Genomic DNA, 72,089 nt, shown 5'->3' on the forward strand with positions numbered 1-72,089 from the left:
ACCAACATCACCAACCTCAGCGGAAAGCTCCATCACTTGTGCTGCCATGATTCTTCCATGGATGTCAAACATGAGTCACACACATGCTCGTCACCCTGGAGCCAAAATAGTCGAAACTGAAAAACTAAATTACCCAACGGTGCTAGCAACCTACCCCACCGTTCCAATCTCTCTTCTCCCTGTGCCACCAACGTTGCTCAATATCAAACTCATCAACTCGGACAACGAACTTACACGTCGAGTGCGCAATAGTAACATATTCTCACACTCAAATATCACCCCATTGTCGCTGTTTCTCATACAACAATTGGGGTAGACACAGACAACCACATATCTACTATTATTGGACATTTTTGCCTACTCTTTGTTAGAAAAACGGGGGAGAAGAAGATATGAAATTTATGTGGAGAATGCCAAGGGTTGCATATTCTTTTATAGCAGTTGAAAATTTGTCTTACTGTATCTCGTTTACATTGCAAACACATTAATTTAACACGTATTTAGTTTACAGTATAAACGAGATAAGCTTGCACGTATCTCGTTTACACTATAAACGAGATATATACGTATCACGCGCACATGACTAATACATGCAAACTTATTTCGTTTACAAGTTAGGAGATAAATTTTGATAAACGTATTTCGTTTACAAGTTAGGAGATAAACGTATCTCGTTTACACTATAAACGAGATATATACGTATCACGCGCACATGACTAATACATGCAAACTTATTTCGTTTACAAGTTAGGAGATAAATTTTGATAATAATTTTTATAATTATTTATTTCAGTAATTAAAATATTTATTTAATTTATTTAAATAAAAAATCCCGTTTACAATACTACATCTAGAAGTTAAATTCAAGAATCACAAAAAAGAAAAGAAAAACAAGGATAATATCTTAATCGTATAAATTATAAATTATAAATAAAAAAATATTAGAAGATTATTAAAATTTATTATTTTTTATTATTATTTAATTATTAATGTTTAAAAATTATAAGATAAAGTATAGTGTTAAATTATTAGATTAAAGAGACTATACTAAAGAAATTAAATTAATGACTAAATGATGGCCAAACACAATAACTTTTGATGCCTCCTAACATTTAACATAAACTATGAATTGCAGACACTTCACTAAGTTGTTGTGTCTGTCGTGTCCGCATGTCAGACACATTTTAGACACGACATTCATTAATATCTGTTCGACACACATATTTGTTGTGTTTAACTGTGTCTTAATAAAAAATAAAAATTATTCTCCAAACACGTTTAGACACACCTAAATATTATTACATATTAGCGTATCCAACTTTATAAGTAATATGTAATTTTAAAATAAAATTAAAAATAATATATATTATTATTTATTAAAAAAAATATTTTATATAATTAAAATAAAATATTTAAAATAATTAAAAAATTTATATTTTAATATTAATAAAATAATAAAATATTATTATAATTTATTTAAAAAATATTTTATATTTTATATACGTGTATTTTTATATTTTATAAATAAACAAACAACCCAACCTCACCATAGTCCATAGTGGCTGTTATTTACTCTTTTAACAACCGCACCTCCCATTCATTAAACAAGACACAGTATTTATTATTTATAATAATAATAAATTTTTTCCCAATTAAATTAATTTTCTCTCTCTTATCTCTTTATCTCTCACTGAATTGTACCTGCCAAGTACGTTTACCTGTACCTCCCAAACTTCCCGCATCATCACCTTTCCATTGCGCCCCTTTGCGTACACTCCCAATACCAAACACACACAACACCTATCCCCCCTCTTCCTGCTCCCCCTCTATATAAATACCAACCACTCTCACACTCTCTCTCCCCATCCCCACCCCTTCCAAACCTTCACACTCTCTCTCTCTCTCTGTCTAAAAACCACATCCTCACTTTCTCTCACTAAAAGCCGTTTTAATTTCTTTTTTACCATGAAGCAGTTGATCCGAAGACTCTCACGCGTCGCCGACTCTTCTCAGTACACGCTCCTCCGCTCCGACTCCGTTGCGGCGGCAAGGCGACACCGGCGCCGCTGCGGCGACTCCTTCCGCCACAAGATGCGGCGCTCTCCGGTGCCGGAGGGACACGTTCCTGTTTACGTCGGCGACGAGATGGAGCGGTTTGCGGTGAGTGCGGAGCTTCTGAATCATCCAATCTTCGTGAAGCTTCTGAACGAGTCGGCTCAGGAGTACGGTTACGACCAGCAAGGTGTTATCCGGCTTCCGTGCCACGTCATAGTCTTTGAGCGCGTGCTTGAAGCACTCACGCGGGGACGTGACACGCGCCACCTCCTCGACCTCCTCAACTACTCCCCTGAAGAGTTGACACACTAATAATCAATTTTAGCCAGATCTTCTTCTTCCTTTTTTTTTTCCCTCGTTTTTTGGATTTTTGTTGTAAATATACAAAAGCAGGATCTTTGAGGTAAAAAAAAAGTACACAAATGTTAGGGTTCTTCTTTTCACTTCTCTTTCATGTTTTTTTTTAGGTTTTGGTTCTCTCGCTTACCTCCTTTTTTCGGTTGTTTGGTTTTGATTCACGATGTAAAAAGCTGTAGAGGAAAATTATTACTCCGTTCTTGTTTCGCGACCGAGGAAAACGAGAATCGAATCTTTTTTCCTATGTCTGTCTTTCTTTCGATTTCTTTTCTTTTTCTTTATTCTTTTTCTCTCCCCTGGAATTCCCCGTGCGTTTTATTTTTGTGCGAAACAAACGGAAGAAAGGAAAAAGAGGAAAAAAGAAAAAGTAGTGTGTGATTGAAAAACGATAAAGCTTAGTAGTGATCTGAAAAGCAAGCTTAAACTGCACGCCGTTTCGAGTTTTTGGATTATACTTCATTTTGCCGTTTAAGAAGCTGATAGTATTGCCTTTTAAAATTTTATTATTTACAGTAATTCCAAGCGTTTTTATCTTTTTAATTTTCTTTTCGTTGTTAAATATTTTGCTATTTTTTTTAGATTTAGTTTTAGCGAGGTACTGTCACGGCAGCGCGAAATTAGCGAAAAAGGTTCCTCGGCCGACTTTTGGATCTTGAATCTTGATCTACTGTTATCAATCATATACGATGTTTTAATAAATTCAAAAATTAAAAATTATACATAATAATAATGTTTTTCTTAATCTTCTCAAATAATCAATTGTTGCATTGTGGATCAATTATCTTGTTGAAATATCACATTGTTACTTGTAGAAAATTTTTAAGACGTAAAAAGGATCTTGCTCTTTATCCATGTTGTGAATGTAAAATCAGTTATACTCTAACCACTGAAGAGAGATCCACCCTGTATTATAGTTTCATAAAGGCAACTTCGTGTTGCTGATCTCATCAATGAAGATTGTATGGTGTGGTTGGAATTCCATATTTTGGCTGTAATTTCAGTGCTAACCTTACTAATAGACTGCGAAAAACATTTTATAATTATTTTTGCCGATATATGGATATATAATTAAATGTATGTGATTTAATAATTCGTGTATTAAAATTAAATTCTTATTAATATTTAAAAAAGCATGTCAATGCTTTTAGGGATTGTACCGGATTTTAAAAATTAACAAAGTAAAATCAAATAAAAAATAATAATTTAATTTGATACATTATATTGTTAGTATAAAATAATTTTATATGTGCATATCAAAATAATTATTTTTTATATTGATTGTGTAAATTATCATAAAAAAATAAATATATCAAAATTAAACTCAAAAAATAAAATATCTTAACTTTTAAACTTGAATTATTAATAAAAAATATAACAAAAAAATTTAATATTTATTTAATTAATAAAAAATGCAAAGTTCCTTACTCTTTAGTCTTTAAAGAAGAATCATTCTTAAAATTTTAATGATTATTCATCAATCATATTAAACACTATTTACACACTAAAATTAGTTATCAAAATCAACAATAATATATTTAAATATAAATAAATATAGTTAGTTTAACTCTTTTTTAATGTATATTTTGTATTTCGTTATGTATTATATCTTAATGTCTAATTTTGATATACATACACCTAACATGGTTAGTTATGTTATATTAACACAAAAAATACACATTGTGTACAAATATATATTTGATATTTATGAAAATGTTACATTATTTTATTATAAAAAATTAACTATTTTATTATAAAATATTTGATCATAATATTGATTATTTTGTTTAAAAAATAAAAAATTATATACAAATACAGGTTGATTGTATGTTATAGTCGGACAAATTTTAATATTTCCATGCATTAAATTGTGATAATGCCTTTTCTTTTTCAAAATAATGACTAAATGTAAATAATTTATATTGCTTGAATTTTTATTTATATTTTACTTCAACGCATTATTCGTATTTTAAATTTAATTTGCATGCGTGATATATATATATATATATATATATATATATATATATATATATATATATATATATATATATATATATATATATATTCTTACAAAATTATCTATTTACGTTTGCATTATTACATAAACAAACATTAAGAAAAGGTTTGATTTATCTGTTCTTTTATATATATATATATATATATTACTGGTCATATCTTAGCCTAAATACAATCTAGATTAGGGGTGAATGCGGATCGAATCGGATTGGATATAGTTAAAATTTTGATCCGATCCGCACTAAAATTATTGGATCAAATCGGATCCAATATCCGCAATATATCCGTAAAACACAAAAATATTTTTAAAAGCTTATTTTTATTAAAAAATATTAATAAAATTTATTTTTTTTATTTTTTAAAATATGTTTACTCTTAAAATAATATTAAACATACTTTTCTTAAATAATAAATTAAAATAATACAACATATATAATAATTATTGGTTGAAATAAAACATAAAAAGAATATTTATTTATTATTTCTTTATTTTTACGGATACGCAGATATGCGGATACCTACACAAAATTCGCAATCCGATCCGATTAGTGTGCGGATCGGATTCGGATAAACACTGCGGATATGCGGATCGGATCCGATTCATGAACACCCCTAATCCAGATCCATTAAGGATAAAAGCTTCTCAAAAGTGGCTTTTTTCACTCATCCGACCTCCTAAGAGGTTGGATGCCACAAGGAGGTTCATTTTCACTTATCTTAATAAGTAAATATCTTTCCAAATCTCTCCTACTATCTCCATCTCTCCTAAAAGATAGACCCCAACAAACTTCCAAGATAAAGGGAATGACTATCTACCAATAAAAGTAGAACTACTAAAAAAAGGTGATTATCTTTCTACTATAAATACACTGACACTTCTCAAGTATATTCAAGTCCTAATCTACTAAAAACCTGCTTAAAGCCCTTGCTAACTTGAGCATCGAAGTCTCTTGCAGGTACCACCTCCACCTCCTCACGAGGAACTCCAACGGCGGCACCTCGGCACCAATACAAGTCGGACGCCGCCCCAGTAGGAGTCTAAACCTCACGTTCAGGTCCAAATCACCGTTTCAAGTAACTCTCGGAATATTGGCGTCGTTGTCGGGGACTTGGAGCTCAACCCTTGATAAATGGCGGACAATCAATACGAAGATGGTCACATGGCGTCAGAGTCGGAACCAAAGCACCACCATGGCAACCTGACGCTGGCATTACCTCTACCTCGAGAAAGAACGAACGCCCCCCACAAGAAAGGAACGTCGAAAAATCCTCAACCACAACGAATCCATTCAGAGTTTCACCCACCCGAGGACGAAGAACTACCCCATCCAACAGAAATACTAGGATTTGTTCATGGCCATTGTGGGTGACTAGAACAATTCGTATTGGAAGTTGAAAGACAACGAGAAGCTAAACAGAAATTGTGAAGGGAGGTACCACGACAAAAAGAGCTGGAGGAAAAGCTCTTAAAGTTGGAGGCCAACCTCCGAAGACAGAGCAATCGGGCAAATCGGGATAAAAGCCTTCTGGGAGGAGAAGATCTATTCGTTGAAGAGATCATGCGAACTAGGGTTCCTAGAAATTTCAAAACTCCCGACTTGGATCTCTACGACGGAATGATCGACCCAAGGCACCACCTCAGTAATTTCAAGAGTCGGATGTACCTAATTGATGCCTCTGATACCACTCATTACAAATCCTTTCTGACAACTTTAACCAAAGTCGCGATGAAATGATTTGATAACTTACCTCCCAGGTCGGTAACTTGCTTTGATGACATAGCTAGGAAGTTCCTTACTAGATTTTTAATTCAGAAAGATAAAGTGAAGGACGCTCCAAGTTTGGTAGGGGTTAAACAAGAAGTCGGAGAGACCCTCCAAGACTACATGGAGAGGTTCAGCAAAACTTGCTTGGAAACAAAAAACTTGTCTATTGAAGCAGTAATAATGGGATTAGTTAATAGCCTTAAAGAAGGGTCGTTCTCTCAATCTATATCCAAGCGAAATCCGACCTTCTTGTACAAAGTACAAGAGCGGACAGAGAAGTACATCAACATGAAAAAAAATTTCCGACTTAGAAAGCCTCTCGCGAGGCCCAGCTTACCCTACCCACCTCAGGAAAAGGAGAAAGAAGCTAAGAAAAAAGAAGAGTACAACTCCCAAAAACCTCGAAGGTATCATAATTACACCTCACTTTGAGTCTCTCTTGTAGACGTCTACAGGGAGATATGCCACAATGAGAAGCTTCCACTTCTTCATCTAATTAAACACAAAAAGGCAGAAAGCCGAACAGAATACTGTGAGTACCACAAGCTTTACGGATATTCTACCAATAATTGCTATGATTTAAAGAACGTCATTGAAAAGTTGGCCAATGAAGGTCGACTAGAAAGTTACTTGGCTGAAAGGTCAGACGATCAAAGAAAAAGAAAAAGAGATGAAGACAGATGTTGGCAAGAGCGTCCACCTCAAACTCCTGAATGACGTATACATATGATAAAGGGAGGGTTTGCTAGAGAAGGAATCTCAAAATTCTCACGGAAAGGGCATCTTAAAGAGGTGTATCAGATTGGAAAAAATAACAGAACTTTCAATTTACCAACCATCTCGTTCACCACAGAAGATGCTCAAGGAATAACCCCTGGCTATGATGACCCAGTGGTAATAACAATAATTCTTGCCAATGAAAATCTCTATAGAACTCTAGTGGATCAAGAGAGTTCGGCAGACATATTGTTTAAATCTGCCTTTAACAAGCCCAAGTTAGAAGAAAAGGATTTAAAGGTATACCCCGATAACCTCTTCGGGCTGGGGGATACGCCGATCTAACCTCTTGGATTTATCTCCCTGTACACCACCTTTGGAAAGGGTACAAAGTCAAGGACGTTAAGCATTGACTATATTGTGGTTGACGTCACGTCGGCATACAATGTCCTAATAGGTCAGACCACTTTAAACCGACTAGCAACAGTTGTCTCTACACTTCACTTGTGCATGAAGTTTTCCACAGCAGAAAGAATCACCACTGTAAAAGGAAATCAAAAGTTAGCACGAAAGTGTTACAATGAAAGTCTTAATCTAAAAGGCATCCCAGGAGGAAAATAAGTCAACACTATCAAGCTTGGTGGCTTTAGAACTTGGGAAGAAATATGCCCCCAACCTAGAAAAAAGATGAAAGAAGTACAAATCAGAGATCATCCTGAAAAGACAACAAATATAGGGGCTAACCTGGAAGGATGACTGAAAGCACAACTCATTGCACTCCTACGAGGAAACTCCGACCTCTTTGCCTGGAAAGTCTCTAACATGCCTGGTATAGATCCCGACTTGATATCTCATAAGCTCGCCATTTACTCGGGTTTGAGACCTATTTCAGCAAAAATGTTGGAAACTCAGGCCCGAAAGGCCACAGGTTGTGGAAGAACAGATGCAAACATTGTTGGAAGCTGGATTCATAAGAGAGGTAAAATATCCATTATGGCTGGTTAACGTGGTTCTGGTAAAGAAACAGAATGGAAAGTAGAGGATGTGTGTCGACTATACCGACTGCAACAAGACTTGTCCCAAAGATCCATACCCCCTCCCGAGCATCAATGCTCTAGTTGAAACAGCCTCAGGTTATCAGTACTTGTCCTTCATGGACGCATACTCTGGATACAATCAAATTCTGATATATAATCTAGACCAAGAAAAGACCTCTTTCATTACTCCCAAGGCTAACTACTGCTATATACTAATGCTTTTTGGGTTAAAAAATGCCGGAGCCACATACCAGTGACTGATGAACAAAGTGTTTCCCCCCACCCACCCCCACTTAGGAAAACTCATGGAAGTATATGTGCACAACATGCTCGTCAAAACTAAAGACGACTTAGCCCTCTTGTTTGACCTCTTCGAGGTATTTTCCACAATAAGGAAGCATGGAATGAGACTAAACCCCTCAAAATGCACCTTCGCAGTAGAAGCCAGAAAGTTCTTAGGCTTCATGCTCACTCAAAGAGGCATAGAGGCCAACTCGGACAAGTGCACGACCATGATGGAGATGAAGAGCCCGACTTGTCTTAAAGAAGTCCAACAACTAAATAGAAGGTTGGTAGCACTGTCCAGGTTCTTAGCAGTGTTAGTGATAAAGTCCTTACCATTATACTCAATACTAAAAAAGGGGAGTCAATTTGAATGGACCTAGGAATGCGAACAAGTCTTTCAAGATTTTTAAGTATTTTTGGGCCAACACCCGGTACTCACCCGACCTATTGCGAGAGAAGAGCTCGTCCTTTACTTAGAAGTGGCGAGCCAATCTATAGTTTCTGCCTTGATCTGAGAAGATGAGAATGAGCCACAATCAATCTAATTTTTTAGTAAAGCCCTACAAGGAGCAGAATTGAACTATCAAAAGATAGAAAAGTTTGCATATGCTCTTATCCTCACATTCTGAAGGCTCCAACCCTACTTCTAGGCTCACACCATATAGGTTCGAACTAATCAACCCATGAAGCACATTCTACAAAAAACGAACCTAGCAGGAAGGATGCTACAATGGGTTGTGGAACTCTATGAGTTCGATTTGAAATATGAAGCTCAGACAGCAATCAAGTCACAATATCTCACTGACACGTAGCTGAATACATTGAAAGTCGGGGAATCCCTACAACTTGGAGCCTATATGTTGATGGATCATCCAATAAAGCCAGCAGTGGAGTAGGTGTCATCTTGGAAAATGAGCAAGGAACATGAATAGAGCTCATGCTAAGGTTCAAGTTTCCTGCTTCTAATAACCAAGTGGAATATGAGGCATTGCTTGCTAGCTTGAAACTGGCTAAAGAAGTGGGGGCAAAAAGGTTGATGGTATTTAGCGACTCCCTAGTGGTTACTTCACAAGTTAATGGTACTTATCAAGCCAAAGATCCCAATATAAAAATGTATCTAGAAGAAGCACAAGAACAACGATCATGGTTCTTGAAAAGGGATGTTCGACATATAACTTGGGAATCAAATGCTCGAGCAGATTGTAAGAACCGGAGTTTTCGCATAAAATCGCTTTAATAAAATAATAACTTTAACTGCTCAGAATAGATTCAAAAATATAGAAATAATATTTTGAAACTAAAAAAGTGAAATTTGAATTCAATGAATTTTTCTGAGTTGAAAAATGTATCTTTTGCGAAAGATTTTTTGTAAAAATGTGTACCGGTGCTTATGCCGGCAGTACTGGCTCTAATATGTCCGTTAACATGTTTTGAGAAAAATAAGATTTTGAAAATTTAATTTATTATTTTGAAATGACAAAAATAATCTAGAATGTAAAACCGGGTACTAATTATAAAGGTTTTGGCGCAAAGTGGGCCAAACGGACTAAAAAGGCTAACGGGTTGGACTAGGCCAAACATATATATGTTCATTAAATGAGCATTTCAGCTCATTTTCACCCCAACCAAGAGAAATGGGAGCTGGTAAGCAAAAGAGAGGAGAAGAAGGGTTTCACTATTCACCTCCTCCTTCAAAGATCTATAACTTTTGATCCGGAGCTCCGATTGACGATCCATTTGTGGTCACGCGTCGTTCTTGCCGAGCCCGTCATTTCTAACTAAGTTTTGTTGGTAAGAAACTCTTTGTCTAGCTCTAGTTTTCTGCCCTAGCCCAAAACTCGAAAATGGCTTTGGATTTTTGAGTTTCTTTGTGTTTTTGTTTGTTTAAGGGTGATATAGCATTGAAATATTGTTGGGTTTTATCCCTAATCTCTGTTGGTAAGGTAAGTTCTCACTAAATCCTTGTGTTTAGTTATTTTTGTGAACCTTCGGTTTGATGTTGGTATGTTATATGATGTTAGATTGAGGTTTGGTGTTTGTTGGAGTGAGCTTGATGGTTTTGGAGCTTGGAGTTTGAGTTGCGTGGGAATCGGCCAAGGTATGATTTCGGCTTCCTTTATGTAATATGTAATATTTCTAGAAACTTAGGGTAGTAGACCTTAAGATAGGATTGAATTGATGTTAATTGTTGGTTATTATTAATTATTGTGGTTGATGATGATTGTTGAGAATTATTGTTGTTAATGAAGGGTGTTGATATTGTTGATAAATGATATGGATTCGGAATTTTGATGATGATGAATTGATGCATGGATTGATAATTGTTGAACGAGTTGATAAATTGGGATATTAAGGTTTGGATGTTGTATAGTTGTTTGAGGATGGGATTTAGGAACTTTGATGTGATTTAGGTTGAATTTAGATGTTGATGAATAATGATTTGAATGGTGTGGAATAGTATAATTGGGATGTTATTGATGGTTAAGTTTGAGGAATAAATGGTATAGACTTTTGTGTTATTTTTCTAGTATTTGGGTTGTGAGTAGTTTGGTTTTGAATTGAGAGTTTTGGTGAAATTGAATTTTTAAGGTTTTTGGTAAAAATGGGTTTTAGGCCAACTTTGGCGGATCATATCTTGAGTTACAGTTTTTGAAATTTATTAAATTTTGTATCAAATTAAAGATAATTCAAAGAGCTTTGAAATAGTATAGATTTCGTTGGAAGTTGGAGACAAAAATATGATTTCTGTGATGTTGCAAAATTTGTGATTTCTGGTTTGTATGCGCATGCACACTGTTGTACACGTGCTCTTAATAGTGGCTATGTTTTGACTTGTGCGTACGCACACCCGGTGATTTTTACAAAACGTGCGTCTGCACACTCTGGTCCACACACAGACACAGGGATATGCCTACTTTTGAGAGCATTCGCACACTTTGGTAGGCACATACACTCTGTGAAATTTGCAAGTTGTGCGTATGCACAACATCATGCGTATGCACATTGCCTTGTTTTTCAATGAAAACCTTATTTTTAACCGTCTTACCTTCCCGGAAAGCTTGCAAACTTCCGTAATACTTGTTTCATACCTTTTTACCAGTTTAGGGTCTTGAATCAAGGGAGAAAACAATAAAGGAATAAAAAGGATATTTTTAGTTTTGAGTTTAGAGCCAGTGACATAGATTTTTGGAAGGTCCGTGTAAATCCTAGCTTGAATGGGTGAAGGCCGAGTTGTGAAGTATAGGATTGAAGAGATTTTTGATAAATGGGAGTGCTTATGATGAATTTGAGAAGTTGGAAACTGGTGATGGCTATGATGAGTTGAGAACTTGGAAAGGAATGATGAAATTATTGAATTATATGAGAGTGTGCGAAGCCTATATTTCCAGCGTGGCAATCTTTCTGCTGCATGAGTGTGCGGGCCTAAATCTCCAGCGTGGCAGTTTTTCTACTGCAAGAGCGTGCCCAACACAATGTCTTTGGAATAATTTATGATGAGACAGTTGTTGTTGTTTCCTTCCTTGCTGCATGAGTGTGCAAAGTCTATATCTCTGGCGTAGCAGACTCCATACTGCATGAGTGTACGGAGCCTATATCTCCAGCGTGGCAGATTTCTCTACTGCATGAGTGTGCAGAGCCTATATCTCTGAGCGTGGCTGGAAGGCTACATCCGGGAGGATGTGTTGGGTTGGCATTTATGGACCGACACACAAGCCAATAGGAAAGGCATTCATCATATGCAACTTCTACCTGTTTGTGTGCTTTGCTTAATTTCTGTTATGCCTAAATGAATCACATGTTTACTCGCTAATTGTTCTATTTGCTGTACATGTACTTGTGCTTTACCTGTCTGCATTACTTGTATTTTCTTTTGGGATTGAGGAGGCTCGGTAGGCGGTGGCAATGAGATCGCATGGAGGTTAGGCTGGCGAAGGCTGTGGGACAGCAGTACTATGTTAGTTAGAAATCCCTTAAGATAGAATACCCTATTTAAGGTTTAAGTTTTTTATTTATTCTAAGCTTGAATATCTGTATCGGTGTGAAGTTCTATGATTGCCTTTGGCATCCCGGAACCTTACATCTTATATATCGGGCACTATTACCATACTAAGAACCTCGGGTTCTCATACCATATGGTGTTGTTATTTTTCAGTTGCAGGTCATTGATAAACCCTGTTTTTAGGGTTTATCTTGTATAGATTTTGAGGGTCTTATCAATGATCTTTCGCATTTATTCATATAAAAATGCATGATTTGGTGTTCCTTTCCCAACTTTGCTTTATGGATGAAAATATGCTTCTTCTACATTAAATTAGATATATTTTAATCCTCCTCTATTACCATTCGATGCCGTAATCTATTTGTTGAGTGATTTCAGAGCTTACAGGACAAGGATGGCTTAGGAGAGAGGGAGGAAGCATGCATAAAGGAAAGGAGCATGGAAAATGGAGCTTTGGAGTTTTGAGCAATGACGCGTACGCGTGCCTTACGCGTATGTGTGGATGCGCGCTACCAAGATCGGCGCGAAGAAGCCAAAGCCAGAAGCCAGCGCATTTGCATGGCTAAGCCAGAACATCATGGACGCGCACGCACGCTAGACGCATGCGCGTGGATTGCGAAGCTCCAAGGACGCGTACGCGCGCTTTGCGCATACACGTCGATGCCGCACGTGACTTTTAAAGAGAAAACGTGACCAGCGATTTCAGGGCAGTTACAGACCCTGTTTGGAGCAGAATTCTAGCGGGAAAAAGCATAAGAAGACTAAGGATTGAGGGATCCAGATCCATTCACTCATTTTACACACATTTTAGATACTTTCTTAGTTAGTTACATTTTGTAGAGAGAGAAACTCTCACCTCTCTCTAGGATTTTGCTCTCTCCATTCCAATTTCTCTTAGATTCCTTTGGTGAGATCAATTGCTAATTCACTTTTACTTTGATTCAAGTTGTAGATCTACTCTCCTATTCTCAATTAGTGATCTTTATGATCCATTCACTTTGGATCTTAGATTTGTGACTTTGTTATTTTGATTTTGATCAATGAAGTGAGGAATTTCATTTATTTATTTGATTGTTGATGCTTGCTTGAGTTAGATAGCTTGAATTCAATTCATTTTCTTAATTTCATAATGTCTCTTACTATTGCTCACCAATTGTTTGAGGAAATGACAACCCCAGCTATGGAGTAGATTCTTCTTTCTTGGCTTATGGGTTGAGTTGTTGGAAACACCTGAATAGTTAATATCAATTGTTGACTATCAATTGAGAATTGTTAATTGACTTGTAGGCCACTAGAGCTAGACTTTCTTAGGACTTGTGACTCAAGTTGATTACTTTCACTTGACTTTCCTCTATGATTAGAGGTCAACTAAGTTAAGCGATGATTGATTGTTGTCACAATTGATGAAAGCTATAATGATGGAACTTCCAATGCTCACCTTTAGCCAAAACTTTTATCTTGATTGATTGTTGTTCATCATTGTTAGCTTAGATTCTTACACCAAACTCTCAAAACCACAAAAGACTTCCTAATCAATGATGTGCATTCTAAGGCAATTCCTAGGAAAGACGACTCGGGACTAATACTCTCGGTTATAGATTTTAGAATTGTTTGATGTTAAATTTGCGTGTCGGTTAGACTATATTCACGATTAGATTTATTGATAATTTCTATACCGGCATAAAAATCTCTCATCAGTCATAACCCACCTCGGTGAGTTGCAAGATGGTGATGGAGCGGAAGATCTTATGATCTATTATGGTATTTTGATTATTTTGTTGTAGTACTTTCTCTCACCTTTTTATTTTAGACTTTATGACCTTAGAGGCTTGATTTGAGAGATAAGTTGTATAAGCTATGTTAAATTTTAAAACTCTGTTGTATTTAGTTTGACTAGCCGGCTTAAACTCCGCAGGCTGTGACTAGTCCTCTTTTTGGTATTTCACACTTATATATATATTGTTTACTTAAAATATTACCTTGTGTATTTTGGAGCTAGCTACAAGGTGTTATATATATATATATATATATATATATATATTATGTCTTGTTCTGTTCGTACCTATGTGTTTAGTTATCGTGTGTGAACGCTTCGTGTTTCGTAATTCAGCTTTACACGACTTTGAGCTTTATTCATTCATCGGGCTTCTAGTTATATATAATTTTAGTCATATATATATATATATATATATATATATATATATATATATATATATATATATATATATATATATAAGCTTTAGAACTGTCGTGGCACTTTGTTATTCTTTGCTTTACGGCTAGAGGTAAGGATTAGGGTAACGGGGTGTTACATTTAGTGGTATCAGAGCGGTTCGTCCTTGTGAGCCTGAGGGATGGACCGATTGTGCTTCGTTTTACACTTTGGGTTGTTTTTCTTTCGTACTATTTAGGATATCTTTTTGATATGCATAGCATGCTTGTCTGTGAGTGCCTTTGGGGATAATTGAAGCATTGAGCTTGAGATATTGAGACTGATCACGTTGATATCGATTGTTTGGTGTGGAAAGGCAACCCGAATTGTAACTTATGGACGAGGTCAATCACGTTCATGGAGAGGTAGTGAGGATGACTAGCCTAGTCAATGTGTTTTGAGCTCAACAGGTTCCAGAGAACCAGTTTGTAGAGTTTTGCAGCATATTAATTGATGGGTGAGATTCAACACTGGTGGCAAGAGAATTGCCGACTGTTTCTTTTACTGTTTTTACTTATGATTTTCAATTTTTAACCGGTATGGCTTTGAATCATGTTGAAAAAGTTTTAAAGCTTAAATTGATTTTGAAATTTTGTTTGAAACTAGGCCAAAACTCTTGGTTTAAATAATACTATTTAAAAGAAAAGTGATTTCTATGATTTTGTTAATTTGTGAATTCTGTTTGAAATTTAAGCTATGATTTAAGGATTTTAATGAATTTAGGAAAATCATGCTTTAAAGTGATTGATTTAAGAATAAATAAATTTTTGAGTCTTTTGAAAAAGTTTTGACATTAAAAGGTTTGGATTGAACTTGTTTTGAAGGTTTTGGAAAATATTTCAAAATTGGTATTTGGTTTAGGGAAAGATTTCGGATTCTTAATGATGATAATCAGAGTGACGCAGCGGAAGGCGATAGGGAACATCGACACGGTAGGACGATGGAAGATGAAGTGCTTTGACGGCTTGTTTGTGTGTGACAACGTTGATAGTAGAATGCTTCGTGGGAGATATATCACGTCATTCAAATTTTTGGGACAAAATTCCTATTTAGGAGGGGAGGATGTAAGAACCGGAGTTTTTGCGTAAAACTGCTTTAATAAAATAATAACTTTAACTGCCCGGAATAGATTCAAAAATATAGAAATGATATTTTGAAACTAAAAAGCTGAAATTTGAATTTAGTAAATTTTTTTGTAAAAATGTGTACCGGTGCTTAAGTTGGCAGTACCGGCTCTAGTCTGTCCAGTACCATGTTTTAAGAAAAATAAGATTTTAAAAATTTAATTTATTGTTTTGAAATGACAAAAATAATTTAGAATGTAAAATCGGAAACTAATTCTAAAGGTTTAGTCCCAAAGTGGGCCAAACAAATAAAAAATGCTAGAGGGTTGGTGATAAACCGCTATTTTACGGTTTATCTTGTGCTTAATTTAGTGAATTTTATCCATTATTCTCACACTTATTCATTGAATTCGCATATTTTACATTTTCCTTCCTAATTTTGTGCTATGATTGAAAACATGCTTCTTTGGCCCAAATTTTGCTAATTTTAATCCTCTCTTATTACCATTCGATACCTTGATATGTGTATTAAGTGATTTCAGGGTTTATAGGGCAGGAATGGCTTAGAGGATGAAAAGGAAGCATGCGAAAGTGGAAGGAATACAAGAAATTGAAGGAGTTGCTAAGCTATCAACCCTGACCTCTTCGTATTAAATCGACCATAACTTGAGCTACAGAGGTTTGAATGAGGCGGTTTTAGTTGTGTTGGAAAGCTAATATCTGGGGCTTCAAAATGATATGCAATTTGCCATAGTTACCATGCAGTTAGGCGATGTGCACGCGTGGATCACGCGTATGCGTGACCTTGCAAAAGTTTAGCGACGTGTACGCATGACAGAGTCACGTGCTGGACGTATCAGAAATTGCTCGGGGCAATTTTTGGGCTGTTTTTGGCCCAGTTCTAAGCCCGAAAACACAGATTAGAGACTGCAGAGTGGGGAAATCAATCATACACTTCTCATTCATTCACTTTACACATTAGTTAGGTTTTAGATGTAGTTTTCTAGAGGGAGAGGCTCTCCTATCTCTCTAGGTTTTAGGTTTTTAGTTTTATTTCTTCTCAATTTCAGAATTCTACCTTGCTTCAATTTATGTTTCTTCTACTTTAATTGTTCTAGTACTTTGGTTTATTTATTTCTCTTGCTGGTTTATTTATCTCCCCAATTTAGTTTATGAACTCTTCAAGTTATATTTAATTTCTTATTAATGCAATTTGAAGTATTTTATGTTTATTTCTTCTTCCTTCATTTGTCCTCATGCAATTAGTTGTTTAGATTTAATGTTCTCCTATTACTTTTCTATGCTTTTATTTTATGCCTTACAAGTGTTTGATAAAATACTTGGAAGGATGTTAGAGTAGATTTTTCTCTTCTTGGCTTAGGTTGAGTAATTAGTGACTCTTGAGTTATCTAATGCTTTTGTTGATTGATAATTAGAAGTTACTAGTTGATTTGAATTCCACTAAAGTTAGTCTTTCTTTAGGAGTTGACTAGGACTTGAGGAATCAAATTGATTTATCCACTTAACTTTCCTTCATAGGTAGAGGTTGACTAAGTGGGGCAATGGACATTTGTCATCACAATTGATGAGGATAATGAGGATCGGACTTCTAGTTCTCATACCTTGCCAAGAGCTTTATTAGCTATTAGTTTAATTCTTACAATTTAAATTTCTTGTTTCTTATCTTAAAAACCCCAAAATATACGTGTCCATAACCAATAACAAGAACACTTTCCTGTAATTTCTTTTAGAGACGACCCGAGATTTGAATACTTCGATTTATTTTTATAGGGGTTTGTTACTTGTGACAACCAAATGTTTGTATGAAAGGATTCTTTGTTGGTTTAGAAACTATACCTGCAACGAGAATTCATTTGTGAAATTCTTTGCTACACAAAAATCCGATCATCAGTTGGACCGGGTCCAAGGCCCAAATATATATGCTCATTAAATGAGTATTTTAGCTCATTTTCACCCCAACCAAGAGAAAGGGGAAGAGAGGAGAAGAGGAGTTTCACTATTCACCTACTCTTTCAAAACTCCATAACTTTTGATCTAGAGCTCCGATTGACGAGTCGTTTGCGGTTATGCATCACTCTCGTCGAGCCCGTCATTTCTAAATAAGTTTTGTTGGTAAGAAAATCTTTGTCTAGCTCCAGTTTTTTTCCCTAGCCTAAAGCTCGAAAATGGCTTTGGATTTTTGAGTTTCTTTGTGTTTTTGTTTGTTTAGAAGTGATTTAGCATTGGAATATTGTTGGGTTTTACCCCTAATCTCATTGGGTAAGGTAAGTTCTCACTAAACTCTTGTGTTTAGTTATTTTTGTGAACCCTAGGTTTGATGTTGGTATGTTATATGATGTTAGATTGAGGTTTGGTGTTTGTTGGAGTGAGCTTGATGGTTTTGAAGCTTGGAGTTTGAGTTGCATGGGAATCGGCCAAGGTATGATTTTGGTTTTTTTATGTAATATGTAATGTTTCTAGAAACTCAGGCTAGTAGACCTTAGGATAGGATTGAATAGATGTTAATTGGTTGTTGTCATTGATTATTGTGGTTGATGATGATTGTTGAGAATTATTGTTGTTAATGAGGGGTGTTGATATTGTTAATAAATGATGTGGATTAGGAATTTTGATGATGATGAATTGATGCTTGGTTTGATAAGTGTTGAAGGAGTTGATAAATTGGGATATTAAGGTTTGGATGTTGTATAGTTGATTAAGGATGGGATTTAGGAGCTTTGTTGTGATTTAGGTTGAATTTAGATGTTGATGAATAATGATTTCAATGGTGTAGAATAGTGTAATTGGGATGTTATTGATGATTGAGTTTGAGGAATGAATGGTATAGACTTTTATGTTGTTTTGGTAGTGTTTGGGTTGTGAGTAGTTTGGTTTTGAATTGAGAGTTTTGGTGAAATCGAGCTTTTAAGGTTTTTGGTAAAAATGGGTTTTAGGCCAATTTTGGCGGATCATATCCTGAGCTATAGTTTTTGAAATTTATTAATTTTTTTATCAAATTAAAGATAATTCAAAGAGCTTTGAAACGATATAGATATCGTGAAAATTGTAATTTTGTAGAAGAAGATAAAATCGTGTGATGTTGGTGATAGAAATCTGATTTCTGTGATGTTGCAGAATTTGTGATTTTTGGTTTGTGTGCGCACACACATTGTTATACGCATGCTCTTACAGTGGCTATGTTTTGACTTGTGCGTATTGGTGGACGAAATTGTGATCACATCAATGTAGTATTCTTTGTTGTTGTATGGGATCATTATTATGGCACCTATGTGTGGACACAACTCCGTTCAACTTAACCAGCAAGTGTACTGGGTCATCCAAGTAATACCTTACGTGAGTAAGGGTCGATCCCACAAAGATTGTTGGTATGGAGCAAGCTATGGTCACCTTGTAAATCTCAGTTAGGCAGATTAAATTGGTTTATGGATTTTTGAATAATTAATAATAAACAGAAAATAAAATAAGATAGAAATACTTATGTAAATCAATAGTGGAAATTTCAGATAGGCGTATGGAGATGCTGTGCTCCTCTTGAATCTCTACTTTCTCATTGCTTTCATCCAATCCTTCTTACTCCTTTCCATGGCAAGCTGTATGTAGGGCATCACCGTTGTCAATGGCTACATCCCATCCTCTCAGTGAAAATGTTCCTATGCTCTATCACAGCACGGCTAATCATCTGTCGGTTCTCAATCAGGTTGGAATAGAATCCCTTGATTCTTTTGCGTTTGTCATCACGCCCAGCCTTCAGAAGTTTGAAGCTCGTCACAGTCATTCAATCCCAGAATCCTACTCGGAATACCATAGACAAGGTTTAGACTTTCCGGATCCTCATGAATGCTGCCATCTATCTAACTTATACCACAAAGATTCTGTTGGGAAATCTAAGAGATATGCGCCCGGCCTAGAGTAGAACGGAAGTGGTTGTCAGTCACGCGCGTTCATAGGTGAGAATGATGATGAGTGTCACGGATCATCACATTCATCAAAGTGTTGTGCAACGTAAATCTTGGAATAAGAATAAGAGAGAATTGAATAGAAAGTAATAATAATTGTATTGAAACTTTGAGGTACAGCAGAGCTCCACACCCTTAATCTATGGTGTGCAGAAACTCCACCGTTGAAAATACATAAGTGAAAGGTTCAGGCATGGCCGAATGGCCAGCCCCCTAAAACGTGCTCAATGGCCTCCTAAGATGAAGAATAAAACAAAGCTGAGACCAAAGATGAAACGTGGTCAAAAGACGACTAATACACTAGTAAAAAGTCTTATTTATACTAAACTAGCTACTAGGGTTTACATGAGTAAGTAATTGATGCATAAATCCACTTTCGGGGCCCACTTGGTGTATGCTTGGGCTGAGCTTGATCTATCCACGAGCTAACGCTTTTCTTGGAGTTGAACTCCAAGTTATAACGTGTTTTGGGCGTTCAACTTCGGATCATGACGTGTTTCTGGCGTTTAACTCCAGACAGCAGCATGTACTTGGCATTCAACGCCAAGTTACGTCGTCAATTTCCGAATAAAGTATGGACTATTATATATTTCTGGAAAGCTCTGAATGTCTACTTTCCAACGCCATTGAGAGCGCGCCTTTTGGAGTTCTGTAGCTCCAGAAAATTCATTTTGAGTACAGGGAGGTCAGATTCCAACAGCATCAGCAGTCCTTTTGTCAGCCTTTTTCAGAGTTTTGCTCAATTCCCTCAATTTCAGCCAGAAATTACCTGAAATCACAGAAAAACACACAAACTCATAGTAAAGTCCAGAAATGTGAATTTAACATAAAAACTAATGAAAACATCCCTAAAAGTAACTTGAACTTACTAAAAACTACCTAAAAACAATGCCAAAAAGCGTATAAATTATCCGCTCATCACAACACCAAACTTAAATTGTTACTTGTCCCCAAGCAACTGAAAATCAAATAGGATAAAAAGAAGAGAATATACTATAAATTCCATAATATCAATGAATATTAATTATAATTAGATGAGCGGGACTTGTAGCTTTTTGCTCCTGAATAGTTTTGGCATCTCACTTTTTCCTTTGAAGTTCTGAATGATTGGCTTCTTTAGGAACTTAGAATTTCGGATAGTGTTATTGAATTTCCTAGTTAAGTATGTTGATTCTTGAACACAGCTACTTATGAGTCTTGGCCGTGGCCCTAAGCACTTTGTTTTCCAGTATTACCACCGGATACATAAATGTCACAGACACATAACTGGGTGAACCTTTTCAGATTGTGACTTAGCTTTGGTAAAGTCCCCAGTTAGTGGTGTCCAGAGCTCTTAAGCACACTCTTTTGCTTTGGATCACGACTTTAACCACTCAGTCTCAAGCTTTTCACTTGGACCTTCATGACACAAGCACATGGTTAGGGATAGCTTGATTTAGCCGCTTAGGCCTGGATTTTTATTTCCTTGGGCCCTCCTATCCATTGATGCTCAAAGCCTTGGATCCTTTTTACCCTTGCCTTTTGGTTTTAAGGGCTATTGGCTTTTTCTGCTTGCTTTTTTCTTTTTCTTTCTAATTTTTTTTCGCCAGCTTTTGCTATTCACTGCTTTTTCTTGCTTCAAGAATCAATTTCATGATTTTTTTAGATTATCAATAACATTTCTCTTTGTTCATCATTCTTTCAAGAGCCAACAATTTTAACATTCATAAACAAAAAGATAAAAAATATACACTGTTCAATCATTCATTCAGAAAACAAAAAGTATTGTCACCACATCAATATAATTAAACTAAATTCAAGGATAAATTCGAAATTCATGTACTTCTTGTTATTTTGAATTAAAACATATTTCATTTAAGAGAGGTGAAGGATTAATGGATTTTATTCATAGCTTTAAGGCATAGTTACTACATACTAATGATCATGAAGTAGAGACACAAAACATAGATAAGCATACAACATAAAAAAAACAAAAAACAGAAGAAATAAGAACAAGGAATGAATCCACCTTAGTGGCGTCTTCTTCTTGAAGGACCAATGATGTTCTTAAGCTCTTCTATGTCCCTTCCTTGCCTTTGTTGCTCTTCCCTCATTGCTCTTTGATCTTCTCTTATCTCTTGGAGAATGATGGAGTGCTCATGATGTTCCACCCTTAATTGTTCCACATTGTGGCTCAAATCTTCTAAGGAGGTGTTGAGTTGTTCCCAATAGTTGTTGGGAGGAAAGTGCATCCCTTGAGGCATCTCAGGGATTTCGTGATGATGAGCTTCCTCATGCATCTCTTGAGAACCGTGAAGGGTCTCTCTTGCTTGCTCCATCCTCTTCTTGGTGATGGGCTTATCCTCTTCAATGAGGATGTCTCCTTCTATGATAACTCCAGCTGAGTAACACAGATGGCAAATAAGGTGAGGGAAAGCTAGCCGTGCCATGGTGGAGGGCTTGTCGGCTATTTTGTAGATTTCATTGGAGATGACCTCATGAACTTCTACTTCCTCTCCAATCATGATGCTATGAATCATGATGGCCCGATCCACAGTAACTTCAGATCGGTTGCTAGTAGGAATGATGGAGCGTTGAATGAACTCCAACCATCCTCTAGCCACAGGCTTGAGGTCCAGTCTTCTTAGTTAGACTGGCTTGCCTTTGGAGTCTCTCTTCCATTGAGCTCCTTCCACACATATGTCCATAAGGACTTGGTCCAACCTTTGATTAAAGTTGACCCTTCTAGTGTAGGGGCGTTCATCTCCTTGCATCATGGGCAAGTGAAACGCCAATCTCACATTCTTCGGACTAAAATCTAAGTATTTCCCCCGAACCATTGTGAGATAATTCTTTGGACTCGGGTTCATACTTTGATCATGGTTCCTAGTGATCCATGCATTGGCATAGAACTCTTGAACCATTAAGATTCCGACTTGTTGCATGGGGTTGGTTAGGACTTCCCAACCTCTTCTTCGGATTTCATGTCGGATCTCCGGATACTCATTTTTCTTGAGCTTGAAAGGGACCTCAGGGATCACCTTCTTCTTTGCCACAACATCATAGAAGTGGTCTCGATGGCTCTTGGAGATGAATCTTTCCATCTCCCATGACTCGGAGGTGGAAGCTTTTGTCTTCCCTTTTCCTTTTCTAGAGGATTCTCCGGCCTAAGGTGCCATTGATGGTAATGGAAAAACAAAAAAAGCTTATGCTTTTACCACACCAAACTTAAAATATTGCTCGCCCTCGAGCAAGAGAAAAAAGAAGAGAAGAAGAAGAAGAAGAAGAAAATGGAGGAGAGTGAGGGGAGATGTGGGTTCGGTCAAGGTATGGAAAAGGGGTTTGTGTTGTGTGAAAATGAAGTAGAATGGAAGGGTATATATAGGGAGAGGGGAGAGGGTATGTTCGGCCATTTAGGGTGGGAATGGGTGGGAAAATGTTTTTGAATTTTGAAGGTAGGTGGGGTTTATGGGGAAGAGTGGATGGATATGAGTGGTGAAGGAGGTGATTGGGAAGAGAGATTGAGGTGATTGGTGAAGGGTTTTTGGGAAGTGTGACATGGGAAAGAATAAAACTAGGATTAGGAGGTAAGGTGGGAATATAGTAGGTGGGGATCCTGTGGGGTCCACAGATCCTGAGGTGATCCTGTGGGGTCCACAGATCCTGAGGTGTCAAGGAATTCCATCCCTGCACCAAATAGGCATGTAAATTGCCTTTGCACACCATTCTGGCGTTTAAACGCCGTGTGGTGCACATTCTGGGCGTTCAACACCCATGTAAAGCATGTTTCTGGCGTTGAACGCCAGTTTCATGCTTGTTACTGGCGTTCAGCGCCAGCTTTTCTTCTCTAGGCACATTCCTGGCGTTCAGCGCCAGAATGTTGCTTGTTTCTGGCGTTCAGTGCCAGAATGATGCTCTGTTCTGGCGTTGAACGCCGGCCAGATGCATCTTACTGGCGTTGAACGCCAGCCTGTGCTTCCTCTAGGGTGTGATTTTTTTCTTCTGCTGTTTTTGATTCTGTTTTTAATTTTTATGATTTTTTCGTGACTCCTCATGATCATGTACCTAATAAACACAAAATAACAATAAAATAGAATAAAATAAAAATTAGATAAATAAAATTGGGTTGCCTCCCAACAAGCGCTTCTTTAATGTCAATAGCTTGACAGTGGCTCTCATGGAGCCACAAGGTGATCAGGTCAATGTTGTATAGTCCCAACACCAAACTTAGAGTTTGGATATGGGGTCTTAACACCAAACTTAGAGTTTGGTTGTGGCTTCCCAACACTAAACTTAGAGTTTGACTGTGGGGGCTCTTCTTGACTCTGAACTGAGAGAAGCTCCTCATGCTTACTCTCTTTTGTCACAGAGGGATGGCCATGTGCCTTAAACACAAGGTAGTCCCCATTCAATTGAAGGACTAATTCACCTCTGTTGACATCTATCACAGCTCCTGCTGTGGCTAGGAAAGGTCTTCCAAGGATGATGCATTCATCATCTTCCTTCCTAGTGTCTAAGATTATGAAATCAGCAGGGATGTAAAGGCCTTCAACCTTTACTAACACATCCTCCACTATTCCATAAGCTTGTCTCAATGACTTGTCTACCAATTGTAATGAGAACAAGGCAGGTTGTACCTCAATGATCCCCAGCTTCTCCATTATAGAGAGTGGCATAAGATTTATCCCTGACCCCAGATCACACAGAGCTTTTGCAAAGGTCATGGTGCCTATGGTACAAGGTATCAAAAACTTGCCAGGATCTTCTTTCTTTTGAGGTAAAATTTGCTAAATCCAGGTATATAGTTCATTAATGAGCAAGGGAGGTTCACTTTCCCAAGTCTCATTACCAAACATCTTGGCATTCAGCTTCATGATAGCTCCTAGATATTGAGCAACTTGCTCTCCAGTTACATCTTCATCCTCTTCAGAGGAAGAATAGTCTTCAGAGCTCATGAATGGCAGAAGGAGATTTAATGGAATCTCTATGGTTTCTATATGAGCCTCAGATTCCTGTGGATCCTTAATGGGAAACTCCTTCTTGCTTGAGGGACTTCCCAGGAGGTCTTCCTCACTAGGATTTTCGTCCTCCTCCTCCCTTGTGCATTCGGCCATATTGATTATATCAATGGCCTTGCACTCTCCTTTTGGATTCTCTTCTGTATTGCTTGGGAGAATACTGGGAGGAGTTTCAATGACTTTCTTATTCAGCTGGCCCACTTGTGCCTCCAGATTTCTGATGGAGGATCTTGTTTCACTCATGAAACTGAAAGTAGCCCTTGACAGATCAGAGACTAGATTGGCTAAATTAGAAGTGTTTTGTTCAGAATTCTCTGTCTGTTGCTGAGAAGATGATGAAAAAGGCTTGCTATTGCCCAGCCTATTGCGTCCACCATTGTTAAAGCCTTGTTGAGGCTTTTGTTGATCCTTCCATGAGAAATTTGGATGATTTCTCCATGATGAGTTATAGGTGTTTCCATAAGGTTCACCCATATAATTAACCTCTGCCATGGCAGGGTTCTCAGGATCATAAGCTTCTTCAGAAGCTGCCTCCTTAGTACTGTTGGATGCATGTTGCCATCCATTCAGACTTTGAGAGATCATGTTGACTTGTTGAGTCAACACTTTGTTCTGAGCCAATATGGCATTCAGAGCATCAATTTCAAGAACTCCTTTCTTCTGAGGTATCCCATTATTCACGGAATTCCTCTCAGAAGTGTACATGAATTGGTTGTTTGCAACCATGTCAATGAGTTCTTGAGCCTCTTCAGGCATTTTCTTTAGGTGAATAGATCCACCTGCAGAATGGTCCAATGACATTTTCGAAAATTCAGAGAGACCATAATAGAATATATCTAATATGGTCCATTCTGAAAACATGTCAGATGGACATCTTTTGGTCAGCTGCTTGTATCTTTCCCAAGCTTCATAGAGGGATTCACCATCTTTTTGTTTGAAGGTTTGAACATCTACTCTCAACTTAATCAGCTTTTGAGAAGGAAAGAATTTATCCAAGAAGGCTGTGACCAGCTTATCCCAGGAGTCTAGGCTATCCTTAGGTTGTGAATCCAACCATATTCTAGCTCTGTCTCTTATAGAAAAAGGGAAAAGCATGAGTCTGTAGACTTCAGGATCAACTCCATTCGTTTTTACAATCTCACAGATCTGCAAGAACTCAGTTAAAAACTGATAAGGATCTTCAGATGGAAGTCCATAAAACTTGCAGTTTTGTTGCATTAAGGCAACTAGCTGAGGTTTCAGCTCAAAGTTGTTGGCTCCAATGGCAGGAATGGAGATGATTCTTCCATCAAATTTGGATGATGGCTTTGTGAAGTCACCAAGCATTCTCCTTGCATTATTATTATTGGGTTCGGCTGCCATCTCCTTCTCTTGTTCGAAATTTTCTTAAAGGTTACTTTTGGATTGTTGTAATTTAGCTTCTCTTAGTTTCCTCTTCAAAGTCCTTTCAGGTTCTGGATCAATTTCAACAAGAGTGCCTTTTTTCCTGTTCCTGCTCATATGAAAGAGAAGAAAACAAGAAAGGGAAGAGGAATCCTCTATGTCACAGTATAGAGATTCCTTTATGTTAGTAGAAAAAGAAAAGGGAGAAGAGTGAAGAAGAATGGATTCGGATTTTTAGATGGAGAGAGGTGAGGAGAAGTGTTAGTAATTAAATAATTAAATAGAATAAGAAAAGAGAAGAAAAATTTCGAAAATAATTTTTAAAAAAAAGGGATTAGTGATTTTCGAAAATTAGAGATAAATGTAATTAAAATTAAAACATGAAACATTTAGTTAATTAAATAGAATTTTTGAAAAAGAGAGAGATATTTTCGAAAATTGAAGAGGGAAAAGTAGTTAGGTGGTTTTGAAAAAGATAATAAACAAACACAAAGTTAGTTAGTTGATTGAAAAAGATTTGAAATTAAATTTTAAAAGGATAAGAAGATAAGAAGTTAGATAAGATATTTTGAAATCAAATTTTGAAAAAGATAAAATTTTGAGAAGGATAAGATAAAAAGATAAGATAAAAATTTTAATAAAAAGATATTTTGAAAAAGATTTAATTTTTAAAATGACTTAACTAACAAGAAACTACAAGATAAGATTCTAGAATTTAAAGATTGAACCTTTCTTAACAAGAAAGTAACAAACTTCAAATTTTTTGAATCAATCACATTAATTGTTAGCATATTTTCGAAAATTTGATATAAAGATAAGAAAAAGATTTTGAAAGTGATTTGAAAAATATTTTTGAAATTTTTGAAAAAGAGAAAATTTGAAAAGATATGATTTTGAAAGTGATATGATTTTTGAAAAAAAATTTGAAAAGATAAGATTTTTAAATTTTTGAAAATTTGACTTGACTTGTAAGAAACAACTAATTTTAAAAAATTTTTGACCAAGTCAACCCAAAATTTCGAAAATTTGGAGGGAAATAAGGAAAAGATATATATATTTTTGAATTTTTTTAATTATGAGAGAGAAAAACAACAAAAATACTCAATGCATGAAATTTTTAGATCAAAACATTGAATGCATGCAAGAATGCTATGAATGTCAAGATGAACACCAAGAACACTTTGAAGATCATGATGAACATCAAGAACATATTTTTGAAAAATTTTTGATGCAAATAAAACATGCAAGACACCAAACTTAGAAATCTTTAATGCATGGATACTAACAAACAAACAAAATGCATAAGAAAAACAACAAACAACATAAAGTACGAAAACATCAAGATCAAACAAGAGGACTTATCAAGAACAACTTGAAGATCATGAAGAACACTATGAATGCATGGAATTTTCGAAAAATGCAAGAAAAATTTTTAAAGCATGCAATTGACACCAAACTTAAAAATTGACTCAAGACTCAAACAAGAAACACAAAATATTTTTTATTTTTATGATTTTCTAATTTTTTTGGATTTTTATTAATTTTTTTTCGAAAATATTTTTGGAAAAACGAAAAAGAAAAGAAAAATTTTGAAAAAGTTTTGAAAAGAAAATTACCTAATCTGAGCAACAAGATGAACCGTTAGTTGTCCATACTCGAACAATCCCCGGCAACGGCGCCAAAAACTTGGTGGACGAAATTGTGATCACATCAATGTAGTATTCTTTGTTGTTGTATGGGATCATTATTATGGCACCTATGTGTGGACACAACTCCGTTCAACTTAACCAGCAAGTGTACTGGGTCATCCAAGTAATACCTTACGTGAGTAATGGTCGATCCCACAGAGATTGTTGGTATGAAGCAAGCTATGGTCACCTTGTAAATCTCAGTTAGGCAGATTAAATTGGTTTATGGATTTTCGAATAATTAATAATAAACAGAAAATAAAATAAGATAGAAATACTTATGTAAATCAATAGTGAAAATTTCAGATAGGCGTATGGAGATGCTGTGCTCCTCTTGAATCTCTACTTTCTCATTGCTTTCATCCAATCCTTCTTACTCTTTTCCATGGCAAGCTGTATGTAGGGCACCACCGTTGTCAATGGCTACATCCCATCTTCTCAGTGAAAACGTTCCTATGCTCTGTCACAGCACGGCTAATCATCTGTCGGTTCTCAATCAGGTTGGAATAGAATCCCTTGATTCTTTTGCGTTTGTCATCACGCCTAGCCTTCAAAAGTTTGAAGCTCATCACAGTCATTCAATCCCAGAATCCTACTCGGAATACCATAGACAAGGTTTAGACTTTCCGGATCCTCATGAATGCCGCCATCTATCTAACTTATACCACGAAGATTCTGTTGGGGAATCTAAGAGATATGCGCCCAGCCTAGAGTAGAACGGAAGTGGTTGTCAGTCACGCGCGTTCATAGGTGAGAATGATGATGAGTGTCACGGATCATCACATTCATCAAAGTGTTGTGCAACGTATATCTTGGAATAAGAATAAGAGAGAATTGAATAGAAAGTAATAATAATTGTATTGAAACTTTGAGGTACAGCAGAGCTCCACACCCTTAATCTATGGTGTGCAGAAACTCCACCGTTGAAAATACATAAGTGAAAGGTTTAGGCATGGCCGAATGGCCAGCCCCCTAAAACGTGCTCAATGGCCTCCTAAGATGAAGAATAAAACAAAGCTGAGACCAAAGATGAAACGTGGTCAAAAGACAACTAATACACTAGTAAAAAGTCTTATTTATACTAAACTAGCTACTAGGGTTTACATGAGTAAGTAATTGATGCATAAATCCACTTTCGGGGCCCACTTGGTGTATGCTTGGGCTGAGTTTGATCTATCCACGAGCTAAGGCTTTTTTTGGAGTTGAACTCCAAGTTATAACGTGTTTTGGGCGTTCAACTCCACATCATGACGTGTTTCTGGCGTTTAACTCCAGACAGCAGCATGTACTTGGCGTTCAACACCAAGTTACGTCATTAATTTCCGAATAAAGTATGAACTATTATATATTTCTGGAAAGCTCTGGATGTCTACTTTCCAACGCCGTTGAGAGCGCGCCTTTTGGAGGTTTTGTAGCTCTAGAAAATCCATTTTGAGTGCAGGGAGGTCAGATTCCAACAGCATCAGCAGTCCTTTTGTCAGCCTTTTTCAGAGTTTTGCTCAAGTCCCTCAATTTCAGCCAGAAATTACCTGAAATCACAGAAAAACACACAAACTCATAGTAAAGTCCAGAAATGTGAATTTAACATAAAAACTAATGAAAACATCCCTAAAAGTAGCTTGAACTTACTAAAAACTACCTAAAAACAATGCCAAAAAGCGTATAAATTATCCGCTCATCACGTATGCACACCTTTGTACGCACGCACACCCTATGATTTTTAGAAAACATGCGTACGGACACACTGGTGCATATGCACACACAGGGATATGCCTACTGTTGAGAGCGTTCGCACACTCTGGTGCACGCACACACTCTGTGAAATTTGCAAGTTGTGCGTATGCACAACATCATGCATACACACAAGCTGGGAAAAATATTCTGGGCATGCGTACGCACAGCCATATGCATACGCACACTGCCTTGTTTTCAATGAAAACCTTTTTTTAACTGTCTTACCATCCTAGCAAGCTTGCAAAAATTCGTAATTCTTATTTAAAATCTTTTTACCAGTTTAGGGTCTTGAATCAAAGGAGAAAACAATAAAGTAATAACAAGGGAATTTTTAGTTATGAGTTTAGAGCCGGTAACATAGGTTTTTGGAAGGTCCGTGTAAATCCTAGCTTGAATGGGTGATGGCTGAGTTGTGAAGTATAGGGTTGAATAGATTTTTGAGAAATGGGAGTGCTTATTATGAATCTGAGAAGTTGGAAACCAGTGATGGTTATGATGATTTGAAAACTTGGAAAGGAATGATAAAATTATTGGATTATATGGGAGTGTGCGGAGCCTATATCTCCGGCGTGGCAGTCTTTCTGCTACATAAATGTGTGGAGCCTATATCTCTAGTGTGGGAGTCTTTCTGCTGAATGAGTGTGCACAGTCTATATCTCCGGTGTGGCAGTTTTTCTGCCGCAAGAGTGTGTCCAACACTATATATTTGGAATAATTTATGATGAGACAGTTGTTGTTGTTTCCTTCCTTACTTCATGGCATAGCAGATTTCTCTGCTGCATGAGTGTACAAAGCCTATATCTTTAGGCGTGGCAGGAAGGCTACATCCGAGAGGATGTGTCGGGTTGGCATTTATGGACCGACAAGTGATATCACAAGCCAATAAGAAAGGCATTCATCATATGCATCTTTTACTTCTTTGTGTGCTTTACTTAATTTCTGTTATGCCTAAATGAATCACATGTTTACTTGCTAATTGTTCTATTTGCTGTACATGTACTTTTCTTGTGCTTTACTTGTCTGCATTACCATGTGTGTTCTTCTGGGATTCAGGAGGCTTGGTAGGTGGTGGTGATGGGATCGCATGGAGGTTAGGCTGGCGAAGACTGTGGGACGACAGTGCTATGTTTGTTAGAAATCCCTTAAGATGGAATATCCTGTTTATGGTTTAAGTTATTTATTTACTCTAAGCTTGAATATATGTATCGGTGTGGAGTTCTAGGATTGCCTTTGGCATCCTGGAACCTTACATCTTATATATCGGGCACTATAACCATACTGAGAACTTCCGGTTCTCATACCATATGTTGTTGTTGTTTTTTAGATGCAGGTCGTAACCCACCTCAGTGAGTTGCAAGATAGTGACAGAGCGGAGGATCTCATGATCTATTATGGTATTTTGATTATTTTGTTATAGTACTTTCTCTTTCCTTTTTATTTTAGACTTTATGTCCTTAGAGGCTTGATTTGAAAGATAAGTTGTATAAGCTGTGTTAAACTTCAAAACTCTATTGTATTCAGTTTGACTAGCCGGTTTAAACTCTGCAGGCTGTGACTAGTCCTCTTTTTGGTATTCTGTCACTATATTATGTCTTGTTTTGTGTGTACCTATGCGTTTAGTTGTCGTGTATGAACGCTTTGCGTTTCGTAATTCAACTTTACGTGACTTTGAGCTTTATTCCTTCATCGAGCTTCTAGTTATATATATTTTTGGACATATTATATATATATATATATATTATAAGCTTTAGAACTGTCATGGCACATTGTTATTTTTTGCTTTACGGCTAGAGGTAAGGCTTAGGGTAACAGGGTGTTACATAGATGCCCTCTTCAAGTTAGCCAGCACCAAGCCAGGGGGCAGAAATAAAAGTCTCATCTTGGAAACTCTCCACGTACCATCAGTATCAAAGGGAAAAGACAACTCAGACACAATCACCATATTCAACCAAAATTTAGGATGGATGACCACTACAGTCAACTATCTTAAATTAGATGTCCTTCCTAAAGACGAAAAAAAAGTCTCAAAGACTCATAAGGGAAGCACAAAATTATACCTTGGTCCACAATGTTTTATATAAAAGAGGGATATCAACACCCCTCCTAAAGTGCGTCCCGACCTCTAATACGAAAGAAGTCCTAGAAAAAGTACACAATGGCATATATGGGAACTACTTGGGAGCCCGATCATTAGCCAAAAGGGTAATCCGAGCCGACTTCTTTTGGCCGACCTTACAAAAAGAAGCGGCCGAGTTTGTCAAAAAGTGTCCACCTTGCTAGAAGCATGCCAACTTTCATGTTACACCTCTCGAAGAGCTTATTAGCATCACCTCACCATGACCATTTGCAAAATGGGGTCTCGATCTCATTGGACCATTCCCTGAAGCTCTAGGACAAGAAAAATATCTCATAGTAGGGATTGATTATTTTACTAAGTGGATCAAGGCAGAACCATTAGCAATCATCACGGCCCAGCAAAGTTAGAAGTTTCTCTGCAAGAACATTGTCACAAGGTTCGGACTTTCCCGCTCCATTACCATGGACAATGGAACCCAATATACCGACGCGACCTTTATAAACTTGGTGGCCAGCCTCAAGATAAAGCACCAATTCACATTGGTGGAACATCCTCAGGCCAATGGACAAACTAAATCTGCAAACAAAGTCATATTGGCCGGGTTGAAGCACCGATTACAAGACACAAAGGGAGAATGGGCAGACGAGCTTCCTCAAGTCTTATGGGCATATCAGACAACTCCTTATTCTACAACAGAGGAGTCACCTTTTTGACTTGCTTAGGGAATGGAAACCATAATTCCTTTAGAAATCGCTGAAGAATCTCCAAGGGTTATATTCTATAATAAAAGGGCAAATATCCAAGTATAGCAGGAAGAGCTCGAGTTCCTCCTAAAAGTTTGAAAACAAGCTTGAATGAAAGAGGAAGCACTAAAACAAAGGATGGCTCAGAAGTACAATCAGAGGATAATCAAAAGAAGCTTTACCACGAACGACTTTATACTGATCCGAAATGACACCGCAATTCAGACGTCGGGTGACAAAAAGCTAGCTGCAAACTGGAAAGGACCTGATGAGCGGATAATTTATACGCTTTTTGGCATTGTTTTTAGATATTTTTTAGTAGGATCTAGCTACCTTTTAGTATATTTTTATTATTTTTTAAGCAAAATTCACATTTCTGGACTTTACTTTGAGTTTGTGTGTTTTTCTGTCATTTTAGGTATTTTTTGGCTGGAATTGAGAGACTTGAGCAAAAATCTGATTCAGAGGCTGAAAAAAGGCTGCTGATGCTGTTGGATTCTGACCTCCCTGCACTCAAAATGGATTTTTTGGAGCTACAGAAACCCAAATGGCGTGCTCTCAATTGCGTTAGAAAGTAGACATCCTGTGCTTTCCAGAAATATATAATAATCCATACTTTGCTCGAGTTTTGATGACGCAAATTGGCATTCAAACACCAACTTTCTGCCCTATTCTGGCGTTAAACGCCAGAAACAGGATATAAGCTGCAGTTAAATGCCCCAACTGGCATAAAAATTGGTGTTTAACTCCAAGAAAAGTCTCTACACATGAAAGCTTCAATTCTTAGTCCAAGCACACACCAAGTGGGCTCGGAAGTGGATTTCTGTATCATTTACTTATTTCTGTAACCCTAGTAACTAGTTTAGTATAAATAGAACTTTTTACTATTGTATTCATATCTTTAGATCATTTTTGAGACTACCTGAGGATCACTTTTGATCTCTTGATCACACTTTGGGAGGCTGGCCATTCGGCCATGCCTAGACCTTCATCACTTATGTATTTTCAACGGTGGAGTTTCTACACACCATAGATTAAGGTGTGGAGCTCTACTGTTCCTCGAGTATTAATGCAAAGTACTATTGTTCTTCTATTCAATTCATGCTTATTTTGATTCCAAGATATTCATTCACACACAAGAACATGATGAATGTGATGATCAAGTGACACTCATCACCATTCTCACTTATGAACGCGTGCTTGACAAACACTTCCGTTCTACATGAAAACAAGCTTGAAAGCATATCTCTTGGGTCTCTAATCAGATTTACATAGACTCCTCTCTGACAATGGGGCATCTGAATCCGAGATTAGAATCTTCGTGGTATAGGCTAGAATCAATTGGCAGAATTCGTGAGATCCGGAAAGTTTAAACCTTGTCTGTGGTATTCCGAGTAGGATCTGGGAAGGGATGACTGTGACGAGCTTCAAACTCACGACTGTGGGGCGTAGTGACAGATGCAAAAGGATCATTGGATCTTATTCCGACACGATCGAGAACCGACAGCTGATTAGCCATGCGGTAGCTGTGCCTGGTTTTTTTCATCCGAGACAAGAAATTCGACAGTTGATTAGCCGTACAGAAATCGTAGAGGACCATTTTCACTGAGAGGACGGGAGGTAGCCATTGACAACGGTGATCCCCCAACATACATCTTGCCATAGAAAGGAATATGAATGATTGAATGAAGTCAATAGGAAAGCAGAGATTCAGAAGGAATAACGCATCTCCATACGCTTATCTAAAATTCCCACCAATGAATTACATAAGTATCTCTATCTTTGTTTTATGTTTGTTTATCTTTTAATTATCAAAATCCCATAACCATTTGAATCCGCCTGACTGAAATTTACAAGATGACCATAGCTTGCTTCAAGCCGACAATCTTCGTGGGATCGACCCTTACTCACGTAAGGTATTACTTGGACAACCCAGTGCACTTGCTGGTCAGCTGTGCGAAATTGTGAAGAGACGTGTAAATCATGGTATTGAGCACCAAGTTTTGGAGCCATGCCAAGGGATAACAATTTCGCCTACCAAGTTTTTGGCGCCGTTGCCGGAGATTGTTCGAGTTTGGACAACTGACGGTTCATCTTGTTGCTCAGATTAGGTAATTTTCTTATTCTTTCAACCTTTATTTTATTTTCAAAAAGTTTTGAAAAACCTTTCAAAAAATTTTTTCTTCTTTTTCGTCTTTCCAAAATAATTTTTGAAAAATCCAAAAAAATACAAAAAATTTATAAAAATCATAAAAACAAAAATATTTTGTGTTTCTTGTTTGAGTCTAAAGTCAATTTTTAAGTTTGGTGTCAATTGTATATTTTAATTTTTCAAAAAATTTTTCGAAAATTCATGCATTGCATTCTTCATGATCTTCAAGTTGTTCTTAATGAGTCTCCTTGTTTGATCTTCATATTTTTTTGATTTGTGTCTTTTGTTATTTTTCATATGCATTTCTGAATTCATAGTGTCTAAACATGAAAAATCTCTAAGTTTGGTGTCTTGCATATTTTTCTTTTCTGAAAATTTTTCAAAAATAAGTTCTTGATGTTCATCATGATCTTCAAAGTGTTCTTGGTGTTCATCTTGACATTCATAGTGTTCTTGCATGCATCATTTGTTTTTAATCCAAAACTTTTATGTGTTGAGTCATTTTGTGGTTTTTCTCTTTCCTCATTAAATTAAAAAAAAAATAAAAAATATCTTTTCTTTATTTCACTCATGAATTTCGAAATCTTTGGGTTGACTTAGTCAAAAAATTTTAAAATTAGTTGTTTCTTGTTAGTCGAGTCAAGATTTCAATTTCAAAATCAAATCTTTTTTTCCTTTTATTATTTTAAAAAATTCTTTAAAATTAATTTTCAAAAATCTTTTTCTTAACTTTTTCTTTTGTTTTTGAAATTAATACTAACAATTAATGTTTTGATTCAAAATATTCAAGTTTGTTACTTTCTTGTTAAGAAAGATTCAAACTTTAAATTTTGAGAATCATATCTTTTAGTTTCTTGTTAGTCAAGTCATCAACTTTAATTTTAAAAATAAAATCTTTTTAATTTTCTTTTCAAATCTTTTTCAAAATAAATTTCAATCATATCTTTTTAATCATCTCTTTTTCAAATCATATCTTTTTTAATCAAATCTTTTTCAATCATATCTTTTTTTTAAATTTTGATTTAAAAAATCTTTTCTAACTTCTTATCTTTTCAAAATTGATTTTCAAATCTTTTTCAATTAACTAGTTGAATTTTTGTTTGTTTTACTATTTCTTATCTTTTTTCAAAACCACCTAACTACTTCTCTCTCTCTAATTTTCGAAAACTCCTCACCCTTTTTCAAAATTCTTTTAATTAACTAATTGTTTCAATTTTTAATTTTAATTTTATTTCTTCTCTTAATTTTCAAATTTTAAACTAAATTTTAAAATAAAAATAAAAATATTTTCCTTTTCCTTTTAATTATTTTTGAAAACTCTCTCTCTCATCTTCTTCTATTTATTTATTTAATCACTAACACTCTTCTCTTCTTCTTATAATTCGAACCCTCTCTCCCTCTCTGTGTTTGAATTCTTCATCTCTTCTCTCTACATCATTATTCTATTATTTTCTTCTTCTGCTCACATAAAGGAATCTCTATACTGTGACATAGAGGATTTTTCTTCCTTTTCTGTTCTCTTCTTTTTCATATGAGCAGGAGCAAGGACAAGAACATTCTTGTTGAAGCTGACCCTGAACCTGAAAGGACTCTGAAGAAGAAGCTAAGAAAAGCTAAAGCACAACAATCCAGGGAAAACCTTACAGAGAATCTCGAAAAAGAAGTAATGGCCAAACCCAACAACAATGCAAGGAAGATGCTTGGTGACTTCACTGCACCAAATTCCAACTTCCATGGAAGAAGCATGTCAATCCCTGCCATTGGAGCAAATAATTTTCAGCTAAAGCGTCAATTAGTTTCTCTGATGCAACAGAATTGTACATTTTATGGACTTCCATCAGAAGATCCTTTTCAGTTCTTAACTGAATTCTTGTAGATATGTGATACTGTTAAGACCAATGGAGTTGATCCCGAGGTCTATAAGCTTATGCCTTTCCCATTTGCTGTAAGAGACAGAGCTAGAATATGGTTGGACTCTCAACCTAGAGATAGCCTGAACTCTTAGAATAAGCTGGTCACGACTTTCTTAGCTAAATTCTTTCCTCTTCAAAAGCTGAGCAAGCTTAGAGTGGATGTTCAAACCTTCAGGCAGAAAGATGGTGAATTCCTCTATGAAGCTTGGGAAAGATACAAGCAACTGACCAAAAACTGTCTGTCTGACATGCTCTCAGAATGGACCATCCTGGATATATTCTATGATGGTCTGTCTGAATTGTCTAAGATGTTATTGGACCATTCTGCAGGTGGATCTATTCACCTGAAGAAAATGCCTGCAGAAGCTCAGGAACTCATTGAAATGGTTGTAAATAACTAGTTCATGTATACCTCTGAAAGGAATCCTGTGAATAATGGGACGCCTCAAGGGAAGGAAGTTCTTGAAATTGATGCTCCGAATGCCATATTGGCTCAGAACAAAATGTTGACTCAGCAAGTCAATATGATTTCTCAGAGTCTGAATGGATTGCAAAATGCATCCAACAGTACTAAAGAAGCATCTTCTGAAGAAGAAGCTTATGATCCTGAGAACCCTGCAATGGCAGAGGTGAATTACATGGGTGAAGCCTATGGAAACACCTATAATCCATCATGGAGAAATCATCTAAATTTCTCATGGAAGAATCAACAAAAGCCTCAACAAGGCTTTAACAATAATAATGATGGAAGAAACATGTTTAGCAATGGCAAGCCTTTTCTATCATCCTCTCAGCAACAGACAAATAATTCTGAGCAGAACCCATCTAGTTTAGCAAATATAGTCTCTGATCTATCTAAGGCCACTCTCAGTTTCATGAATAAAGCAAGGTTCTCCATTAGAAACTTGGAGGCACAAGTGGGTCAGCTGAGTAAAAGGGTTACTGAAACTCCTCCTAGCACTCTCCCAAGCAATACAGAAGAGAATCCCAAAAGAGAGTGCAAGGCCATAACCGTGACCAACATGGCCGAACCTGGAGAGAGTGAAAAGGCAGTGATTCCCAGTGAGGAAGACCTCAGGGAACATCCACTGGCCATTAAGGAGTACCCCAATGAGGAACCAAAGGAATCTGAGGCTCATACAGAGACCATAGAGATTCTATTGAACTTCCTTTTACCATTCATGAGCTCTGATGACTATTCATCTTCTGAAGAAGATGAAGACATTACTGAAGGGCAAGTTGTCTAGTATTTAGGAGCAATCATAAAGCTGAATGCCAAGCTATTTGGTAATGAGACTTGGGAGGATGAACCTCCATTGCTCATTAATGAACTGAATACCTGGGTTAAGCAAACTTTACTTCAAAAGAAACAGGATCTTGGTAAATTCTTAATACCCTGTACCATAGGCACCATGACCTTTGAGAAGGCTCTGTGTGACCTAGGGTCAGGTATTAACCTCATGCCACTCTCTATAATGGAGAAACTAGAAATCTTTGAGGTACAAGCTGCAAGAATCTCACTAGAGATGGCAGACAAATCAATGAAACAGGCTTATGGACTAGTAGAGGACATGCTAGTGAAGGTTGAAGGCCTTTACATCCCTACTGATTTTATAATCCTAGACACTGGGAAGGATGAGGATGAATCCATCATCCTTGGCAGACCTTTCCTAGCCACAGCAAAAGCTATGATTGATGTTGATAGAGGAGAGTTGGTCCTTCAATTGAATGAGGACTACCTTGTATTCAAGACTCAAGGTTCTCATTCTGTACACATGGAGAAGAAGCATGAAAAACTTCTCTCAATACAGAGTCAAACAAAGCCCCCACATTTAAACTCTAAGTTTGGTGTTGGGAGGCCACAACCAAACTCTAAGTTTGGTGTTGAGAGGCCCCAACCATGCTCTGATTATCTGTGAGGCTCCATGAGAGCCCACTGTTAAGCTATTGACATTAAAGAAGCGCTTATTGGGAGGCAACCCAATTTTTATCTATCTATGTTAAATTTCCATTATTATTTTATGTTTTCTTTAGGTTGATGATCATGTGGAGTCACAAAAACAACTGCAACAATCAAAACAAATTCAAAAATAGCATTAAAATAGCACACCCTGGAGGAAGAACTTATTGGCATTTAAACGCCAGTAAGAGTAGTAGAATGGGCGTTAAACGCCCAGTCTGGCACCATTCTGGGCGTTTAACGCCAGAAATGGGCACCAGATTGGTGTTTAACGCCAAAACAGAGCACCAAGTTGGTGTTAAACGCCAGAAACAAGCAACAGCTTGGTGTTAAACACCAGGAAAGGTATAAAAGCTGGTGTTTAACGCTAGAAACAGGCAGCATTCTGGCGTTAAATGCCAAAATTGCACTCTAAGGGCCTTTTTGCACGCCTAAATGGAATAGAGATGAGAAGTCCTTGACCCCTCAGGATCTGTAGACCCCATAGAATCCCCATCAACCTCAACTTATTCTCTCTCCCTCCCACTTTTTCATAATACTCTTCCTAAAAAATCTCCACCTACCTCATTTTTCAAATTCAAACACTTTTCCCTCCCAAACCCTCCCAATTCCATTCAGCCATTCTCCCTCTCTTTCCCTATAAATACCCCTCTTCACTCCTTTATTTTCACACTTCACAATCACCTTATACCCCCTTGGCCGAACCTATCTCTCATCTCTCTCTCTCCTCCAATTCTTCTTCTTCTACTTCTTTCTTTCTTCTTTTGCTCGAGGACGAGCAAACCTTTTAAGTTTGATGTGGTAAAAGCGTTGCTTTTTATTTTTCCATAACCATTTATGGCACATAAGGCCGGAGAAACCTCTAGAAAGAGGAAAGGGAAGGCAAAAGCTTCCACCTCTGAGTCATGGAAGATGGAGAGACTCATCTCAAAGGTCCATCAAGACCACTTCTATGAAGTTGTGGCCAAGAAAAAGGTGATCCCTATGCAATTCAGATGGAATTGTCATAGAGGAAGACATCCTCATTGAAGAGGACAAGCCCATCACCAAAAAGAGGATGGAGCAAACAAGAGAGCTCACTCATGGACCTCAACAAGAGCATGAGGAATTTTCTCATCAAGAAATCCCTGAGATGCCTCAAGGGATACATTTTTCTCCACACAACTATTGGGAGCAACTAAAGATAGGAGCACCAAAAGCACTAAGGATGGAGCAACAAAGGCAAGGAAGAGACATTGAGGAGCTCAAGCACTCCATAGGATCTTCAAAGAAGAAGAACTAGCCACCATCATTAAGGTGGACCCGTTCTTTAATCTCCTTGTTCTTATTTTTCTGATTTTCGAATTTTATGCTTTATGTTTGTCTATGTTTGTGTCTTTACTACATGATCATTAGTGTCTAGCGTCTATGCCTTAAATCTATGAATAATTCCATGAATTCTTCACCTCTCTTAAATGAAAAATGTGCCTAATTATAAAAGAACAAGAAGTACTTGAATTTCAAATTTTATCTTTAAATTAGTTTAATTATTTTGAGGTGGTGGCAATATTTTTTGTTTTCTGAATGAATGCTTGAACAGTGCATATTTTTGATAGTGAAGTTTATGAATGTTAAAATTGTTGGCTCTTGAAAGAATGATGAACAAAGAAAAATGTTATTGATAATCTGAAAAATCATGAAATTGATTCTTGAAGCAAGAAAAAGTAGTGAATAACAAAGCTTGCGAAAAAAATGGCGAAAATTAAAATTAAAAGAAAAAGCAAGCAGAAAAAGCCAATAGCCCTTTAAACCAAAAGGCAAGGGTAAAAAGGATCCAAGGCTTTGAGCATTAATAGATAGGAGGGCCCAAAGGAATAAACTCCTGGCCTAAGCGGCTAAATCAAGTTGTCCCTAACCTTGTGCTTATGTCATGAAGGTCCAAGTAAAAAGCTTGAGACTGAGTGGTTAAAGTCGTGATCCAAAGTAAAACAAGTGTGCTTAAGAACTCTGGACACCTCTAACTGGGGACTTTAGCAAAGCAAGTCACAATCTGAAAAGGTTCACCCAGTTATGTGTTTGTGGCATTTATGTATCCGGTGGTAATACGGAAAAACAAAGTGCATAGGGCCACGACCAAGACTCATAAAGTAGCTGTGTTCAAGAATCAACATACTGAACTAGGAGAATCAATAACACTATCTAAAATTCTGAGTTCCTATAGATGCCAATCATTCTGAATTTCAAAGGATAAAGTGAGATGGCAAAACTATTCAGAAGCAAAAAGCTACTAGCCCTGCTCATCTAATTGGGACTAAGTTTCATTGATATTGTGAGATTCATTGTATATTCTCTTCTTTTTATCCTATTTTATTTTCAGTTGTTTGGGGACAAGCAACAATTTAAGTTTGGTATTGTGATGAGCGGATAATTTATACGCTTTTTGGTATTATTTTTAGATAGTTTTTAGTAGGATCTAGCTACTTTTTAGTATATTTTTATTAGTTTTTAAGCAAAATTCACATTTCTTGACTTTACTATGAGTTTGTGTGTTTTTCTCTGATTTCAGGTATTTTCTGGCTGGAATTGAGGGACATGAGCAAAAATCTGATTCAGAGGCTGAAAAAGGACTGCAGATGCTATTGGATTCTGACCTTCTTGCACTCGACATGAATTTTTTGGAGCTACAGAAACCCAAATGGAGCGCTCTTAATTAAGTTGGAAAGTAGACATCCTGGGCTTTCTAGCAATATATAATACTTCATACTTTGCTTGATTTTTGACGACGCAAACTGGTGTTCAAATGCCAATTTCCTGCCCTATTCCGGCGTTAAACGCCAGAAACAGGATAGAAGCTGCAGCTTAACACCCAAACTGGCATAAAAACTAGCGTTTAACTCCAAGAAAAGTATCTACACATGAAAGCTTCAATGCTCAGCCCAAGCACACAGCAAGTGGGCCCGGAAGTGAATTTCTACATCATTTACTTATTTTTGTAACCCTAGTAACTAGTTTAGTATAAATAGAACTTTTTACAATTGTACTCATATCTTTAGATCATTTTTGAGACTACCTGAGGATCACTTTTGATCTCTTGATCACACTTTGGGAGGCTGGCCATTCGGCCATGCCTGAACCTTCATCACTTATGTATTTTCAACGGTAGAGTTTCTACACACCAAAGATTAAGGTGTAGAGCTCTGCTGTTCCTCGAGTATTAATGCAAAATACTATTATTCTTCTATTCAATTCACACTTATTCTGATTCCAAGATATTCATTCGCACACGAGAACATGATGAATGTGATGATCAAGTGACACTCATCACCATTCTCACTTATGAACGCGTGCCTAACAAACACTTCTGTTCTACATGAAAACAAGCTTGAATGCATATCTCTTTGGTCTCTAATCAACAATTCACATTGACTCCCCTCTGACAATGGGGCATCTGAACCCGAGATTAGAATATTCGTGGTATAGGCTAGAATCAATTGGCAGAATTCGTGAGATCCGGAAAGTTTAAACCTTGTCTGTGGTATTCTGAGTAGGATCTGGGAAGGGATGACTGTGACGAGCTTCAAACTCACGACTGTGGGGCGTAGTGACAGATGTAAAAGGATCATTGGATCTTATTCCGACACGATCGAGAACCGACAGCTGATTAGCCATGCGGTAGCTGTGCCTGGTTTTTTTCATCCGAGACAAGAAATCCGACAGTTGATTAGCCGTACAGAAATCGTAGAGGACCATTTTTACTAAGAGGACGGGAGGTAGCCATTGACAACAGTGATCCCCAACATATAGCTTGCCATGGAAAGGAGTATGAATGATTGAATGAAGACATTAGGAAAGCAGAAATTCAGAAGGAATAACGCATCTCTATACGCTTATCTAAAATTCCCACCAATGAATTACATAAGTATCTCTATCTTTGTTTTATGTTTATTTATCTTTTAATTATCAAAATCCCATAACCATTTGAATCCGCCTGACTGAGATTTACAAGATGACCATAGCTTGCTTCAAGCCGACAATCTCTGTGGGATCGACCTTTACTCACGTAAGGTATTACTTGGATGACCCAATGCACTTGCTGGTCAGCTGTGCGAAGTTGTGAAGAGACGTGTAATCATGGTATTGAGCAACAAGTTTTGGAGCCATGCCAAGGGATAAAAATTTCGCCTACCAGGACCCTACAAGATAGTTTAAGTCTTAGGGAAAGGTTACTACAAGGTGTTTGACTTACAAGAGAAGGAACTCATGAGGTCGTGGCAAATGTGTAACTTGAAGAAGTACTATAGTTAGGTAGCGCACCTTGTTTTTTGCTGTACTCTTTTTTTGTTTACTTCATGATTTTTTTCCAAGAAGGGTTTTTTTTGAAGGGGGATTTAACGGGGCACCATAACAAGGGCTAAGGGTAGTCAAAATCCTTAGTAGTAAATTTATGTAAAGGCATTTTTCATTTATCAATGATAAATCCACTTCTTTCTTAAAAGTTTCCTATAAAAATGCATTAATTTAAGCTCGACAAACCGTGAAATCATTGCCTAACCTAGAATGGTCAGCAAGATAAAGCGACGAGGTACAAATTAATGTAAGAAGTTACATAAACAATTTGTAAGACTGACCTCAAATCAAGGCAAAATAAAAACGAAGTGTAAAATTAACTTGACAAAGTCCGATTACACGAAGTCGGAACCTAGCATTTAACTTCGCCGAAATCATTTAACTTAGCAAAGAAACAACAATAAAAGTTCTCAAAACACAATTTGCAACTAAATGGCTGTATAGCCTACAGATCTAACTCAACAAACAGCAATTACTTAAAACTTGTAATCATTATCAAAATGAGGAAAGGTTTTTTAACAAAAAACTAAAGTTGTCTAAAAATTACAACTAAAAAAGTGTTCAAAGCTTCAAGCTATTACAAATAAAGATTGTTCATAAAAGATCTACACATCGGGCCATTCAAACTACTAAAGATTGTGACAGTATCCACGGTCCGGTCAGAAAGAGTTGGATCGTACTTAGAAAAAGGCACAGCGGGAATCGGATCAGTTAGAGGGGGGAAGCTTGCCACTCATGAGCTCAGGAGGAACCTGAGGACTTTGGGAAGCCTGACCAACATCTGATCCAGAAGTTTTCGGGTCGGGCAAAGGAACCTCCTCGTCCTCCTTAGGGGAAGGGACGATATTTTCGTCTACCTCAATATTGTTCGGGCTAATCAACGAAAGGTCCGCCTCAAGAACAAAGACTTTGAACTAGGCCTTTAAATTTGCAAACATCTCGTCTATTTTGTCGGCCACAGATTTCTCAAGTACTGCATATTTGTTCCGAGCCTTAGCCAGCTCATCCTCGAGGTTACGCCTCTCCCCAAAAACACGGGTGTAGGTCTCCTCCGCCTTCTTCTTCAGTCCCTCCGACATAGCCAAGGCCGTCTTTACCTATTTCACCTAGGCCCGAGCTTTGCCCAAGTCGGACATCAATGCATCCCTCTCCTCTTACAGCTCCTTCTTTGTCTCCTTAAGAGAAACCACCTCGGTCTGGGTAGCCACCAAGGTGCTGTGGGTGGTGCTAAGGGGAGTTTTCTTCAACTCCCTGGCCAAGGCTGTACACACGCCTGCTGTCCAAATTCTGGCTAAGGCTAGGAGCTGAAGATGGTTCCTGAGAGACACATCATCCATACTAATATGGATATGAGGGAGAATATGTTTTTCGCACCAAATAGCCCGTCAAATCCCTTGTCATATATGCTTTCGTACTCAGTAATATTCTGCCTCTTGGGATTTGGTTCGGAGGAAGGAGGAGGAGGACGAACCACAACACTGTCGGAGGTGGAGATAAGGGGAATTGGCTGAGACAGAGGGATGGGTATAATCTTCCGCGAAGCTGACACGCCCGAGTCCGACTTCAAGGGAGAAGACTGGGCAGCAGCTCACCAGCTTCTTTTAGTTGTATGCCCCAAGCCACAACATTCTTTCTGGTGGCCCGAAGTGTCTTCATGGCAGCCGACTTAGGAGCCATTTTTTCTGCAAATAAAGACACATTAGTCGCCAACACCATTTTACAACAAGAATTTATAAGTAAAAGAAAGGAGGGTTACCTAGTTCGGACCGGAGTTGACGGGGATCCCCTAAGAATTTTTTGGTGTCCAAATAAGGGGTCCGGGCCCAACACTCTTGAAACAATCCAACTACATGACGGGAGAATTATCATCGGTCTAGAATTTCCTCAATAAAAGAATCTCTTCCTTGCAAGTATAGTTCCGAAACGACAAACAACTCTTCGTCAAAGTTTAATTTGTTTGTCACAATGCAAACTAATAAAAACTAAGAGTATTTAAACCTCGGGTTGTCTCTCAATGGAATTATAGTGAGGTATGCTTTTTATTGGTTATGAGTGTAAGAAAGGGGGTTTGCGGATAAAGAGGCAAGAAAGTAAATGATAAAAAAAATAAAACTAACAACTAAAGAAGTATAAAAGCTAAAAGACACTCCTGGCAATGATTGATAATCAAAGCTTCCTTTCCAAGTCATTGACCACGAACATGGTGATTATCTAGAGTTAATCTCATTTTGTCATCCCCAACATTGGGAGAAAGTCAAATAAGCATAGTCAGTCTTATAACAAGAACAACTAACAACCCTGAATTACCAATCAATATCGGACATATAAGACTCTTGCATCACTAACTACGACATGAAAATTATAAGAACAAACCTAATTTGTCAACCTCTAATGGTGAGATAAGTCAACCGGACTTAATCAATCCCAATCCATAGGTCTTACTCGTTAATAGAAATGAGATCAATTAAAATCTCCTAATAGTCACTCAATTCAGACATGAGTGACATTAGGGTCACCTTCATTGCTCAAATCCAAGCCAAAAGTGTAAAAATCTATCCTAAAACTAAGAGAAACATTTTCACAAATACTTGAAAGGCATAAAATAAAAGCATGGTAAATTGTGTGAATTAAAAAAATCTAAGATTATCAAATGCAAGATAACAATAGCAAACACCACGACAAACATAAAAGGGCCTAAAAATATAAAATTGCATTAAATGGAAATCAAAATCAGCAAGAGTTCATAAGATCGAAAGCAACAAAATAAAGGAAATAACAAGTAAAACTAAGAGAACAAAGATGTAATAACAAGGAATTATAAGGAAAACTAAATCAAAACAAGATCAAAACCTAAATCTAAGAGAAATTTAAGCTAAATCTACCCTAATTCTAGAGAGATTTTAAAGCCTCCTTTATTTCTTCTGGTGCCTCCAGGTCAGGCTTGGCATCATAAAAGATGTCATCCAGATCTTTTTCGAGTCTCTCAACTACATTCACTTCTTCCACCAGGGAGTCAATGATGTCAATGCTCATGCACTCCTTTGGGGTGTTTGGATGCTGCATGGCCTTAACAGCATTCAGCACAAATTCATCCTCATTGACTCTCAGGATTACTTTCCCTTTTTGCACATCAATGAGGGTCCTTCCTATAGCTAGGAAGGGTCTCCCTAAAATGAGGGATGCACTCTTGTGCTCTTCCATCTCAAGCACCATAAAATCCGTGGGGAAAGCAAAGGGTCCAATGCTAACAATCATGTCTTCAACCACGCCTGATGGAAACTTGACAAAGCCATCAGAAAGATGAAGGCATATTCGGGTTGGCTTGACTTCTTGAGTTAAACAGAGCCTCTTTATCAATGATTCAGGGTTGTTCCAACAATAGAGACTGGAGCCACAAATGCTTGCGCCCGACCTCATGAAAGCTCAGACTCAAGTAGGGCCACCATTCATACCTTGTTCCAAATGCAATCCAGACCCATTAAGGATAAAGGCCCATCAAAGGTGGCCTCTTCCACTCACCTGACCTCGTAAGAGGTCAGACGTGACAAGGAGGTTCAGTTCTACTTTTCTAAATAAGTAACTGCCTCCCCAAATCTCTCCTACTATCTCTATCTCTCGTAAAAGATATACCTCAACAAACTCCCAAGATAAAAGGAATGGCTATCCACCAATAAAAGTGAAACTACTAAGAAAAGGTGGTTATCTTTCTACTATAAATACGTTGACACTCCTCAGGTATATTCAAGTCCCAATCTACTAAAAAACCTGGTTAAAGCCCTTGCTAACTTAAGTATCGGAGTCTCTTGCAGGTACCACCCCCACTTTCTCACGAGGAATTTGGACGTCGGCACCTCAGCACCAGTACAAGTCGAACGATGCCCCAATAAGAGTCTGGACCTTATGTTCTGGCCTTAATTTCCGTTTCAGGTAACCTTTGGAACAATTACAATTTGATTTATCTTTGTTATTGTATGACAATCTAACTTTTAACGTATCTTAGTTAAACGACTAACTATGGTATTATTTGGTCAAACGCTAGAGTCGCAAATTAATTTTTAATTTGATGGATTAGAAGATATGGTGGGAATCAGGGGTGAAAGTAAGTCGGGCTATCGACGGGGTTTGTGGCATGGTTCGTTTTAGCTTTGACTCAATTCGGTTCGTTTTATTAAATAAGTTTGGATTGTTTGTAAAGCTTATTAGTTAAAAAGGTTAGACCATAGGCTTAAAAAAAAGCCTACAAAACTCGTTGGGTTGCTTATCAAAATATTTTTTTGTTAAAATAAATTATTCTTAGTTTAGATTTTTTAATTATTCATTTATATAAAATGCAAAACAAACTTAAAAAGAATCAATAGTCAAGATTAATTAAGATTATAACTTTCTTGTTTAAAGAAAAAGTTTATGAATTGTAAATATGGTTATGATATGTGACTAACGATTGATATTTAAATGAATTATGCTTTATAAATTATTTATTATAAATTTTAGAATGTATTTAATATTAATTTAAAATTTTTTAAGTTTATTGTTTTGAGTTATAATTTACGAAATAGATTTTTCAAATAGGCTCGTAGGCTTGTTGAGCTTTAAACAAATTTAAACAAACTGGACTTGAACTTAAAAAAGTTTATAAAAGATAATAAATCTAATTTTGGACCATCAATTTATAATATAGGCTAAACTCATCAAAAATAAAATTCCACTTGGTTCGGTTCATTTTCACTACTAGTGGAAATAAAAATAAAAATGCTATTGTTATTTAATATTTTTATATATTGTTTGTCTGTTATATTTGTATTGATATTTAATTAATATTATCAAATTAAAAATGACTAAAACAGAAATCACTATTTCAATAATAATAAGCAAATTCCAATATACATTTTACCTATATATTTTGGTATTAATTTATTACACAGTACATATTTTTTACTAAAATTTATTGGAAAAATCAAGGATATCAAAAGAATTTGCTTTTAAACCACTACTTTGTGGTATAGTATGCTCAAAGTAATAAATCTAAATCTAATATCACTAATGTATAAAAAGAAAAATCTTATCCTTTATTTATTTATTTTTTATATTTAAACCATAAATTTCCTCTTATTATATACACTTTTTTGGTTTATCAAAGATCATGTGGAATAAAGTAAATAATTAATTCCGTCCCGGCAAATTATTCACTTAATGCCAACTATTTACATACTTAAGGTGATATTTGAACTATATTAAGAATAATATTAGGGGAGTCAAATTTTTTTAGTATCACCTAATTTTTTTAAAATTATTTTATTTATTTTAAATTTTATATTTTAAATCATAAATTTTTAATTCTAAATCTTAAACTTTAAATTTGACTATGTTAACTAACTAAATTCTTATATTTTCTTTTTATTAAATAACCAAGTGATAATACAACAATTTTGTACTCTTCTAGGTTTCTTGTAAATCTTAATGGTGAAACTTTGTTTCATTCTTAGCCTCATTTTTTATTTTTTTTCCTTTTTCCTTTCTCTTTTTTTCTTTTTTCCCTTCGATCAATCAGCTCTTTTGTGCCCACTACTCTAATGTATTGCTTACATAACAATAAAAATTATGGCATACGAGGAGATCAGGTGGTGCGCGGAATTTAACTTCGCACAACTGAATTAGCAAGTGCATTGGGTCGTTCAAGTAATACCTGAGGTGAGTCAGGGTCGATCCCGTGAGAACTGTCGGCTTGGATCAAACAGTGGTTATTTTGTAAATCTTAGTTAGACGGATAGAAAAGTTTAGTTGTTTAAGCTCATAAAAGTAAAATAAAGATAACATTACTCAGTGGTTGTGAATTCAATGATAAGAAGATGGTTAAGAACACAGAGATTCTTTGTTCTTCTGGATTAATCCTTTCTTACTGTCTACTCCAATTGTGAATGATTTCTTCTATAGCAGGCTGTATGTGATCAACACCGGTTGAGAGACCGCCAATCGTCCTCTAGGCTGAACACCAGGTTTAGTGCGCATCCAGTCTGAATGAGGGTGAAACTCCTATAGTTCATACCCTTAGTGATCCTACTCAAAACGCCACAGACAAGGTCGATTCTTCCAGATCAAAGAATGTTGCGCCTTAGTTCTAGCCTTTACCACAAAGACCCTAATCTTCCCATACGTCGGCTGAACTAATGTCTCGAAAAGTCCCCAACGAAGTCATGGATTAGCCATCTAAGAGACGTATCCTCAAGCTAGTGCTTCAGTAGTATCTGATGAAAGACGCTCACTGAACCCATGTGGAATAGAGATAACTTGTGATGGTTCAACTCATTCATAAGGTTGAAGAACGAATATACATCTTAGGAGAGAATCAAACATGAATTGAAATAGAACAGTAGTACTTTTATTAATCCATAAAACTCAGCAGAGCTCCTAAACTTAACCTAGGAGGTTAGTGACTCATATTGTACAAAAGTAGTAAAACATTCGAATGGGGGAGGAAGAAGATCCTAAACATGTGTGATCTTCTCCTATATATACTAATCTCATGACTAAGAATTACAGAAATAAGATAAACTAAGTTGATTGTGAAAAAATTCACTTCTGGGGCCCACTTGGTGAGTGTTTGGGCTGAGCTTAAGTGTTTTCCATGTACTAATGTCCCTTGGGGGTGTTGAACGCTGGCTAGGGACCCTCTTTTAGGCTTTGAACGCCAGTTTTGAGCTTTTATTTCCGAAACAAAGTATAGACTATTATATATTTCTGGAAAGCCCTGAATGTTATCTTTCCATAGCATTTAAGAGCGCGCCATTTGGACTTTTGTAGCTCCAGAAAATCTCCTTCGAGTGCACGGAGGTCAGATCCTGACAGCTCTGCAAGTCCTTTCTCTGCTTCTGAATCAGACTTCTGCTCAAACTCCTCAATTTCAGCTAGAAAATACTTGAAATCACCATAAAATACACAAACTCAAAGTAGAATCCAAAAATGTGAATTTTTCACTAAAACCTATGAAAACATAATAAAACTTAAACAAAAAACATACTAAAAACTATATGAAAATAATGCCAAAAAGCATATAAAATATCCGCTCATCATCAGGGTCACTCAAAATCCATACTTGGTTGGAGAAGGGGAGAAGATTATGTCGTTAGATGTAGAGGATGTGCGAGAAAGTTTAGAAACATGCTCAAAAAACCTAGTTGGAAGACTAATGGCGGATAGAGGATTTAGTGGAGGTACAATGGAAGGAGCCATTCTTGCGATTTGGAAGCATCCTGAGGGATTCAAAATGAAAATGTACGGTGAGGATATCTTCCAATTTTTCTTTGCTAATGAGGCAGATGTTATAAGGGTGGAGAGATGTTTACCATAGCTGTTTAAATAGTATATGATCCATTTGAGAAGACGGAAACCAAAAATGTGAGTGGAAGAGGGGGATTTTACAAGAATTCTAATATGGATACAATTGTGTGATATGCCAAAGTTTTGTAAAACTAAGACTGCATCCCAGAGGATCAATCAGAGATTAGGAGAGGTGATAAAGGTTGGGGTATTTTCTAGCAAGAGTAAAGAGGAAAGAATTATGAAAATAAGGGTGGATTTGGACGTGACAAAAATACTGTGACAAACAATAAAAGTGGCTAGCCTAGACAATGCATTGTTTGAGATTCAGTTAAAGTACGAGAAACTGGGATTATATTGTGGATTCTATGGATACATTAGACATGAAGCAAGGAATTGTAGTGCCTATTTGAAGAGATCTACCAACCAGCAGGAGGTGGAGGAGAGATGGAGTAAGGAGTTGAAAGCAAATCAACTTGGATGGAAAGTGGAAGAACAGAAAAAAAAATGTAAACACCAACCTTCACAAAAAGACACCGAATTTATGCACTCATATCCTAGACCTACACCCGCAAGTCTTTTAAAAACTTTTCTAATTTCTCTGTCAAAGACTCAATTTTTGACCAAACCTATCATAACTCCACAACACTAAATCAAAAATAAAAAAACAAATCATCTCAGCTTCCAACCCAGCAAGCACCAGTAGATAATACCTCAAAAAATCATATTAGTAACTATAAACCAATAGCCCCAGTATAAGCCCAAATTACTCTCCACGACCATCATCAGACCCCTAAACATCTTACACATATACTATTACTAATCAAACTATCAATCATAATAAACCAACCCCCAACACAACCTAAAATTATCTTACATTACCTTACCAAAACCAACTAAACTACTCTCCTCATATCTCCACCAACCGGTTCATAGCTACTAGAGTAGCAAAAAATCAGGTGTCAGGAGGAATGGAAGTGCTGATCTGGCAGCTTGGTGGAAACTGTTAAAAAAGGTAACAAAAGATAGAAAATTAAACACTTGGCAAGGAAGAAGGAGGTAAGGGAGAATATAAGCCAAGTACTTGGAGCTAAAAATAGTGCGCATCCCCAAGAAGATGAGGGTGTACAAGAAGTTTTAATGTATTCTACTAAACTCTCAGCTGAAGGGCTTCAAGGTGCCATCCCATAAGCAGCACCTCGACTGCCATGAAGATGCTAGCGTTAAACTCTCGGGGTTTGGAAAAACATCTGGTGGTTCACAACATCAAAAGGATTAAAAGTTCCCATTCTCCAGAGGTTTTATTTTTCTGTGAAATGAAGTAACAATCCTCTTATACAAAAAGATAGTTACATGAATTTGGGTATGAGGACTAGTTCTTGGTAGATTCGGTGGGACAGCGGGTGGATTGGCGTTAGCTTGGAAGGAATGAGTGAAGGTGGAAGTGATGAAGGGGGAGGAATTTTATATTGTCTTTTTGTGGAAGGATCTAGAGAAACAATTGACATGGAAGGTACTTACAGTGCATTTACACAGTTCAGATCTTTGAAATATGAGGTACTACTCAATCTTTTAGAAACATTGGATGAAAGATATATGATTATCGGGGATTTTAACTCTATCTTCTCTAACCAGGAGAAACAAGGAGGAAGGGAGAAAACACCACAATCAATCCAATCTTTTTGTGCGTTTCTTAATAGAGGGCACTTAGCGGATATGGGATACATTGTTGATAGTTTTACATGGTGAAACAGGGATGAGCGGACTATTAGGGAGCAACTAGATAGAGGGCTCATCTCAACAAAACCACATGAGGAATACCCTTCGGTCTCAGTGTTTAACTTGGATGATAGGGGATCAGACCACAAACCTCTACTACTATGCACTAATCTGAATGCAACTAAAGGAAAACAATGATTCAAATTTTAGGAAAAGTGATGTGGAGTGGAGGAAGTTGATTATAGTAAAGGAGAGTTAGTTGATCTCAGTATCCGGTTCGCCTATGTTTCAGCTTTACCAGAACCTAAAAAGATGCAGGCACGAATAGTGAAATGACAATTAATAGGTGGGAGCAACTCTAAGAAGACAATTTGTGAGCTAGAATCTAAATTAACAGTTCAAAATCTAATCCCGTTACAGCTGATAAAGACGTCATCATACAGATGGAAGATGAGCTAGCTGCTGCCTGTGTTTTAGAAGAGCGTTATTGGAAAGAAAAATCTCAGATTAACTGGTTGAAATGAGGGATCAGTATACCAGATTTTTTCATACCGAAAGCCAAGCTCAGAACAGGAGAAACAAGATTTGGAAACTAGAGGATGAGGAGGGTAATTGGTGCAACACCCCAGAAGATATTGCTACGAGGGCCTAGAGATTCTTTGAGGAGTTATTTCGCAGCAGCAAACCTGAAGACCCATTTAGGTTCCTAGATGACTTGAGACCGAAATGGAATTTGAACATAAACAAAAACCTCATCAAACCCGTATCAAAGGAAGATATCAAGAGGGCTGTGTTTTCTATTAATGTAGAGGCAGTTCCAGAAAAAGACGATTTCACAGCAAAATTTTATCAATTCTACTGGAATTGTATTAAGAAAGATGTCATTAGAACTGTGAAGAGTTTTTTTCTAGAGGAGTAGTATCCTAAAATACTTTAATCATACACAGATCTGTCTGGTTCCTAAAGTGCCTAATGTCACCTCAATGCACCATATTTGGCCAATTAGTCTCAGCATAGTATTTTACAAAATTATTTCAAAGATACTAGTTCATCGCTTACAACCATTTATGAATTTATTGATTAGTGAGAATCAAAGCACATTTATTTATGGTAGAAGTGACAATGTTCTTATTGCTCATGAATGCATGCATTTTCTTAAGAATAAATCCTATAGGGGAAGATATATGGCCCTAAAGGTGGACATTAGTAACACATATGAAAGGGTGGAATGGAGCTTTATATGGTTCATGATGACTAAATTCGGGTTTTATAAAGTGGATTAATTAGATGAAGACTTGTTTATCTACTCTATTTTATTCTGTTATTGTGGATGGAACACCAACTTATTTTTTCAAACCAAGTAGGGACTTCGACAAGGGGGTTCCCTATCTCATTATCTTTTTCTCATTTGTGCATAGGATTTATCTTTTTTACGCCACAAGAAAGAACAAATAACCTTTTTCGGGGACTTTGGCTGAATAGTAGATGTCTGCCTATTAACACCTTTTTGCAGAAGATTCCCTATTATTCTGTAAAGCCTCACATCACAATTGCCGTAATTTGACTTAGATGCTACAACAATATGTCAGTATCAATGGAAACAGATAAACTTCGCTAAATTAGCAATTTTTTCCAACAAAAACATTCCTCATACAGTAAAGCATGAGTTAGCAGATGCTCTAGGTGTTCCTAATGTAGGAGATTAAGACAAATACTTGGGGCTCCCTTCAACAATAAGCCAGTCTAAGAGAAAACCTTTTCTTATATAAAGGAGAAAGTGGCAAAAAAACTCCTTCATTGGAAAAGATTCTTCTTATCAGAAAGTGGAAGAGGGGTTCTAATCAAGGCTGTAGGCTTAGCTATTCTAGTTTATACAGTAAGTTATTTTTGGCCGCCGGATACGCTTTTAGATGAATTACACAGAATGCTAATACAATTTTGGAGAGGATAACAAGGATGTGAATGAAAAATGCATTTCATTAGCTGAGATACTATGAAAAGAAAAAGAAAAAAGGGGGAGGGGAGGAATGGAATTTAAAGACCTCAAAGCCTTTAACTTGACCATGTTGCCCAAGCAAGGATGGAAGTTAATGACAAAGCCTAATTTTTTGTTCTATCATATTTTCAAACATAAGTATTTCACATATTCTTTATTTTTGGAGGCAGGACACGGAGTTTGCCCATCATGGGCATGGCAGAGCCTTCTCGAAAGATGGTTGGTTTTCAAAAAAGGTGTTAGGTAGCAAATTACAATAACCAATTCGGTCAAGACACGAAAAGACCCTTGGGTAGGAGTTCATCCACTTTTTAAAATTTCAATAAATGACCGTAGTGATAAATCACTTATCTAGGTGCGCCAGTTGATTACTGAAATGGGAGAATGAAATCAAGAGCTTATCCAAAGGATTTTTTCATCTGAAACATCCTAGAAAAATGTACAATTTTATTTTTAAATATAAGAAGACACAATTACATGGTACAGAAACACATCAGGAGAATACACTGTGAAATCTGGTTATATCTGATGAGCGGATATTTTATATACTTTTTTGCATTGTTTTCATATAGTTTTTAGCATATTTTGTTTAGTTTTTATTAAGTTTTCGTAGGTTTTAGTGTTAAATTCATATTTTTGGATTCTACTATTAGTTTATGTGATTTTATGCAATTTCAGATATTTTTTGGCTGAAATTGAGGAGCTGGAGCAAAAGTCTGATTCAGAGACAGAGAAAGCAATGCAGATGCTGTCCAAATCTGACCTCTTTGCATTCGAAAGATCTTTTCTGGAGCTACAGAAGTTCAAATGGAACGTTCTTAATGCCTATGGAAAGCTGACTTCAAGTAGTTTCCAATAATGTATAATAGTCTATACATTGCTTTAGATTAGAAGGCCCAAAACTGGCGTCCAATGCTAGCCTCCTGCCCCCTTTCAGGCGTCTAGCACCCAAGGAGAAGAGACTAGCATCCAAACACCCAGAGTGGATCCTCCAGCCAGCGTTCAATGCTCTAGAGGCCTCATAGCATGTGGATCTCATCAAAGCTCAGCCCAAACACTCACCAAGTGGGCCCCAAAAGTGGATTTTAGCACTAAAAAGACTGTTTTACCTTTACTAGTCATTAGTTTAGTATTTAATGTAGAAGACCACTCTTTGTTAAGGATCTTCGACCACTTTACACATTATTTTTGTTTACCCTATTGTATTTTCTATCAGTATCAGTTTCTAAACCTCATAGGTTGAGGGGAGGAGCCCTGCTGAGTCCTATGAATTATTAAAAGTATTATTGTTCTTCTTCGATCCGTGTTTGACTTAATTCTAAGATGTATACTCGTTCTTCAACATGGTGAATAAAATGATCAGTGACAATCAGCTCTATTCATCATACTAAGACTGCATGCATGATAACCATCTGTGTCTACTAGGGTTCGTGTGAATACGTGGATGGAAAGCACGAACCGCCAGCTTGATTATACATCTCTCAGACGGCTAATCCATGACTTCATTGGGGACTTCTTGAGACACTAGTTCAGCCAATTTCCAGGGAGATTAGGGTATCTGTGGTAGAGGCTAGAACCCAAAGAAGCAGCATTCTCTGATATGGAAGATTCGACCTTGTCTGTGGCGTTTTGAGTAGGATCGCCAAGAGAATGAACTGCTAGAGCTTTAACCTCGTTCAGATTGGATGACCACGGCCAATGGCATTTAATCTGAAGCAGAGGAGATTGATGACCACAGCTAATAGCATTGATCACATACAGCTTTCCACAGAAGAAATCACTCACAAGCAAAGAAGATAGTAATACCGGAGTTAATTCAGAAAGATAAAGCAACTCCAAACCTTAATTAATTCCTTATCCTTGTTTACATTCCATTCACAAAGTATTTTATACCCTTTTCTTTATTCCTCTTTTCACTTGTCAATCTAGTTCAGATCTCACGAATACAAATTACGAATAACTTTTCTGATTCGCCTGACTAAGACCTGCAAGATAAATATAGCTTGCTTCAAACCACAATTCTCGTGGGATCGACCCTGACTCGCTTAGATATTACTTGGATGACCTAGTGTACTTGCTGGTACATCTGTATGGAGTGTGGAGATTTGTGCACCAATATCACTGCTTATCAGTTCTTTCGTAAACCAACAGAAACTCTGCATTCGAGATTTTTTATGTCAGAAATTTGGAATAGCATTTGGAAATTGCAAGCTCAATTAAAGGTAATGGTGGGGATCTGGAAATGTCTCCGGAAATAACTCTACACACCACAGTATTTCGCTCGAAAGTAGTGGGGATCTGGAATACGTCACCAGTTGCGAGCTTTATTCTGCGTGACCCAGAACTGAAAGCGTAGGAATTGTGGCAGTAGTTAGTGATATCATAATGGAAGCAATTGGGAGGAAAAAAAATAGAATAATGCACATCACCTACCTGCTCTGGTAGATCTGGCTGGCAAGAAACTCTTGGGTGCAACGAGAGTCTAGGAAAATTTTGTCCCAGGCGACGAAGAGGATGGAAGAGTTCCGGCGACACGACTCCCATCAGACCCAATCCAACTACATGGAATGTCTTCTTTCTCTATTTCGAATTTTTTTCTTCTTCTTTTAAATTTTTTCTATCATTATTAATTGTTCTTGATTGAAAAATTCTTCCTTCTTTTTCGTGTTATTGTAATATAGAAACACTTTAGTTTTTGGGTATGAAATAAAAGTATAGCTTTAAAAAAAATACAAATACACTTATGTAATTATTATTACATAAATTTTTGTTAAAATGTGTTTTGTCAATTTTTAGCAAATCGATGGTGGTTCGATATCTAGTGATCTGGGAGCGAAACCTACTCCTCTTTGCAGGTACCAGTTTTCTAAAAGTGCATCAAAGTGTCTTCGATTAGACGAGTATTGGAAATAAAAATAAAACAAAACTTGTAAACTGATAAAAGAGATAAAATGATAAAGTTTTCAAAGAGAAAATGTGCTAAAAATAGGAAGATTTGCATTGAAATTGAAAGAAAGTAGTAAAATGCCTTCGACTGAGTCAAAGGGTTTTGACATGAAGATTTAAAATGCAGAAATGAGTAAATTAGACAAAGAAGATAAAAAGTACTTGAAAGATAAATTTACTCGAAACATAAAGTTTACAGAAAAGATAAATTAAGAGAATGAAAACATGGAAGGAACCCTACAGAAAAGTTACCCGATCGCAGACTCAGGAATTTCCTGGGATGTGAGTGTACTTGAGTATTTTTCTGAGTTAAAGTTTCAACCTTTATTCCCTCAAACTTCCTAGTATTTATAATCTACTTTTAGTAACAGATAATTAATTACAATTGATTACAATATCACAGCCTTGAATGCGTATTCCTTGTTAACCGTTCCCGCCTCTTTACCTTTAAATGTTGCCCATGATTTCCTCGCGTGATAAAAGCCTTTAACTTCTCCGCTACCACAACTGTTCAATCCACTCATTCGAATAACTTATTCGATTACCTGATTCAAGTACTTTGTTTGATTGGACTTGATCGATAAAGAGACTTGAGATCGAATCCGTGTTGAGTACCTCCATCTAGTACTTGCACGTGTATCCTTTCGAAAACTGCTTAAGTCTTCGACCTCTTTAATTTCAAACCAACCTACCTTTATCGAAAATATTTTTTCGATCAACAAATTGTCCCCTTGGATTAATGTGTTTGCCTTCGATAACGCTATTGGAAGATGAAACACTTAATCCAAATTCAAATTTCGATTTCTCAAATTAGTAATAACTACCATTTAACTTCCATTAATACTGATCCACTCAATACAATCCTCGAGATTTACGCTTTCTCTTTCCACCATTTCACCTTCTTCGCAAAGTTACCTCTTTTTGCATTCCTTCTATAATAACATCTATGGTAATACTTTAAATTCATCATTCTCACCCTTGTCCAGTTTTTTTCAAATCCTTGCTCTGTGAATCAAGTTCTCTTGCATTACCCTTAATCACTTCAAAACTTCCTTTTCTCTGTTGTACAATGGCCGCTTCCTCTTCTCATGTCGTTGCCCAAGACAAGGGTAAAGGTCATGCAATAGCACCGCCAACTCCACCAGCCCTTCGTATACTGAACCAAGTAAATGATGAAGTCATTGACAATCCTCAACTTCAAATTAATGATACTCAAATCTTAATCCTTTTATAGTAGGCGTAGACACTCATTGTTTCCTTGGGCCAGTTGAATCCCTAGAGAGGGCAAACAAGAGACTTCCTTTCTTCTCTAGTGCTGAAGGGGAAGATATTTTGATTAACCAAGCCCTCAACATCTCCTTCTTCATTAATCATAAACCCTTCAGGAATAATCCAAAGATTAACCCTCGAGGATTTGACTTCACAGTTTGGTATCTATGCCTTAAACCCACAACAAATGCTAATTGAGGGGCTTTAGGAATACAAAAACTACTAAGACTTTCCCATTTCTCACTTACAACACTCCCTTGGATGATTGGCGTTGTGACTTGTTTTTGGAACAGGACAACCAACAACTTCCACCTTCCCTGTGGAATGATCGGAATGTCTCTTCTGGGCGTAGTCGCTATCACACGGCTTCTAAGAAATCCTCTAGACTGTACTTTTGATATGTAGCCTGAACGCCAATACAATATTACCCTGACAAATTCTTATAGTGATTTCATTGCTCATAACATGGGTGCAGAAGGCACTGATGTTACAGATAATGAGCATGTTGCCTTTTTATTTTATTGGCTGAATGCAATCCTCTTCTGTTCTCAAAACATTCAAATGTCAAAGCTTTTTCTTCCCTTAGCTGCTCTGCTTCACGAAAGGAAAGTTCTTAATTTGGCTAAACTTCTTCTTGGGCACATTTTCGAAGAACTTGGTCAATTTGTTCATTGTCTCCAAGACAATAGTATTATCAGTATAGGAGGCCCTCTTTGGCTGCTCCAACTATGGCTTAATGCCATTTTCAAAAAATTTATGATAAAACCTGAAAGCGGTGGTACTGATAAACAGCATATCGAAGGTTTTTGATTGGCTGATTATAAACCCAACTTTCCTGACACATAATCGGATGAAGACCGATTTTGGACTGCATTTTCTCTCTTTCATTCTTGTAAAGACTTTGACATTGACAACCTCAATTTTGCTCCTTTTATGCGTCAAATTTGTGGTCCATCATGGCTTGACCGTTTGCTTTTTCAATACAGCAACGAGGAAAATGAACTTGCAAATCAGAATTGGTCAAACTTGTTAGCTGTCCAAGTAATTCCTATAGGGTTGCCTCAACACAAAAAAGAAAAGATTCTGAGTAACCCTTTATGCTCCTCATTTATTAGCCAGGCAACTGGGATTTTCTCAAGCAATCCCAACACCACTGCCTCGAAATAGTGACTCATTCTGCCACATCACTTTAACTTCACAAGAAGAGTTCAACTCTTGCCTTTTAAAAAATCAACAATGCAGGGAACATTTCAATTTCTTGTTCTATGATCACAATTCTTATATTACCGATTCCTGCTTTGAATGGTGGGCTACTTACTACTCAAGGTATACTCGTACCATAGAGGACATTCAGCAATCTGCTATTCGAACAGCCCCCACTGCGGAAAATTTCCCAAAAAGAACCCACAAAAGAAAGGATAACACATCTCAACAACCACCACACAAAAGTCGAAGAACTCCTACTAAGACATCTAGAAGGGTAACCATTTCTATTCATCTTTATGTTCTTTAACTTGAAACATTCTAAAAAGTATATTTACTTATTCACTCTTAATTTTGAGCTTTTATCAGTTACGGCTACAAACATCAAGTGAAAGCTCTGAGGAGAGTGAACAAGCCGTTAAGGATACTCTCATAGCTTCCTACCAATCAGAGGATACAGCCGATTCAGACCTTGGTTCTAAACTAATTCGAAGACCAAGACTTATTCTGGTAACACTATAATTTCTATCAGTGTTTCTTCTGAATTAAAATAAGCCCTAACTTATAATCATGTACCTTTCATCTTAGCCTACCACTGCTGCTCATTCAATCAAGTCTCCTGCGGCACCTGATCAGCCAATTCTGTAACAACATTATGACCAAGGACACTCCACATCCCATGACTCGATCCAAATTACAGAATCCACTCAGCCACTTCAGATTGTTTTTCCACTTCGCCATGTGACACCAGTGGTTGATCTGACAAAATATCCCCCACAGCATTCTCTAACACAAACTCAGATACTTGAGTCAAATTCTCCAAACAACCAAGCTACACTCTCGCTGAGAACTAGGTCGCTCCGGATTCTGATTCTATCTCTCGAATTGCTGAGTCTAGTAATTCAGATTTTCCTTGATCCAGGGTTTTAGAAACTCCTCAAGGATTTTCTAGTCCTCCTCAATAGGTTGAATTCCAAACTCCTCTTGGACAAGGGACTGGAAACCCGGGCACTTCTACCACTCCCACAAGTGCTACTTTGGCCAATTTAATTTCTGTTCTGAATCAAGTCATCCAAGAGGACGAAGTACCTGCACCTGTTCCAACACTCTCGCAAGCTTCTACATCCAGATTTTCATTTGAATTAAGTGTTGATACTCGAGAACAACTTCGGTCACTCATCAAACTCTTGGATCATCCACCTACTGTATGGGTTAATGATACAATTCTTAACCAACTCCTGTCTTACCTTTTAAATTCTACCTTTGAACTTCTAACTAACATTCCACATTCTACCTCAATCCAAGAATTCAAACAACTTGCCAATGACAGTGTAGTTTTTCAATTTCAACTCCAGGAAACTAAAAATGAGGAAGCTAAAATCAAAACTAATATAGAAGGTTGTATTGCATCCCTCCGATCAACCCAAGCTACCCGTGAAGAATTCGATCTGAGAATTTCTCATGCTATTTCCATTCAAACATTCTATGACAAAGAAGAAGCAAAACTTAAAGCAGAATTAGCCCAGATTAATGAAAAGCTTGCCAAGATACGCCATAAACGATCTGATATAGCCAAACCTCTAGCTACTGCCCAACAAGAACAAGAATATCTTATCCAAGAGCTTGTTTTGATTGAGACTAAACGAGAGGAATATGAAAAACAACTTGAGAAAGTCCAATTCGACAAATTCAAACAAGTTGAAGCACTTTCAACTCTGGACAACGAAAGGGCAAAGCTGCGTTCAGACTTGACAAGACTTTTGGCATCTTGAATTTCTTTACGTCAGACTTCTCTGTTTTCTAATGACTTTTATCTTCTTTTTTTTTGAACTTATACATATTCGACTTGAATTTAGCCAACAATAGTATTGCTTCAAGTACTTTCTGTTAATCGAATCAATTATCTTTCCTGACTCGATATCCTTAATTTGATATGTGTTTCTAGAATATGTCCCTACTCCATGAAATGGGCCTTCTCAAGTTTGGGACCACTTGCCAAGAAATTTTGATTTCTTTTCCATTAGCAAAATGACTTTTAAAACCAACTCACCTATATTAAAAGATTTCTCCTTGATTCGACGATTATAACTTCGAGCAATACTTTTTTTTTTCTCAAATCATATTATCAAGTGTCAGGATTCGCTCTGAGTCTAATCCATTCAACTCCTCAAACATTGCATTCCAGTAATCGTCGACTGGCAAATCATTCTATTTTTATACTCTTAAAGTATTCAAATTAATTTCTAATGGAAGCACTGCATCATGGCCATAAACTAATTTATAGGGTGATGTATTTGTTGACCCTCTTAGTGAATTTCGATAAGCCCACAGTACTTGAATTAAACTATCATGCCAAGTTCGAGGTTTATTCTTGATATGCTTCTTTATCAAACTTATCAAAATTTTATTTGCTGCCTCAACTTGCCCATTAGCTTGAGCATAATAAGGAGTTGGGGTAATCATATTGATATCCCTCGAGGCTGCAAAGTTTTTAATTCGCTGACCAGTAAACATAGTTCCTTGATCAGTACTTAATGTTTGAAGAATCCCAAATTGATGGATAATATGTTCCTCAACAAAGTCTATTATTTTACTTTGACCAACCTCTATTAAAGGAATTGCTTCAACCCATTTTGTAAAGTAATCAATTGCTACCAAGATAAACTTGTGTTATTTTGATGAAGGAGAGTGGATCAATCCAATCAAATCCAAAGCCCAACTTCTAAATGGCCAAGGTTTTATTATCAAATGCAACTCCGATGCTGGAATTTGTTGTATCGAGCCATGTTTCTAGCAGTCTTGACATGCCTTCACATAATCGATACAATCTTTTATCATAGATGGCCAATACACATGATTACGATATAACACCCACTTCATCTTCTTTCCAGCTTGATGGGCACCACATATCCCATTATGGACTTCACCCAAAGCAATATTTTGGTCATTTTGGCCTAAACATCTCAATAAACTCCCATCGATCCCTTTCTTATACAACTCATCACCCATTAAGACAAAATTTATTTCTTGCAATTTCATCTTTCTATCGACTGGAATATTAGGATCCTTCAAATACTGAGCAATAGGCTTCCTCCAATCAGTATCTTCCCATTCGTCTATGCAGAAAACTTCTCTTTCACTCGCAGGCACTAATATTTGACGGATACTAGACAACCTTTGAAGTGTTTCTGGACCGATTTTATACTTCAAAGCAATCTGGGCTAATTCATTAGCAATTTCATTATGGATCCTGGGGATGTAAACCAAAGAAACTTTTCGAAAAGAAGTTAACAATTCCCAAGCAGTAATTAAGTATGTTTGCAACTTCTCATAATTGCATTTGAATTCTTTTGATAACTGCTTTAAAACTAATTGAGAATCCCCAAATATTTGAACTTCCAAAGCTCCTTTACTAATTAATATCTCGACACCTAAAATTAAAGCTTCGTACTCTGCCACATTATTCGAGCAAGGTTATTTTAGTTCGAATAGAAATTCTGATAGAATCTCCTCTGGTGAAACAATTAGAATTCCAACTCGTGCACCATCTTTGTGCTTCGATCCATCAAAATATAACTTCCAATAGCCAACTTCAACATCAATTACATTTGTCTTCTAGTCATTCAGATCTTTCGAATTATCCACAAGAAAATTTGCAATGACCTAACCCTTTACAGCCTTGGCTGGGATATATTGTAAATCAAACTCCGTTAACGCCAACATCCATTTCCCCAAACGTCCACGTAACATCGGGAAACTTAACATATATTTGATGAGATCAGTTGTGCAATAACTTTTACCAATTTGGCCACCATATAACACTTTAACTACATACAAGCACAATATAGAGACAAACACAATTTCTCTATTGGGGAATACCTTATTTCGATATCAGTTAACACTCGACTAAGGTAATAAACGGCCCGCTCATGTCCATTCTCATCATCTTAGGCTAACATACACCCAATTGTGCTCTCAGATGCTGCAATATATAATTTTAAGGGCTCATGTGGACGAACATTCGCCATAATCGGAGCCTTAGACAAATATGTCTTAATCAAATCGAACGCTAATTGATGCTCATTTGTCCATTCGAACTGCGAGTCATTCTTTAATTTCACCAAAGGTGCAAACACTCGAGTTCAATCAGAAAGATTCGAAATGAACCTTCGAAGATAATTCACCTTACCCAAAAAAGACTGTGCTTCCTTTTTTGATTTGGGTGCAGATAATGCCAATATTGCATTTGCCTTATTTTTATCAATTGCAATTCCTTTCTTATGAACAATGAAACCTAAAAAATTTCCAGCCGATACACTAAAAGTACATTTTAAAGGATTCATTTTTAACCCCTTTTTTCCTCATGGTAACAAACGCCTTTCACAAGTGGTTGATGTGTTGACTCACTGAAATCGATTTGACCATGACGTCATCGATATAAACCTCCATGAATTTTCCAATAAAATCATGGAAAATAGTTTTTATTGCTCGCTGATATGTTGCACCAGTGTTTTTCAAACCAAAAGGCATAACCACCCACCCATAAGTGCCTAACGCCTCAGGACAACGAAAAGCAGCTTTGGACACATCATCTTCCGCAATGAAAATTTGGTTATATCCCGAATAACCATCCATAAAACTAAGGATTTTATTTCCTGCTGCAGAATCAATTAACATATCTGCAATTGGCATAAAGTATTCATCTTTTGGAGTAGCATTATTCAAATCTCGAAAATCAATGCATACTCTTAACTTCTCGTTTTTCTTCATTACTGGGACAATATTCAAAACCCACTCAACATAGCATGCAGTTCGAATAAACTTTGCCTTAATCAGGTGTTCTATTTCTTCTTTAATTTTTTCATTGATTTCTGGAGCAAAACGTCTTGGAGTTTGCTTCACAGGTCTAGCATTCGGTTTCAATGATAATCGATGTTCCACAAGTGAACGATCGAGACCGGCCATCTCATGATAATCCCAAGCAAAACACCCTTAAAATCATGTAAAAGATTAAAGAGCTCAATTCAAAAAGGATCAACAAGATCTTTACATATATATGTAATTCAAACATCACAGGAGTCCCGAGATTAATTTCTTCTAAGGAATCTTGAGATTCAAACCCTTTATATTGATCATAATCTTTTATTGAATATTTTTCGAAACCCAATGGTTATAAATCATAGATGCAATCAAATGTGAAATCAATAATATCATTAGAAATAGAAGGAACTTGATGATGTACTTCATTAATATTACTTCGATTCTCAACACAATGCGCTTCTGCTATTAAATCAACCATTGGTTTCGAAGCATAATTTTTGTTACATGAAATGTTTAAATTAGGACAAGACTCAACTGAAGAAATCGAGCTGATACAATGATAATTAAAAAAACTACTAAACCTATTTGATTCAACTTCATCAAAAGAACTGTATTTATTTTCTATAAGTTGAGAATTACTTAAATAATTACGTAAAGTTACCAGGTAATCGGAAACTTCCTCAACCTAGTCCATAGGGCAACCTTCAAGAGATCTTCAAGACAGACAGTCCCAACCAGTTGGAGCAAACCCTAATTTGGTATAACGCAACTTTATCGATAAGCCTTCCGAGGACAAGTAGCAACCTTCACAATTATAAGAATTCAGTGTCCGGTCAACATTCAGAGGTTTCAGTTTAGGATTGTACATTCTGAAGTCAATGTACAGCTGTTCAACATAAAGGTTCGAATCTGCGTTGATGACTTCAGGTTTGCCATCCTTTGACCAAAGAAACACGCTTTGATGCACAGTAAAAGGTACAGTCCCCACACCATGGATCCAGTCTCGCCCCAACAAAGCGTTATAACTTGCCTTCAATGGAACCACTATGAACACAGTCTTACGTTCAGATGAACCAACCTTTACAGTCAGAGTAACCAATCCTTTTGCTGGAATCAAAGTCCCGCTAAAGTCTGTGATAGCGATATTTGTAAGGACCAAATCATCAGGATGCTTTCTTACTTTCATTAGCATCCTCTCAGGTAGAAGGCTGATTACTGCCCCTTCATTGATCAAGACCTTATTTACCTTGATCCCACTCAAGATGGTAGTTATGTGGAGTGGGCGGAGATGAGACATTTGTTTTTCAGTAGGCCGAAGGAAATACCCCGGTTCATCCTCGATTCGAATGAAGGAAAAAGCTTCCTCATCCTCCATGTCATAATCTTCCTCTGGGTCACCTTTATACTCACCCAGATACTCTGATGGAATAATCAAAATAGTTCCAATCATGTCATCATCCCCTTCTTCAAAATATTCTTCATTAACATCAACTTTCTTATTTTTATCGACTCCTGAGGATTGGGCTATCGCCTTCCCTTTTTCCATCTTTGCAGGAGATGGAATTCCTTTTGGACAAGTCTCTCCATCAGAAGGAAAGACAATTTGAGAATGCACGGAGGGCGTTGCCCCCTTGCTTACCTCCACCTGAGGCTTTTTATTCTGATTAAAGTTTCTCCTTCCTCCATTGCCTCTGGGATACCCTCTAGCTCGACCACGATAATAAGGATATTGATTTCAAGGAGGTCCTCGATGCCCCTACTGTGGATTACGTCGATACAAATGATCCCGTTTCTGGAACTCCTGGCAGTTCCGAATCCACTGTACACCAATAGCCTGAGATCGACTCAAAGGTGTAACAACACTCTGTTGAGGAGTCTTAGAACTTTGACCCCTAAAACACCGAACTGGTTGCCACTGGCGTGCCTCTGGCGTGCCTGCTCTTCTCTATGAGCCAATTCCTTCTTCATCCTCTCCTTTTCGAAGATTGCTGCCGCTTCGGCAACAAAGACAGCATTACACCGGAAACACAAAGATACATCCCGATCTTTAATCTTCTGCTGAACTAGGAAGTCCAGCAAACCATCCCCTGCCCGGGGATATACCGATCTTACCTGTGACTCAAAATCATCAAGAGTCACATCAAAATTATAGGACATGCCAACCATATTTACTCCAAAGCATGGCTCGAAAAAGCTGGCATTAACATCGAAGGGATCAACGTCAACCTTCATTTCTTTCTTGCCATCATCGAATTTCTACCGTCCTTCCATTATTGCTTCGTGAATTAAGTCCCTAAAATGAACACAACTGTTAGTCGAATGAGTTGTTGCTTGGTGAAACTTACAATAAGATTTCCCTTTCAAATCTTTCACCGAAAGTAAAGTTCTACCATCAGGCAGAATTAACTGTTTATCTTTAAGCAACACATCGAAAATCTGATCAGATTTTGAGATATCAAAACTATATTTCTTTCTACTTTAGTTTTGATCATTCAACTTTTCATTATTAGGAAGCTTTTTGAGTAAAGAACAAACATAAAGAGGGCCTTCCTTAAGTTCGGCCAAATCGACCTCTGTTTCAAAATCGAATTCCTCCTTCGAGGACTCCATAGTCACATAAGCAACTTTTTCTTTTCAAGTAAAGGGTTTGCTCTTCGATCTTTGTTCACTCCTATATTTCTCTTTTTCCTTTTTCATGAGTTCGGTCTGACGAACCTTTTCATCCAAATGGGCTAAATTAGGAATATGCACGCTAAGTAATTTTCTACGCATATTGGTATGCGAAATTGTGATTCACACTTTTCACAACTCCGCATAGCTGACCAGCAAGTGCACTGGGTCGTCAAAGTAATACCTTACGTGAGTAATGGTCGATCCCACGGAGATTGTCGGCATGAAGCAACCTATGGTTATCTTGTAAATCTCAGTCAGGTGGATTCAAATGGTTATGAGGTGTTGATAATTAAAAGATAAATAAAACATAAAATAAGATAGAGATACTTATGTAATTCATTGGTGGGAATTTCAGATAAGCGTTTAGAGATGCTTTGTTACTCCTGAACCTCTACTTTCCTATCGTCTTCATCCAATCATGTGTGTTCCCTTCCATGGCAAGCTGTAGGATCCTCTCGGTGAAAATGGTCCTCTACAGTTTCTGTACAGCTAATCAACTGTCAGATTTCTTGTCTCAGATGAAAAATACCAGACACAGCTACCGCATGGCTAATCATCTGTCGATTCTCGCTAGCGTCAGAATAGGATCCATTGATCCTTTTACACACTGTCACTGCGCCCAATATTCGTAAGTTTGAAGCTCTTCACAGTCATCCCTTCCCAGATCCTACTCGGAATACCACACACAAGGTTTAGACTTTTCGGATCTCAGGAATATTGTCCATTGTTCTAGCCTATACCACGAAGATCCTAATCTCAGATTCAGATGCCCTGTTGTCAGGAGAGACAATGTGAATCGTTGATTAGAGACCCAAGAGAATATACTCCGACTGTCGTCCAATGACTATGTTGAATATCATGTAGACCGCTTTGTAGTTGTCAGGCACGCGGATCTTGGCTAAGCGAGTACTGAAGATAGAGGGTGATTGTCACGAGTCACCTCTTCAGTCTGACTTAACTAAACTAAGTACAAGAGTATATCTTGGAGAAGAAGTAGGTGTGAATTGAATGAAAAACCATAGTACTTGCATTAATTCATGAGGAACAGTAGAGCTCATCACCTTAATCTATGAGGTGTAGAAACTCCACCGTTCAAAATACATAAGAACAAAAAGTCTAGGCACGGCCAAATGGCCAGCCTCCAAAAAGGGTTCGAAGAACTCCCAAAAGGTCAAAGACTCTCAATACAATAGTAAAAAGTGCTATTTATACTAAACTAGTAAACTAGGTTTATAGAAGATGAGTAGATAGTGCAGAAATCCACTTCCAGGGCCCACTTGGTGTGTGTTTGGGTTGAGCCTTGAAGCTTTCACGTGCATAGGCCATTCTTGGAGTTTAACTCCAGCTTTGGTGCCAGTTCCGGCATTTTACGCTAGAAAAGGGTCTTTGGTAGGCGTTTGGATGCCAGTTTGGGCCATCAAATCTCGGGCAAAGTATGGACTATTAAATATTTCTAGAAAGCCCAAGATATCTAATTTCCAACGCAATTCAAAGCGCGCCAATTAGGCTTCTATAGCTCCAGAAAATCCACTTCGAGTGTAGGAGGGTTAGAATCCAACAGCATCTGCAGTCCTTTCTCAGCCTTTGAATCAGATTTTTGCTCAAGTCCCTCAATTTCAGCCAGAAAATACCTGAAATCACAGAAAAACACAAAAACTCATAGTAAAGTCCAGAAATGTAAATTTTGCATAAAAACTAATAAAAATATACTAAAAAGTGACTAAAACATACTAGAAACTACCTAAAAACAATGCCAAAAAGCGTATAAATTATCTGCTCATCACATATAAAATCCTAGCCCCATAGTCGCTATTTTCACTATCTCACTCTCGGGTAATGATGCATAGCATCTACTCCTAGCGTTCTTGAAACGTATCAGATAGTCATCAATATTTTCACCATCTTCACATTTCAGAGCCACCAAGTCAATAACCGCTACATTTATTTCCCCTCGATAAAATTGAGCGTGAAAAGCGGTCTCCAATTGATTCCATGTTGTTATCGAATTTGGTCTAAGATTCAAAAACCAAGTAAATGCATTCTTCGTCAATGAAGAAGGAAAAAACTTCATTTTCAAATTTTCATCATTGGCTAAGTTTCGGATCTCAACCAAATATCGAGCAACATGTTCAGTGGTTGATTCTCCAACTTTCCCAGCAAACTTTGTGACTATCTTTGAATTTTTTACCCCTCTTGGCACTTTTTCCGTTTGAAGAACCTGGGAAAAAGCATACACAAAGTGTGGTCGATTCATAAAACCAACATTTAGACCAACTCGATTCAATACTTCCTCCACAATTCTGGTGACTTGATAACGTTCACCGCCACGATTAGCACGTAATCTAGCCAGAACTTCATCCGCATCTTGCCCGTGAGGAATTATACGAGGATTCTCTCCATTAAAAACATTATTTTCATTTTGAAAAGCATTCCCAAATCCTTCATTATTTCCTCTGGCATTATACTTTTCACCTTCATCATAATCAAGAATTCAAGCAATTCGTTCAACTTGTCTAGCAAGACGTTCAAATTTCGATTCATGATCAACCATCATAGGGTTCAAAATTATGGTCATCTGCTGAGTCAATAAATTGACTAAATCATGATGACTTTCCTCTACTTGTTATCGATATACTGCCATTGAATTAGCAGCATTCGAAGTAGAGCCCACATTATAATCACGAGAATACTCGGAATGTCATTGTGGGTTTTGGGTGTTATTCACTCCACTTGTATTCCCAAAACGAATAGATGGAACAAAACCACCCATCGGTGGGGTATAACTAGGAGGAAGACCATAAGGAGGCTAACCAACAGTTAGTGGAGGTTGAAATAGTGACAAGGTACCACGTGGACGAGTATTACGTCCTACATTTCCAATTTGAACAGTCGTAACTGCTATGCTTTCAGTTCTAATTGTACCTTCCGAACGTGAAGTCACGTTCGCCTGTTGTATGGACACTGGTATGCTATCATTGATGGATGAACCACCATTCACATTTGATAACTCATCAGCCATGTGAATGATCTTTACACTTCGTAATCGCATACACCAAATACCACTGAAAAATATTTTTTTGACATACTTCGATTTCAAAAACTGTCCCACTATGCGTGCCAATTTGTTTTGTCGATTTTTAGCAAATCGATGGTGGTTTGATATCTAGTGATCTGGGAGCGAAACCTACTCCTCTTTGCAGGTACCAGTTTTCTAAAAGTGCATCAAAGTGTCTTCGATTAGACGGGTATTGAGAATAAAAATAAAATAAAACTTGTAAATTGATAAAAGAGATAAAAAGATAAAGTTTTCAAAGAGAAAATGTGTTGAAAATAGGAAGATTTGCATTGAAATTGAAAGAAAGCAGTAAAATGCCTTCGGCTGAGTCAAAGGGCTTTGACATGAAGATTTAAAATGCGGAAATGAGTAAATTAGACAAAGAAGATAAAAGGTACTTGAAAGATAAATTTACTCGAAATATAAATTTACAGAAAAGATAAATTAAGAGAATGAAAACATGGAAGGAACCCTACAGAAAAGTTACTTGATCACAGACTTAGGAATTTCTTGGGATGTGAGTGTGCTTGAGTATTTTTCTGAGTTAAAGTTCCAACCTTTATTCCCTCAAACTTCCTAGTATTTATAATCTACTTTTAGTAACTGATAATTAATTACAATTGATTACAAGATCACAGCCTTAGATGCGTATTCCTTGATAACCGTTCCTGCCTCTTTGCCTTTAAATGTTGCCCATGATTTCCTCACGTGATAAAAGCTTTTCACTACTCTACTACCACAACTGTTCAATCCACTTATTCAAGTAACTTATTCGATTACTTGATTTGAGTACTTTGTTCGATTGGACCTGCTTGATAAGAGACTTGAGATCGAATCCGTGTCGAATACCTCCATCTAGTACTAGCACGTGTATCCTTTCAAAAAATGCTTAAGTCTTCGACTTCTTTAATTTCGAACCAACCTGCTTTTATCAAAAATATTTTTTCGCTTAACAAAATGTCTTGACCATGGTTCACCTTGCACCAGTTACTTTTTTCTAATTTTGTAACTGCAAGTTGAGCATGACCAATAATTAAGGTAAACACATGATATTTTTTTTTTTTAATTTTGAAGGAAATATGAATAAGGAGGCTAATGCTTTTTGCAATGAGAAACAATAATAATAATACTTATTTTTTATTTATTTAACATAGATATAATGTATTTATCAATTATGATATTTAAAATAGAAATTTGACTATGTATTGTCCGTACAATCTTTAATTACACAACCAACCAATGATAACATGTCAATAAGGAATAATTGTGCAAACATAGAAGAGTGTGATAGTTTTTTTTTTTTTCTAATTTGAATGTGCAAGTAGCCTTTATATAGTCTCAATACACAAAAATTGTAAAAATAATGAAACATATAGTTAAAATAAACTAATAATAATAATAGTAATAACTCATATACTAATTGACAACACACATCGAGAATTTCCCTCAAACATGCAAATAAAATTTCCTGGAAATTTCCAAAGAAGGATGAACGTCCTCTAGTTCAAAAATGGTAACCTTCGATATGAATGTAATTGGAGCTGCCTCATGATTTTGGGGGTTCCTTGATGTGGCAGGTTAGCAATGTAATTGCCGTGATGTTGGGTGGGCATTTTTCGAGGCCCAATGTAAAGAAAAAGGGCATTTATGTAATCTTACCGTTTCAGTTAAGGGCATTATCGTCATTCACCTTGTGGGAATTTGCAATGTGGCCGTCAAATAAAGATAACGATGGCTTATGCTTTATAGGAATTAGAAAGAAGTATACTACTTCGAATGTACTCTTTCTTTCTCTTCTTTTTATTTTTTATTTTTTATTTTTTATTTTTTTTTATTTTTTCCCGTGTCACTAAAATCATGTAATGACTAGAGACGTGTTACGTCTGAAAGACGGGTTTTGTTTTCAGAGATAGAACTCAAATTGAAAAATTGAAATTTACTATATATTATATTTGATAATTAAAATTTAGTTTTAGAACATAAAATTTAATTTTTTTAATATTTTAAAAAATAAAAACAAAAAAAGTTAAAATTTTTGAGATTAGAGATTAAAATTTTAATAATATTTTTTTATATTTTTATATAATTTTTTAAATTTAAAACTTATTTTTTAATTTTTATATTTATCTTAATCCATTACATAATACTTAGACATAACTTAATCTAGCATATTTTATACTAAATATAATATAAATATTTAATTTAATTTCTCTTTTTTAGTCTCTGTCTTTCACTTTTAAACGCCATTTTAAAACTTATCTAAGTGTAATTAAAGATGCTTCTAATTTTAATTAAAATTTAATTTTTTAGGTGGATTTGTATACTTAAATCATACATTATATTTGGAGATCAATCTCTTTTAAAAGCAAAATAAAAAAAGAGAATCTAATTACCTTCAAATTAGATTAAAGTAGCAAGATTTACAAATGACAAAAATTACATATTCAACAATAATTAACGGTTTACTTTATCAGTTTATAATTCTTTTTCGAAGATATTTTAATTATATTTTTTCTCTTTCATTCAAAGTTTTCGATTTTTCACAACTAAAAAATGAATTAATACAGACAGATTTAATCTTTATTATAGACGGATTTTTGGTTACCGACGAAAATTACCGATGAATTTTTACGAATT

General features: G+C 36.7%; 1 protein-coding gene and 1 non-coding gene across 2 annotated transcripts; both read left to right on the top strand.

The window, feature by feature from the left end:
- Positions 1-1,847: 1,847 nt before the first annotated feature.
- On the top strand, positions 1,848-2,656 carry LOC130941506 (auxin-responsive protein SAUR71-like). The gene has a single exon (XM_057870040.1). It carries the CDS (start codon positions 1,966-1,968, stop codon positions 2,365-2,367), a length of 402 nt encoding a protein of 133 aa, XP_057726023.1. The 5' UTR covers positions 1,848-1,965; the 3' UTR covers positions 2,368-2,656.
- Positions 2,657-25,339: 22,683 nt separating this feature from the next.
- Positions 25,340-25,443, top strand: LOC130942343 (small nucleolar RNA R71). The gene has a single exon (XR_009070917.1). It is a non-coding gene; the product is annotated as a small nucleolar RNA R71 (small nucleolar RNA).
- Positions 25,444-72,089: the final 46,646 nt, after the last annotated feature.

Source organism: Arachis stenosperma, chromosome 7 (genome assembly GCF_014773155.1).
Source record: "Arachis stenosperma cultivar V10309 chromosome 7, arast.V10309.gnm1.PFL2, whole genome shotgun sequence".
Taxonomy (NCBI): domain Eukaryota; kingdom Viridiplantae; phylum Streptophyta; class Magnoliopsida; order Fabales; family Fabaceae; genus Arachis; species Arachis stenosperma.

Coding starts and splice junctions, on each gene's coding strand:
- LOC130941506 (XM_057870040.1), top strand. CDS start 1,966: ATGAAGCAGTTGATCCGAAGACTCTCACGCGTCGCCGACTCTTCTCAG.